The 70,326-nt window shown below is 45.2% G+C and overlaps 3 protein-coding genes across 8 annotated transcripts; 1 reads left to right on the forward strand and 2 right to left on the reverse strand.

Annotated features, from left to right (window-relative positions):
- Positions 1–6,281: 6,281 nt before the first annotated feature.
- Positions 6,282–15,147, reverse strand: THNSL2 (threonine synthase like 2). 4 transcript variants are annotated; one of them, XM_054066147.1, is made up of 9 exons: positions 14,844–14,998; positions 14,048–14,275; positions 13,184–13,378; positions 12,764–12,916; positions 11,866–12,096; positions 10,889–11,037; positions 8,011–8,136; positions 6,913–7,052; positions 6,282–6,794 (listed from the first exon to the last, which is right to left on the reverse strand). In XM_054066147.1, the coding sequence occupies exons 2-9, from the start codon at positions 14,268–14,270 to the stop codon at positions 6,575–6,577; spliced, it is 1,437 nt and encodes a 478-aa protein (XP_053922122.1). In that variant the 5' UTR covers positions 14,271–14,275; positions 14,844–14,998; the 3' UTR covers positions 6,282–6,574. The 4 variants fall into 4 exon arrangements, with proteins under 4 accessions (XP_053922122.1, XP_009554312.2, XP_053922125.1 ...); XM_009556017.2 differs by lacking the exon at positions 14,844–14,998 and adding an exon at positions 15,005–15,147 and having other exon boundaries at positions 6,298–6,794; XM_054066150.1 differs by lacking the exons at positions 14,048–14,275; positions 14,844–14,998 and adding an exon at positions 15,005–15,131 and having other exon boundaries at positions 6,302–6,794.
- Positions 15,148–25,653: 10,506 nt separating this feature from the next.
- On the forward strand, positions 25,654–32,625 carry FABP1 (fatty acid binding protein 1). Of its 2 annotated transcripts, none has more exons than XM_054065416.1 (5): positions 25,654–25,841; positions 26,573–26,995; positions 27,934–28,106; positions 30,018–30,110; positions 30,639–32,625. In XM_054065416.1, exons 2-5 carry the CDS (start codon positions 26,800–26,802, stop codon positions 30,687–30,689), a joined length of 513 nt encoding a protein of 170 aa, XP_053921391.1. In that variant the 5' UTR covers positions 25,654–25,841; positions 26,573–26,799; the 3' UTR covers positions 30,690–32,625. The 2 variants fall into 2 exon arrangements, with proteins under 2 accessions (XP_053921391.1, XP_053921390.1); XM_054065415.1 differs by having other exon boundaries at positions 26,884–26,995.
- A 248-nt stretch (positions 32,626–32,873) lies between these two features.
- On the reverse strand, positions 32,874–59,600 carry SMYD1 (SET and MYND domain containing 1). 2 transcript variants are annotated; one of them, XM_054066182.1, is made up of 10 exons: positions 59,223–59,599; positions 48,441–48,617; positions 47,712–47,925; positions 45,905–46,035; positions 43,974–44,012; positions 40,840–41,032; positions 37,262–37,354; positions 35,914–36,077; positions 34,711–34,879; positions 32,875–33,257 (listed from the first exon to the last, which is right to left on the reverse strand). In XM_054066182.1, the coding sequence occupies exons 1-10, from the start codon at positions 59,357–59,359 to the stop codon at positions 33,099–33,101; spliced, it is 1,476 nt and encodes a 491-aa protein (XP_053922157.1). In that variant the 5' UTR covers positions 59,360–59,599; the 3' UTR covers positions 32,875–33,098. The 2 variants fall into 2 exon arrangements, with proteins under 2 accessions (XP_053922158.1, XP_053922157.1); XM_054066183.1 differs by lacking the exon at positions 43,974–44,012 and having other exon boundaries at positions 32,874–33,257; positions 59,223–59,600.
- Positions 59,601–70,326: the final 10,726 nt, after the last annotated feature.

The following is a 70,326-nucleotide window of genomic DNA, read 5'->3' on the forward strand; positions in this document are numbered from 1 at the left end:
AATGAGCAGTTCCTAACCTGCCCTAAAAACGCTGAACAGCTTTGGAAGCCCCAAAAGGCAGGGAGCTAGAGAGTGAAAACAAGAACACAAACTCTTTGTTCTTGGTATCTTGTGATCTTAAAGCACATGAGGAGTTCTCAGGGGTGTCAGGACAGGGACAGAGCCATGCAGGGCAGCCACAGGCTCCTTTCTTCTCCATCCCTCTTGCTTCAGCAAGGCAACACTTTTCCTCCCCCTATACCACCTTCCTTTGATGCTGTATTTTAAAGGTTTCCTAAATTCCTATATTTTCTTCTTTTCCCAAAACTCAAACACAATTTTAACCATTTGGACTAAAAGTGAGTCATTTTGGCTAAAAATGAGTCGGTTTGGCTTCAAAATATCTTCTTTAATCTCTGAATATTTTTTTTATTTCTGTTCAAAATCAGCTCATTTTTGGTGGAACAAAATATTTTGTTACTATCCAAGAAAATAAAAATTCCTCTTCAATTAAACATTTAAATTTGGAATGCAAGCTAGTTTTGTTTCTCCTTTCCTTTCCTTTCCTTTCCTTTCCTTTCCTTTCCTTTCCTTTCCTTTCCTTTCCTTTCCTTTCCTTTCCTTTCCTTTCCTTTCCTTTCCTTTCCTTTCCTTTCCTTTCCTTTCCTTTCCTTTCCTTTCCTTTCCTTTCCTTCCCTTCCCTTCCCTTCCCTTCCCTTCCCTTCCCTTCCCTTCCCTTCCCTTCCCTTCCTTTCCTTCTTTTCTTTTCTTTTCTTTTCTTTTCTTTTCTTTTCTTTTCTTTTCTTTTCTTTTCTTTTCTTTTCTTTTCTTTTCTTTTCTTTTCTTTTCTTTTCTTTTCTTTTCTTTTCTTTTCTTTTCTTTTCTTTTCTTTTCTTTTCTTTTCTTTTCTTTTCTTTTCTTTTCTTTTCTTTTCTTTTCTTTTCTTTTCTTTTCCCTTTTTATTTCTCTTCCTTTTTTATTTGTAAAATGCAAATAATTGGGAAAAAAAATCTCAGTGTGCTCCCAGCCCCAAGCTTCCCTCACTGGGAAGGAGCCTGCAGAGGGTCCCAGATCCCCTATCCTTTTTCCTGTCCCATTGCGCTGTGTAGAAACCAAAGGACAGACCCAGCCACATGGCTGGGGGGAGAGAAAAGCCCATGGCAAATCCAGCCTTGAGTTAAAACGACCCCAAAAGGTCCGTGGCTGTTTTCTGGAATCAGTGGAGGGAAGTCGAGGCAGAGCAGCACCTCTGAGAGGGGCCCAAAGGGCTGTGCTGCCCTGCACTGGGGACCCCTTCGCTTGCAGACAATGTAGCAGTCTTATACCCTCTGTATATTTAATATACATACTCTACAGATCTCAGGTTCTGTTAATGCATCCTTAATGTTTCCATTCCAAATAAATACATACATCCAGCTGTTGAACGCCACAGTGAAGCTCTTCTGTGGGTCTTCACTGCAGTGAAGCTCTTCACTGTCACTCTTTGTCAAGGAGTGGGTCCATCTACAGGCTGACATGGATTTGGGGAGCTGATTCCATTCCATTCCCCCTGCGCCTCCACTCCTCCCTCCTGTGTTCCCACACTCCCCACTGTGGCTATGGGACAGAAATTTATCTTTCACAGCTCAGCTCTGACCAAGGCATCCTCCAGACAAGCTGCATCTTCCCTCACTGCTTTTATAAGGGATAAAGCCAATGTCACTTCATATTGATTAACAGCAGCAGTTTAGATAAGTTAAACACAGGTACCTCTGAGGGCAGGAATAACGCTGAGTGTAGGTGCCATTTGGAATCGCAGGGATATGGCAAACTTTACCTGGGGGTTGCCTTCCATCACATTAACATCTCACTTTTTTATTTACATTTCTAGAGGTCTTTTGTGCTGAGTTTCTATACGAAGCCAGCAAGGCAAGAGGACAGCGGGGCTAATAGAAACTCAGATTTCTCCTGGAGATGGACTTGATGCTGGGAGATTAATATTGACCATGGGAGAAGCATGGGGGTAGGGATTTACAGTAGTGCCTGTTTTTTCACAGGAAGGGTTAAAAAAAACTTAGGGAAACCAAGAAGCAAGTGAGACAGATGGAATCCTATCTCCAGACCTTCAGATCGAGGTGTTCATAAGCCAACAAGTTGCTGGGCTTGATGAACGCAGCAGAGTGATATTCAACAGTTTGTGTTGCACCAGAGATCAAACAAAGTGATCTCCTCTGCCTTTAAAATGTATGAAGCTACAGAATCTTAAGGGCGTATAAACTTACTTTGATTGCAGAGCTGGGATCCCGGAAGTCGCCTTCCTTTAATTTCCTTGAGCTGGTTGCTTTCCCCGTGAAGAACATGCACAGGGTGGTGAGTTTTCAATGGAAACTGGTTTTGCCTCATTTTCCACTTCTCTCGTGCTACAAGGAAAGAAGTGCAGAGATCCGGAGGCCTGCATGCCTCTTTCTATGCAGACAGAAAGGGCTGGGTGTCTGTGTTTAATTACAGCCTGAAAGTACTGCATTTAAAAGACAACAGCAAGCTATTTAATTAATACTTATCATTAGCACACATAGGAATGCCTAGCAGCAAATTGCAACAACAAAGCAACTACATTTTTTTACCTTGCACTTGGGATAAATTAGTTTTTTAAATGAGTAAACAAATGATTTGCACCAGATTGAGATGACTTTTCATGGAGTGGGAGTATTGGAATAGTAGGTATTACCCTAGGAGAGCTGAGATCTATAAGAGCAGGCTTCACAACCTCCTGCTCTCCTGGCCAAGCAGCTTATCTTCATCTATCCATCTATCTATCTTTCTATCCTGGCATTTACACCATGCTCATCCCTATGTCTGAGCGCCTACTTGTCTTCATACCTGTCTATAAATTACATGGCACCCCCAGGGCATTATAAATAATAATTCAACTCCCAAACCTTCGGAACACTGTTTTAAAGAATTGGCTTATAATTCACTGTGCTGTGGACGGCTCCTTCCAGCCCAAAAAGGTAACACTGGAGCAGAATGACGTGACACCCTGGTCAGTGGAGGAAATGCCCCCAAATCAGTTGCTTGAGTGGGAGGGATGTGCTAAATGGCCATGAGTTGGAAGATGCGAATGGACATCGTGGAAAAGCATGGGGGAAGGCTGGACTGCTCTGCTGGTGGGAAATAGCATTCTCATACTCAACCCACTGGAGATTTATATTATCTCCATGAATTTTATCTCTACCAGCACTGCAGATAGCTAGACATCCCATGTCTTCCTTTAATTATTAGCACATTTAATGGCATTGTTAATGGTTGGAGCAATGAACCACAGTGTGGCTCTGCTGCTGATGTCTTTACGGGGTGCCACACCAGGCGATGACCGCTAGCTTGGATGCAAATGGTGTAAAGGATAGAGTAGACAGATTCCAGCCCATGCTGGGACAAGGGCCCCAGTCCTATGTTGGACTCATCAACAGATCACAGAATCGTTTAATTTGGAAAAGACCTTTAAGATCTTTGAGTTCAACCGTAGATGGCTACAGGACAGCAAAATGCTTTGGTACGTGCAAGCTCTTGGGTGGAAACCTTCAGATGAACCACAGGGAATCCTGTTCCTCTATCCACATCCGTTGCATTTCTATCCCAAAGCACCACATATCCATCCCAATATAATACTTCCTACTTGAGGTACGTAAGGGTTAGAAGCACATCCCAGCCACGGCCCTCAGTGTGAAGTGTCCCAGCCTGCAGGGGAGCATCCCCGGCAAGACACAGTGTCCCTGTAGAGGATGGCCATTGGCTTGTGGGCAACATCCTAGGATGGATGGGCAGGATATGGTCAGGGTGAGGAGCCTGAAACTGGAATTTTTGCTGGCGAAAAGTGTGAGCAATTGATATATGAGATTAATTATTTCGCAAGTCTAACCTGAACAGTTCTGGAAGTCACAGAAGCAACGTATCGTTAACCCTGGGAACACGTTAAGCTGCCAGAGCTTGCAGCTGCCCATCAAAGTGTTGGGCAAGCGGGTGCTGCCTTTCTGCATGACTTTCCTCCATGTGTTTTCTATCTCTCCATCAAACAAAGCTGACTTTCCCTCTCAGCCAGAGGCCTGAAGAGGAACAAGCAGAGCCTTGAGAACCCATTTTGGGGCCAAAGCGGGATCTCCTGATGTAGGAGCTGCTGCGGATGGTTCCCAAGCAGGCAGTGGGACACTGCATGCCCATAAGGCCAGGTTCATCCCGCATCCTGGGCACCTGCACTGCCGTGCACAGCCACACATGGTCCTCTGTGAGAGCACAGCCACCCTGCAAGCCAAGCCTGGCTTCTCTCAGCAAGTTGGCTCTAGGCATGAAACAGGCTTTTCCTGCTGCTCTTGTGCCCCAGAAATCCCAGAGAAAGGTTTCATAGAATCATAGAATCATTAGGTTGGAAAAGACCTTAGAGATCGACTCCAACCGTCCCTGTCTATGACTAAATCATAGTATCCTACCCAAAAAACATGTGGTTTTGACTGGGGTATGAGCAGCACCTTCACTCCATAGGTGTATCCTCAGGGATGTTTGAGAATTAAACCCCCTTTAACCCCACATGGGCATTGTCTGCTGCCTTCCTGCAGCAAGGCTTTATCCATCCTGCTGCTTCAAGATAGGAACATGGAGATGTATTCACCACTCTTCCTGCTTGCAAAACACACCAGAGCTTTGGCAGGCTGGAAGCCCAGCGCCTCTCACCCTGTCCTTCCCAGTGCTCCCCAGATGGGGGTCTAGGTCTGTCCCCTCAACCTCCCACCTCCTTCTCATGTTCTGGTCCCAGTCAGGAAGCCAGATTTGCAACCTCTCACTTGGACATGGAGCTGGGTGTAGTTTCAAGCCTCTCCCCCTCGCAGGGTGTCTTAAACTATGATTAAGACCTGAATTACAACCAGGCAGCCGTCCCTGGCCGAGAACCGCAAGATTTGAAGAGGCAGCTATTAAAGGTGGTGGAGTCCAAAGATTATAACGTGCACGTCAATGAAAGGAGCAGCTAATGGGATCAAATGGGTGGGGGACAAATGGGACCGAAGGGTTCTACTTGGTATCATCACTGACTTGATGTACAGCCCGCCCTGTTTCAAAGCCATCCTTTGGGGCAAAGCTGAGGATGAGGCTGTGTTGCTGCTTAAATAAGAAGTATTTTGCTGGCAGTGAGGGGTGAATGATGGCTTCATGAAGAATAATAAGACTGTCTCTGGACCCCAACATCATTTTCCTCCCAGCTACTCCATCCATGCCATTTTTCTCCCAGCAGCGCTTCATGGCTCGCACGATATTCTCGTAGGAGGCTGAGCATGAGCATAGGGTCTCAGAGAGGTGCAGCCTCAGGGAAAAAGGCAGGATAACACACAGCATCAACACCCCATGCATTCCCAGTCCAGTAGAGCCATTTTAGTGTTAGAAACATCCAGCAATGAAGCACTGTGGGGTTTTGCATCATTTTCAACTATGGTGTTTCCCTCACCCTCATCAATTGGGATGGGCAGCCTCACCCCTTGCCTGGGAGGAGGCACAGGTCCCTCCTCTCCTGCAGGGTTTCAGTGGGATGGAAGGAGGCAGCATGGGGCTGGCTGTGCCAGGGGAGTTGAGAGAAAGGCTGCCTGGGTGCCAGCAAGGCTGCTTGCCACCCAGGGAAAGCTTCCCACTCTTCCCACACATTCTGCAACATCCCAGGCTGATTCACCTCACAGAATTTGCTTTTACCCTGCTAAATGCCACTAAACCTTCAAATTAATCCTCCCATTATGGGACTTCTTTTGATGTCAAGCGGGAATTTTTTTTTTATGGCAAAGGGGGATTTTTCCTCCCTGGTACAATTATTCCTTTTTCCCCCCCCTCCCTTTTTAGGCACAAGAGATTCCTGCCAGATGCATGACTTGTGGAGGCAGCTCCCACATGAGGTATTTATATATTTATATGTATATGATGGTAACATGGTATTGAATGACCTGAAGTTTCAGGCACAAGATAAAGGGAATTTCCCATTTCCTATTTGTTTCAGTGGAAGTTGCCCAGGAAGAGTCTCCAGCAGGACTATGACCAAAAGCTATGAGGTAGGACACTAGGAAGTAGCTCTGTGAGATAAACATGTCCAGGGAAAGCACCTACTATTTAACTCTATCACTGAGCAAATTTCAATGCTTGGGAATGATCCCTGGCAGTGCTTACATTATAGGGATAGGTAAAGTGGATCCACTCCAGCCTTGTGTGCATTTCCCGCTGAGCATCTTGGGTACTACTGGAGTCATTGGGCTGAACATCTCAGCATGGGGCCAGGATTGCTGAATAACACTCAGGAAGCTGTGGGTAGTGTTAAGGGACATTTCTGTAACAGTGAGTAACAATGGAACAGGCGGGTTTATTCCAAGTTTCAATCACTTTTTATGAACTGCTAGGAAAAAGGAGATGCAATTGCAGAACTCTTCACTAAAAATGTTATGAAATAGCCTATATAATTCAACTGTGACGTGTGCTCTTGTTGATAATTCATTGCATGGAGAATGTAGGCTCTTCTCCCGGTGTAACATAGGGCTCTCCTGGGAATGGAAGATGAGCCCTGGGAGGCATCAGCCAGCCGAGACCCAGTAGCTCAGGTCTGTGTGACTCCATGCTTCCTCTGCTGTGCTGTGGCTTCAATCTTTTCACGAAGAACTTGTGTCCAGTCCTGTCCCCGTTCCAGGGGAGTGGACCTGGTTTCCATCGCCATTAAGGCAGTGATTTCAGGGGGCAGCTGGGGAACCAGGCCAGCTCGGAGAAGGGCATCCTGAAACTTAGCTGCAGAGGCTGGAGCTAAGCAACACCGGGGTGTGCTGAAAAGTAAAGCAAGGAAACTTTTGATGTAAGCAAGCTCTGAGCTGGAGATGCTGCAAGAGCAAAGAGAGAGGAGGTGCTCCGGTCTCTGATGCTCCTGATCGCAGCTGTCCTTACCTGTCCAGGTGTGAGTAGTGGTAGTGAGCAGCCACGGCAGAGTGGGGGCACAGCAGGTAGCGGTTTTCCTCCCAGCAGCGCTGCATGGCTCGCACGATGTCCTCGTCAGAGGCTGAGCATGAGCGCAGGGTCTCGGAGAGCTGCAGCCCCAGGGGAAACAGGCAGGTTCACACAGGGCATCACCAACCCACACATTCCCACTGGGGTTTGTGCCATGGGCACGCAGCAAAGAAGTTTGAAATAAGCAGGATGGAGGATGGGGGTCCCCAGGGACTGAAGGAAAAGGAGTTGTTACTGCTGCCTGAGGATGAGGCACTGCTGGAAATGGCCACGGCACCAGGGCATGAGAAAAGGGTTTCTATGCCCAGCTGCTGGGAGCGTGGGTGGAGAGGAGCTGAAACTCAGCTGCTCGGCTCCACGCTGCTATTTGCATGCTCCAAGGGAGTTTCTGAGGGCCTGTAAAACCCTCCTCAGTACAATAGTTCTTCTTTCTTTTAATAATGTAATTTTTCCATATTTATTTTGCTGCTGTGCAAGCAGGAGTGGGTGCAGGGCAAAGGATGTTCGCTGGGGACAGCACATGTTGAATGGGAAGAGACAGGACTTTGCATCTGGTCCAAAGACCTTTGCAATTGAAACACTCAGTTTTCTCTTATGTTTCTCTCTGCTTTGTGTTCATACTCCCATTTGCCACAACACTGAGGCTGAATTGCAGCACCAAGCCCAGAAGACCCGCTCCCAAAGGCCACATTCGGTTCATGCTGGCACCACTGCATGATGCCCTGGTGCACAGCCAATGCTAGCGCTGGAGTGGCCGAGAAAGGGGTGGTTTCATATCCTACTCAAATAATTTTAGGCATTTTTTAATTAGTTTTGCAATGAAGAAAGAGGAATCTTAAAAAAAAAGCAACACCATCATTAAAAAGGGGTTTTTAACATCTCCATGCCCACACACTGATATAAAACTGCTCTGGTCTCATACTTGGATTTTTAGTTGGAAACTCTCTGCTATGATTTATGATATATTCTGAAAATGAGTGGAAAACAACTAGTACTGGTAAATCTTACATACGCACAGTGTGCGCATAAGGAACTGACCTTTCTGTGCAAATCTTTGGGCAGCTTAAGGCTTTTTGACGTGTTGAATTGCTCCATCAGCTTTTTTGTCAGTTGGCTGTCAGAGCCTGAGAGCAGCCAGAGGATCCTCTCCATGTTGTAAGGCTCCTGGGATAACAAGACAATAGGTGAGCAGTGGAAATCTGAGCTTTTGTCTTGGGGGGGGGGGGGGGGGCAAAGCACCAGTGTGGATTCTCTGATGTCTAATTAGGGTTGAGGTCCTACTGCCACGTTTTTCTTGGTGGATGCTGGGGTGAGCTTTGTCTTCCCCTGTACACCTACAACTCAAGACAAGTCTTTGGGAACACAATGTCTTTCAGACCTCTGACCTGTCAGAGCAGTCTGACAGTGACCATCAGATAAAAAAAACTAATGAAGGGCCATCTGTAAGATCAACAGTGTGACCACATCTGTACAATCACCTTGAGGAACCCAGGTTAATAACACACTATGTATTTGAGAATCAGAAATATCCAGCTGTTTACTCCGTGTTGCAGATGCTGCTGTGAGTCATCCAACTCCCGTGTGACCTAACGAGACACCCAGCTCCCTGCAGGGCTGGCCAACCGATAATATTTATGAACATATAAGGCACATATAGGACCTGACTGGCCTGTATGGCTATGTAGCAATCGGTGTTGCGACACTGCACCAAAACTCGGTGCAAGAGCATACAGGAGGGTCTCAAGCCAATTTCACTGTTCAGTCTCTCGTTCCCGCGCACTCACAAGCACCAAGAAACATTCATCCAAATAGTGTGGCCATGATGCCTTGTAGGGACAGACACGACAAGGGTCACCAGCTAGCAAGTCTTCACCACATATCCTGGGTTCGAGCACTCTTTTTGGATGATCTCTTCATACCTTTTAGTATCTGACAGTGCCTGTTACCTTTTGTCTCTTCATCCTGTCCTACCTCCACAAGTCATTAGGAGGACTTACTCAGCCTTTCATGTCCTTATCTGGGTGGCTTATGGCCCCAGTTCTGTTCTTCATCTTCCCATCACCATCTCCAAGGGCCGCCAGCCTGTAATCGTCAATCTAGTCTGGGTGTAGCCTGACCTTTGCTTTAGGCTGTCCCCTGTTGTCCTCTGCTTCCTAGCCTGGCTGTCCTCAGAAGCTACAAGTTAGTGTGCCTGGACTTTAAAGACCTGCTACCAGAGGGTCCTCCAGCACCCTCTTCCTGCCACCTCTTCTCTTGCCCTTCCTTCTGCTGGTCTCACATCCAGACCTTCCCCTTCACGCTCCGTTCACACCAGATTTATGGTTACCACTATAGATTACTACATCAACACCACTTAAGTCAAACTAGACTAGGACATTGGTGCAAGCGTTGGCATTGCCATTTAACTTAGTAGCCAGCTCCGCTCTGGTTTTGTCCCATGCCACTGGAGTTGTCCAGGAGAATGACGAGGCTGTGATCTGGAGGACAGATCATGGTGGGGACTGTTGCCAAGGAAAGTTTTGGCGTCTGGACATGAGCTACGTGGTGCTGCCTGACTTCAGGGCCAGAGAACAGCCCCCGGTAGCTTCAGGTACTGCAAAGACACAGCATCTGCTGTGATTCTCCTGGAATTGCTCCTTGCAAGGCTGATCCACACTAGACTTTCCACTTCACTCTCATCTCTTCAGCTAGTTTCTAACTGAAAAGTTTTCTCTGCTGGTCAGCAGAAGAGGCAACCTAAAGAAGTTGTGCAATCTGCATCCTTGAAGTTTTCTAACACCTGTGTGGACAAAGCCCTGAACAATATGGTCTGACCTAAAGGCTCACCCTACTTTGAGCAGGCCCCAGACAGAGACCTCCTGAGGTTCCTTCCAGCATGAATGATCTGCTGAGCTATGGAAATATTTGCTTCGGACATGAGCTGAATGATGATGTCCCATGCAGCCACGTGCAGAGGGATACACCCATCCGGCTCCTCAGTAATATCCGGACATCATCTCACCCAGCTGTTTCCCTTACCATCCTGAAATCTGGCACATACTTAGGGACCTCAACAGACCAGTGCTGCTGAGGGTACGTGGGCTGAGGAGCTTAGCAACCTTTAGAGCTCTGAGGAGCTCTAGCTGTTTGTTACAGAGGAGGAAAATCAAGCTGCAAACTACACCAGCCTGGTGGTGGGGACATAATGAGTTCCTGACTGCAAAGAGTGGTGGTTCCTCAAAGGTCCCGGGTCCTCCCAATGTGTTTGAACAGCTTTTGGAAAATCCTGGTAGCTCAAGGCCACAGTGATACACCACTAAGTGTTTCACACTTTGGTCATTTGTTTGGAATCAAATCCAATCCCTGTGGATCACAGGGTAGGTATGAAATGTGAGGTGTTTCCTTCCAGGTGTTTGGTTTCTGTGCCTCCATGACTTTTCATTTCAGAGGCCTTTGCCTGCCTGCTGAGACTTGTTTTGCTCTGAGCAAACTGCAGATGACCATAGAAGAGGCATTTCTTCTGGGCTTCCCTACCCTCTTCCTGCTCTCTGCTCCTACTCTTGATGGAGCCTTTCAGAAGCATCAACATAGCCCTTGAAACATGATGGGGTTTATAATGCTCTAAGAGTCACATTTTGAGGAAATGTCCCTCTTGATAACTTTGCACATAATGAAACAACAGAAACCCAACATTTAACAATGAAGACTACAAAGTCAAGTCCTGAAAAGTGAGGGGAAAGGAGGTGCTTGATCTACCTCATCTCAGCAGTGTGCAGTATAAATGTTCAATATGGGTCACACCTCTTCATGCATCGCTGAGGGGCATTGCCACTGGCAGAATGATGCTCTCATAAACCAGGTAGAACAAGAGTACAAGAAAAAACAATAAAATATATAATATTTTATATTTTCTCATTTTGGCCAATTCATCACATACCTGAATATCCATGGCTGATGCTAACGTAGCCTTCACGCTCTCTGACAATGAGAAATCTCCATGTTGAACAGTTCTATGAATTATATCATTGCTGTTAACCACTGCAACAAGTCGAATCGGGAGACCCATTTTGTGGGCAATGCAGCCAGCTAGGAAAAAAGTGAAAAAATACCTGTGTGCTTGATGAAGAAACATTCAAAGAAGTTTTAGCAAGGATGTCACTATACAGGTTGGTTGAACACGTAGTTCAGAAGCAGATACAATGGCATTCCCTAACAGACTGTGAGATATCAATCTTTAATGATTTGGTCAAGCACCAGATTATAAAATCCTGGGACACGATGCTCCTCCTGCCATGACAGTCCATTGAACACTTCGTTATCTCCAGATTTGAAGATGGGTAGATAGGGGACTGAGGTCTATCTTTTGGGCTCCTGCATCTTATTAATGCTGCTTCAAGTGGGCAGCCTGGAAATACAGTGAGTGCCTCAAATCCTTTATTGCCTTCATAAGAGACTTCTACACCTATTTTTGGATGGGGGCAATCCAGGACTCATATTTAGAAGGCCATATTATGCAATTAGGAGTGGTTCTCTTGACTCCACACTGCCATGCAAACCACAGTAGAACCAGGCAGGACTCCACACCTCTGTTAATGTCTCACTTAGGAAATCAGAGCTACAGTATTTTCTCTCTTTTCTGGATCAAACACCTCCTGCTCTCTTCTAATGTGCCCATCCTCAAGAAGGGCACAGTCATCACCAAAGGGTGGTTTGGGATGTTGTGCACCTTGCATCAGTGACAGCTGATAATAGTAATAACCATACATGAGTAATAAAATATAAGTGGTTCTGAAGAAATCCTACCAGAGAGTGGGTGTTTTAATAAATAGCAATACCCAACATCTGCAAAGTGCTTTTAGTCCATAGCTCACAGCACTCTCCCTCCCCTATCTAACCTATTGTTTTTCCCTTCACCTGTGATATTTCCTCCTCCTCCTGTTGGCACAACAATTTCCACCACTGGTAGTGGAGTGGTATCCAGGGATGGAGCACACTGAAAGTAAGCGTAGAAGTGGTGAGCAATCTGCACCATAATCCTAGACCAATTGACCGAATTCAAACTCATCAGATTGTATTTTCTGGCAAAATCGACATCAGCAAACAGTTCCTTGATCGGCTCATCGATTTCGTCACTATTCCCATGAGCTGTCAAAAGCAAAAAGGAAAGATTTAGATCTGTCAGCATCAGCACATCAGGCACAAAGTATTTCTGCTCAAATAGGATCAGGGTTTGCTGCAGCCAGAGGTGCTCTGAGCTGCCTGTCTGCCTTGGGAGCTGTACAAGCCAGGGGTTGAGTAGCACCACATGGATGCCGTGTGGTTTCTCCAGACATTGCACTCTGAGCTTTTCTTACGCTAAGTATTTATTTGCCAGGAAGGCAAATGCCTGCATCCTCTTGTTGAGATGTCAAGGTGAGACCTGGCTGAGCAGAGAAGTACATGGGACAGGTAAAACACCCAACAGCAATTCCTAACCATGAGGGTGACACAGAGGTAGGGGGTGGACCACACAATAAGGTGAGGGGACAGAGGGAAGGGGCGACTCTAAATCCTTTTAGTGCCAAAAAGTGGTGTGGAATTCAGTGCAAACAAAAACCAGTCACCCGCATGGCCAAGCTCCTTGGCCAAGAGAAAAAGAAGCCTTGAACCACTTTTCATATGGGACATCTCTTGCAGGCTCCTGTCAGCCAGGCACGTAATCACAATGACCTGACTGGCTGCAGCTACCAAGCAGCAGCCCCTTGAGACTTCTATCATCATGTTTTTTGACACAGCAGGGCCATAAAGTGGACAGCCCAGCAGTTATGCCAACCAGCAAAGACATGGACATTGTCTTCAAGGACAGTGGTCATCTGGAGTTCCTGTATCTGGGTGCAGAGCCCTTTAGGCAGCAGAACAAAGATATCCATATTCTTCCGCCCTCTCACACCCTCAATGGCCGAGCTTCCCGTGTCCCCTGAAGTCCCTGTTTCAAAATGCAGGAGAACCAAGAAAAGTAAAACATTGGTGTGTCAGTCAAACCTGTATCATTGCACTTTAAGAAAAAAAGATGTAGACATGCTCCATGAGATGTTTTAGCTAGAGCAGCCAGGCTGGCATTGCCCAGAGGTCACTCACCAGTCACCCATGAGGCGATATCACCCAGAGCATCCATTGAGACGGCCATGGGGTGATGGCTCTCAAGGAAAAGACCCGCCAAGAAGTTTTACCCCCTACAAAGATGCATACTCACCCACTAGAATGGTGACATGCTTCTGCTTTTTCTCCAGGAAGTACTCTAAAAACTGCCCCGTGCAGGACAAGGACAGATCCTTGAAAGCATAAGTAACCCCATGCCAGAGCTCCAAAACATTCAGCCCATCTTTCAGCCTGGACAGATGGACAACGTCCTTGTGTCTGAATCTACTGAAGGCCTTGTCGATCAGGTCTAAAGGGAAAATGGTTAAAAGGGCGTTTAGGTTGGGTAGAGGAGTATTTTTCTGACCCGTGGCTTCCAGCATCTATGTTCTTCATGCTCCTGGGAAGCTTTCTGTACAACCAAAGACTTTCAGTTACTGGAAAGGGGGCAGATATCCAACAGATTATTCTTAGTTATCAGGAGTAAACCAGCCCACTTTGTTGACTTCTATAGCTCTATGGTGAGAGATGCTGGAACACACATGACACAATTAGAGCAAACCACGTTAAAATATAAAATAAAGGGAACTCAGATTTTATCTTAACATGCTTGAGACAGTGGTTGTAGCTGCCCTCTGGTGGAAGTGATGGCTGTTAAATGTTGAAAACTAAAAATCAGACCTCAACAATAGTGTGGAGCAGCAGAAAACCGTGGTGGGAAGGCAAATCTCGAGCAGTGAGCAGGACGACAGCAGTTGCCACAATCTCTATTTGTACACAGGGAACACCATTCTCATAAGATAACAAGCCCCAGCAAGGTGACAAAGGAGAAGAGGGTACAGAAAAGAGCAGGCGATGGTGCAAGAGGGCTCTTGCACACTTCTCAGGGCTATGATGGGGTGAAGGCAGGCAGATACATCTGAATGCCCCAAAATCCTCATCCACACCCTTGCGAGCAGCTCCCCACACAGAGGCTCACCATTGAGCGTGCTCCGCGGGACCAGATCGGCTGTGATGAAGAGGGAGCAGAGCTCCTTCACCAGCTCCCGGTAGGACAGACGACTCCACTTCTGCAGAGTGTCCCCATCCAGCAAGGGAATGCGCTGGGGCATAAAGAGGCCCCCATCGGGTGCGTAGCCAGAGAAGAGGGCTCCCTCGAAGTCAACAGTCCCTGCACCTCCCCGCGTGCTTATGTACTCCATGGATGCTGAGGAGACACCTCAGTCACTGCCAGGGCCCGAGAGTATCCCCCACACTGCGCACAGCCCTGCATCCTGAGCCAACTCCCCTCAAAATTTCCCATGTGGACAGACAGGGAGGAAAACACCGCTTCCCCTAAAAAAAAAACCTCATGCCATGGGGAACTAGAGTGGACAGAAATAGCGAAGGGCATGTGGTGTTTTGCAGGCAGTGGAAACTGCTCAGGATTAGCACAGAGGTGGCTGGAGACTCCTGGTCCCTCTTTCCCTGTGCCCTTCCCACTCTGCCCCAGCTACACGTCCCCTGCACTGACGTCACATCCCCCAAGAACTAGTTGCAAAAAGCTGGGGTCTTTAAATTAAACTAAAGAAAGAAATAAAAGGAAAGAGCCATGTTTTTAGAGAAGGCTGGTTTTGTTCAGAGGGATTAAACTAAGGAGGACAGGATTTAAAGCAGTGTACGAAGGGCTGAGCTAAATCTCCCGGATTCATACAAATCCCACCGAGCAGCTGCTGGTGCTGCTGGAAAAGGTCCCTTGTTGTCCCAGTCCCATGAACCCCCACAGCTATTCCCACCTCAGGCTCTCCAGCCAACGGTGCAGCCCCTCAGCACGGCACAGCACGGCTGCAGAACTCTCGGAGGCAGGAAAGCAGCCACGTAACTCGCCGCCACCGCTTCCAACCCAGTCACCCTTTGAACTTGTGCTCACGGAAAACTTCTCCCCATCGCAACGCACCCAGGTTCCCCTCACTGTGGCACAGCCAGTCGAGACAGCCGCCCTGCACCAAGCATGGAAATGGGAATATGCAGGAAAGATGGAGTCGAGCTGCTCCCAGTGGTGCCGGGCAGCAGGGCAAGGGGCAGCAGGCACAAACTGCAGCCGGGAAGAAATCTAGTTAAATATTAGGAGGAAGCTTTTAACCATGAGGGTGATTGAGCACGGGGATCTTATTGTCTCCAGAGTCAACCTAGAGAAACTCAAAATCCAACTGGCGAAGCATTGAGCCACCTGATTTAGCAGTGAGGCTGGATTTAAATTTGAGATTGAATCTGCTTAAAGCAGAATTTGGGTCAGAAACCTCCAGATGAGCCTTCCAACAAAAATCAGTTTGTAATTCAGCTGTGCAAAGCCATGTTTCCTGCCCAAGAGGCTGGGAATTGAGACCTCGTCTAGAATACTGTGTCCAGTTCTGGAATCCTCAATGTAAAGAAGGCTATGGAACTGTTGGAATGGATCCAAAGGAGGCTACAAAGGTGATCGGAGGGCTGGAGCACCTTCCCTACGAGGACAGGCTGAGAGAGTTGGGCTTTTTCAGCCTGGAGAAGAGAAGGCTCCAAGGAGATCTGATAGTGACCTTCCAGTATCTGAAGAGGCTACAGGAAAGCTGGAGAGGGGCTATTTGTAAAGTAACCAGACCCATGGGAAAAGTATCTGGCAGAGAGTGGTCCAGTCCTTGCCCTGAGAACCAAATTGGGAAAGGGCTTTTCTACACACAACCTCACAAAAGGACTGTTACTGCAAACTCCTCAGCAGGAGACAAAAGCTAAATTTCAGGCTCTGGGCAGAATTGCCTGTGATAGTGTTGCTCAGAGTTAAATGGAGCAGCTGTAGCAGAGCAGGAAGAATACATCAGATTTTTAATAATGTATCTGAGAAAACCCAGTGGGCCAGAGCAGTGTTAATTGTCTCAATTTTATGGCAGTCCCTAGAAAATGAAGCCTGAGCCACCCAAACCCACAATAGCTCCAGGGTCCTCCCTGTGCCTACAGCCACTGGATCCTCATGGCACATTGTCGTGCAGTGGGGTGCTGACCCCATAATGGCATCCATCCCCATCCCTAATGTGCATCCATGTCCTTTCACAAGGTGCTGGAAAAAACAGGCAACAAGGCAGGACCTTGCTCTTCAGGGATGTCTCAGGATCAAGTTTATTGTAAAACTTCCCCAGGACCATTCCCGGGGTCACTTGAAGCCTCTGGAGCCACCTGGTCAGCTGATGAGAGTGGCCACAATGTGCAGGGCATATGTCACCTTGTCAAAGTGGTGTAAGGAGGAGATGTTCTCAGTCCCATATATTTTTAATGCCCTGTGTATTTTTGGAAGGTAAATACTCCTTTAATATCCAGTTGGGTTCTGTAAGGGATTTTTTCCCATCATGTCTCAGTTGTAGCTGATACAAAAAACTTCAAGTAGCATATCTGGAGAAAACAGTGAAGTAATAGAAATAAGAGAATACTAAAAGCTGCGAGACATGTGATTCACCTCCTCTATCCTAACCTCTCCCATGACCATGTGCTGAGGTGAATTCAGGATTTTCCTTCTTTGCAGCAGTTTCTGTCCATTCAGAAGGAGAGCACACTTTCAGCATAGCTCCAATTTAGGCCAGAATGAGGAAAGGATCAAATCCTTAGGAAAGGCTGTACAAGCTCATAGTTTTCTTTACAAATGTAGTAATTTATCACCACCAATGTGCGTCTGATCATCTCCATAAGGGTCACCTGGCAAACCCTGATGGTACCTCACCTACTGCCACCCCTGTGGGACTTCATGCCTCTGGGCATCTACTCACTGCACATCTAATGCTTTTAAAGTGTGCATTAGCCCTGTGAGATAATTTCACTGATTCATCTAATTATTTTTTTTCGGATGAAGAACTTACAGTGAGATTGATGATCCCTTCAGCCTTACATCACCCAGGGGTGCATGCAGGAACCCTAGGAAAAAAAAAAAGGTTATACGAGGATACCTGCTGTTCTGTGCTCACCAACAGAAATAGCAGCAAGGCTGTTGCCACAGCTTTATCTATGTCCTGGGCCTATCAGCAGTGATAGACTTTGCTAATGAGATCATGGGTGAGTGGTGTGACAGCAGGGACTGCTTATGTGGCAGTCACAGGCGAGCACAGGGGAAGAACACGGGACATGCCCCAGGGCAGCAGTGCCTTTGTTGGGAGGGTTTTTCCCAGACTCAGCCCTGCAAGCTCCGTGCAATCATGTTTAGAGTGCTACTTCTTTAATGAATTTTCAAAGATAGGAGAGGAGGAGCATCCCTGTGCTGCTGTACACCAGCCTGGTGGGCTTACCTGCTGCAGCAACAGACCAGGAGCTGGGAAATGTAAGAGCTTTTCATTAAACCCTGTATTCCTGTTAGGATTTGCACTTCCACTTTGGTCCTTGTCTGTTCTGAGCTCTTCACGCTCTTTGGACTCACCTGTCAGAAATCAGCTGTGTTTGCAAACTCCCGCTAAGGCTGCTGTCAGACTTTTCCAACTTGTTTTCTTACTGCCCCAGTTTTCACCCCTCTGGACAGAATTTCCTCAGCCTCTTCACTCACCAAAGGCATCACCAAAAGCACGGTGAAGAAGAAGGAAGCAGAATGGCGCATACAGCTGTGACAAGCCAATTTTTTCCTGCTTAAGTTCCCCCGAAATTTCACCCCAGAGCATTGCAGCACCTAAAGGAAAACACTGCAACAGTCTCTGCTTTGTGTTTGCTGAGCAGCTATCTATCGTCCCTACAGATGGGCCCCTCTCTATGTCCCAAGCACAAGGAATACATGAAGTCTGGGTCGCTTTTCAATACCCTCAGCAGAGCATCCATCCCCTGGAGCACCGGGGACCGCAGCTCTGCGAGGGCCACCAGCCAACTCCTGTGTCACTAGATGGCAGCAATGCCTTGCAAAGAATCATAGAACCACTGACTCAGAACAGCTTGAGTAGGAAGGAACCTTAAAGATCATCTTATTCCACCCACTCTGCCATGGGCAGGATCACTAGATCATGCTGCCCAAGGTCCCATCCATCCTGGCCTTGAACACCTCCAGGGATGGGACAACTTGTTCCAGTGCCTCGTCACCCTCATTGTGAAGAAATTCTTCCTTATGTCTAGTCTAAATCTGCCCCTCTCCAGTTTATAGCCATTGCCCCTCGTCCTATCACTACATAACTTTACAAAAAGCCCCTCTCCAGCTTTCCCGTAGCCCTTTCAGGTACTGGAAGGTCACTATAAGGTCTCCTCTGAGCCTCCTCTTCTCCAGGCTGAACATGGAGGAGATGCACTAAGGCAACCCCGGAGAGCCTTGCTCTCCTTACATCCAACTTTTAGAATCAACACGTCATTAAGGTTGGAAAACATCTTTAAGATCATCTGTCCCACTCTCACACACATCCCTTTGCCTTTCGGGCTACAGGCATTCAGCCATCCCACTGGGATTTCAAGCAACAGCCAGGACGCACTTCAAAAAGCCCCGTTTTGGAGCCAGGGAAGAGGAGACAGGGGCAATATCATGTAGTAGGATGCCAGGCTACAAGGGTGGGTGGCCTGAGCTAATGGAAGGTTCAATGAAGTAGGAAAGAGGTTGTTCTTGTTCACCCCATCTTCTCCCTGAGATCTCTTCTGGGGTTTTATTACCTTCCTTCCAGCCTGGTCCCTCCTTCCCCAGGGGTCTCTGGAGCCTACACCCAGTGAGATACTCAGAAAGAGACACATGGAAAGACCTTAACTCACAGCCAGGACCAAAACATGCCAAATTTAATCAATTTAAAAAATCACATAAACCTGAATGGCACAAAACTCTCACCATACCTCCCAGCTCTGTTTCTACCCGTGAGCCATCTGGTGTTTGAAAACCATACACAAACAAAATCTTTCAGACCTATGAGTGACCCAAGCAATGCCAGGCAAGTCTGGTAAGTGGATGATAAGGATGTTTGGGATTTTACAGTGCTGTTTACTACCCCATGCAGAGTACAGCCCATTGGGAATTGTATTAACTTGTGTGAGAAAAAATACCCAAGCTTTTTGCTGGGATTGGATGAAGATGCTATGTGTTCCCTCACACCTCATGCACAGAAGTATGAATGTTCACAGAGGAAAAAGGGAGATTCCACTAAAAACTCTAATCAAATAATTTCTGTTCTGCCTCTCTCAGAGGCAGACCTACACCTCCGTGAGGTTCAGGGACCCATGGCAGGAAGGGAGCTATGAAAGTTTACAGAGAGTGTCTGCAGCTGCACAGGCAAACACACACCCAGAAATCATTTATTTGAGCTTCAAGTCAAGGAGATATATGGCAGAAATGTACAGTTGTAAATGAATCAAAGTGCATGAAGCTGCTCCTTTTTTACAGTAAACGTGGCTCTTCTACCCTCTCTCTGAATGTGATATAAATTGCAGGTATATCGGTTGACAGGATTTAGGACTTCTGCATGAGTCAACACCTCTTCTTACCTACAGATGTGCGTGAACACACACGCGCACACACACTTTTCCAGCTCTGGTGATTCTGCAGGGCAAGGAGCTGCCAACCTGTCAGCCCTTTCTCCACTACTGGGTGTGACACTCTTTCCTCACCACGAGGTATTGCACAACACACTCAAGGACATCTGTGAGGACAGGATTGTGCAATGCCGGTTCCGGTGGTGGGATGTTGAAGATGCTATTACCTGGGAAAAGTTGTGCAATCTGCTCCTACTAGGCCAAATATTATATTAAACACCAGGGCCAAACTTTATTTCAAAATCTGCAGTCCCATAGGATGTTGGCTCTTTGGCCACCAACCAAGGACGTCACAAGGAAGATGCTGTGTAGGCTGAAGAGTTACAGCACATTTGCTTTATCAGCTTCTACAAGTGACTTTGGGAAAGTCACTCAGTCTCTGTGTGCTCCATCACGTACAAAATAGGGATACCTGTGCTCAATTTGCTATTTGGACTATTGCAAGTACGGCAGCATCACCAACCAGGATATGCACAGAGGTGATTCCGGACTTTGACCACAGCTCTGGCCTTGCTGGCACCATGGTTGTTTTCCATGGAGTGTCTCCCTGGACATGTATCTGTTGAAACCTCAGATGCTTTCAGACTCCATGCAACCTCCCTACCCTCCTTGTGACAGTGTCCTGCCTCAGCACTAAGCCTTTGGCTGGTGCATCACTCTTAATTTCCCTGACCAAGGAGCATCATCTGCTAAGGAAGGTCTTGAGGGCTTTTGTTTGGACCTTGGATTTGTTTGAATAATAAACTGGTTGTATGTTTGGCTCCAAGAAAGACAGGAACATGGGTCTTTGACACAGCGCATCTGCACATTCACTCTGGAGAAGTGAAGATACCAAGGTGACGGTCATACCAGAGCATGAGGCTCCATTAGATATCATGGGTGTGAGACATCAGATCAATTGCTTTGACAGTGATATTACATTTATGAAAAGTCATTCCAGAGAACGGACCATCCACAAAGTGCATGTGGTTGTATATCAGGATTCCTGGGCAAACAGTGGGGCATGGAGATGCACAGGCTGCTCCTCATGTCTGTATGGGCCTGAGAAGCATTCCTTGATTAATTAGGTGCAAACCACTGTGAACAGTCCTTAAATGAGCCACCGTTCTTGATAAATCAAGATCTAGGAGAGCATGGGACTGTGGGAAAGGTGAGCACAGGTCCAGAGCGACAGCCGGGTGTGCCTCTAGGACTGGAGTTCATCTGACCACCTGCGGGCACTTGGAGGCTGCTGTTCTTTGCATCCCAGCATGCAAGTCTCCACTTGATCAGACAAAGGGTTGCTTATCCCCACTGTGTCTTAGGGGCTTTTTGTGTGCCTCGATTAGATGGAGACATCCCTACAGATGTGTGATGGGGTGAGATGAAACATCCACATTAGTTAAATATTTACTGGCTCTGGTTTGAGGGGCTCTGCGAGACCTTCCTCACTTGAGAACATTAGCTGCTAATGACTCTGTTTCTTTCCCACAATTTTTTTTCCCCTGCATTGTCATGAACCATCTCCATAAGCAATAAGCACCATTTTCAGTCCATGTCCGTTAACATAAGTTGGCCGGTGAGATGGAGGAAAGCCTCTTCTCACCAAAGGCCAAGCTTCAAGGGCATTTCATGCCCTCTGAGGGCACATGCAGGGGTTCATGTGCCCAGAGAGAGAACATGGCACTGCGCTGCAGATGTTTGAGACAAAAGAGTGGTACAGCCAGCAGCTTTATTCCTGCTATAAGGCAAGACAGCAACAGCAAAAGCCAGCTATTCTCTAAGCTCTGATCCTCAGGTGGTTATTGGTAAGCAAACTAAGGCAGTGGTATGTCTCACGTTGTCTGGGAAACCATTGTCTTGTCCTTGGATAAGCAAGACTGAGCCTTTGCTCCCTTTGAGACCTTTGTAACTAAGATGACAAGGGTTGAAGGCGGCCTTTCACTGCATTCTGGCATTAATGGAAAGCTTAATCAAGTGGCAATGCTCTGTACAAGCTGCCGCTTTCGGCAGTCTTATCAAGGTTCTGATAACGGCACATCTAATCTAAACCAATATGAACTGGAACTTGCATGTCTACAGCTTGGAAGTTACAGCTTGGAAGTTACAGCTTGGAAGTTACAGCTTGGAGGCATCCAGGGTCCAGGAGACTGCCATGGCTGTTTTAAGAAGAGAAAAAACAGGGAAAGGTGCCATATTTCACCTCAGTGCTGTCTTGGGAATGCAGCACAATGAAAACTTTGTGGAAAACAAGACAGACAGAGGATTCACAGCAGCATCAGCATCTTTTTCCATCTTACCCAATCTTTCAAAGCAACGTAGTCTTGCTCAGCCGAAGAAACCTTTGTTCTTCAAGGTTAAAAATAATCAGACCAAAGATCTGAACACTGGGCAGCAGGCCAAGTTCCCAGGTACAAGTACAGCAGAAACAGGAATGATCCAAGCAATAATATGGATTGGGATAGAGGGAAGCCCACTTGGGGATCTGTGATTGGCGAGATTATGACCAAACTCTTCAAAAAAGTGGCTAGGAGTTTTGGGGTATCCAGCTGGACCTGCATTGGAAAAGCTCTGGCTTGTAGACTGTCCATTTTGGCTAAGCAAATCCTGGTGTATGGCCCAGACCCAGTTTCCCAAAGCAACGAGGTGAAATCATAGGCTTCACAAAGTCTGGGAAGTCACTGGTGTGATGGATAAGAACAGTGAGAGAAGAGGTGGAAGTGTACTCCCAGGCACTCCCAGACCTCCACAAGGCTGCCGCATCTTCGTCCTGTTTTACAGCAAAGCGCCTCTCCCCACACAGAGCTCTGGCTGTAAAGTTTCTTTCAGAGTTCAGAGCTTAAATCAAAGTTTCGGTTCAAACTGGAAGAGGCAGAGAAGGATTTTTGCTGTAGGAGACCTGAGACTGAAACTCCTATTCCCCAACATAACCTTCAAATCATCAAGAAGCAGTGGACGTAGGAGGTTGGTTTCCAAGAGCCCGGGCAGACCGTGAGAGAAAGTTAAGATTCATGGGAGCCAAGACCGGGAATCCCAGGGAAGGGTTAGGGGAAAGTGATGAGTGGCAGACTGAAACTGTTCCTCGGGCAGCTATAGAGATGGTGGGGCCAAATTTTTTTTGGCTACAGCAGATGTTATAATATTAGCACCAGCCACAGATTACCCTTTAGGAGGTTTGGGTTGAGCGCCTCTTCTTTGAGAGGTGGGTGGTGCAGTCCCAGGATGGGCACCCAGAGGGGCAGAGAGGGCAGGTTTTGAGATTTGGCCACACAGCCACAGCTGAGCAGAGCTGGTGTTGGTGATGTTCTTGCTTTGAGCAGGTGGTTCAACCAGAGACCTTCAGAGGTCCTTCCAGCTGGCTTTTCCCTGATTCATCACTTTGGGACGCAGCGTTTGGGTACCTCCCTGGCTAGGAGGGAGCTGTGAAGTTTCACCTATGCATGTGTTTGACTCAGGTACAAAAAGCAGAAATGAGACACTTGTGCCATTTTTCTGACAGGCTTCTAAGAACTTACGCTTTTTTTCAAAGCAACTTGACTTCAAAAACACCTGTTGGCTTCCCACAAGATGAAGCCTTCTCAATAATTTTTGAAAATAATCCATACCTGTTATCTTTCTACAATCCAGGTCCAGGTTTTAGGGTATGGATTTAGTATTAATCAAATGGTCAACTGACTTGGCCTTGTGTTAATGCGAATCAGGTGTATTTTCTTGGCCCTGAAAAGTTAAAGTGATGCCACGCTTTCAAAGATCCTGTATTCTGGTGGGGAGCTTTACAAATATCCTGAACTTTGCTATTGAGATTAAGTTTATCTCACCTGACATTTGCTCTGCAGGCCCAGCTAGATAATAATTACCCTGGCCAAATTTCATTCAGAAAGGGTTTCTTCTTTTTTTTATAAGAACTTATGCATTTCTTTACTAAGAGAAATAAAAGAAAATGAGTCAAAACGAGCATTTGCAGAAAAAAAAACAAAGAGGTTTTATTTTTGATCATTGATCAACAGTCAGTTGGCTGTGTTTCCAGACTTGCCAGCAGTGATCCATAATCCACATTTATCCAACACCTCAAGGCTGTGAATGTAAATAGAAATGGAGAATCGTAGAATCATTAATGTTGGAAAAGATCTCTAAGATCATCAAGTCCAACTGCCAGCCCCACGACACCGTGCCTCTTTCAATAAAGAGGTTTTTCTGAATATCCATCCTAAACCTCTCCTGTTGCAACTTGAGGCCATTTCTTCTCATCCTATCACTTGCTACTTGGGAGAAGAGACCAACAGACACCTCACTATAACCTCTTTTCAGGCAGCTGTAGTAATACATTAATGCGGAGAGGAGAGGAGAGGAGAGGAGAGGAGAGGAGAGGAGAGGAGAGGAGAGGAGAGGAGAGGAGAGGAGAGGAGAGGAGAGGAGAGGAGAGGAGAGGAGAGGAGAGGAGAGGAGAGGAGAGGAGAGGAGAGGAGAGGAGAGGAGAGGAGAGGAGAGGAGAGGAGAGGAGAGGAGAGGAGAGGAGAGGAGAGGAGACCTGCAGAAAACAAATTGGGTCTCAGGTGGGGTGCATTATCTCATGAGTCACCTGTTTCTGCCAACTACTAAGAAAACACTGACCAATTATATTCTCCTTCTAACATCTGGTGGGTCACACCCAGGCCTGAAGAGTCTGCCCTTCCTGAGGGGAGTTCTCACCCAGCTTCTGGTGGTTTCCTAAGCAATTCAGCTCCCCATATTAGGCATATTAACTTATTAAAAGTTTGTGGAACAAAACCTGATGGACTTTATTGAATCCTTTCTCAGGCTTAGGCATCTTTAGCTTGGTGGTTGTATCCCATTTCAAGGTGGCATGGGTCTCCCAGGCAGAGCGTGGGCCTGGGAAGTCTGTGGTGGTTTACATGTGCAGCTTCCTTGAGGGCCAGGGAAAATAAGGTCCTCCTTCAAGCACCTAAGATTGGAATAATCTTGGCTAACAAGAAATGTTTATAAATGCCCTAGACATGTAGGCTTCTTCTGGAGAGCCTGGACAGCAGTAGGCAGCCCTGCTACACTGCTGATGATGTGTTTCTCCTATTTCTCTCCTTCAACTCACCCAGACATCAGCTCAGAAGTCATCGTTGCACTGGACATGGTTGGGGATTCCTGACAAAGGTCTCTCCTTACTGAATTATTAACCCTCTCCATAGCCTTCCTGTGCAAACAGGTGAGAACTGGACTTCTGCACCAGCAGTGGGATGTGATCAGATATGGCCATTCTGGGAGTGCATCTCACTGAAAAAAATTAATAAAACCCACAACTTCGGTCTGCTCCATTTGAAAAAAGAGCCATGCAGAGGTGGAGCTTATCCTGCAGTGCCCACCCCAAGATGCATCAGGAGAGCTGGGCTCCAAAATGGATCAGATAGATAGAAAAATACTCAGATATTTTTTCAAGTCTGAATCTCTCTCTCCATCATGCAGAGAGAGGGATGCGAGTTGCCTGGAGGAACAGCCAGAGGTCCAGGTCATGACTGTGTGAATGTGAAGTGCTTAGGGACATGGTTTAGGGAGTGTTAGGAATGGTTGGACTCGATGATCCAATGGGTCCTTTCCAACCTTGTGATTCTGTGATTCTGTGTGGGAGGCACATGTGTGCTTCCAAGTGGTCTGTGGACGAGGATGTTACCTGGCAGGGAGCTGCCGGTGCTGCCTGCTGCTGAGACCGGGACAGAGAGGTCAGTCACCACTGTCGCCACGAAGAATATGGTGGAAAGGGACATGTGGCAGCACAGCTCCAAGTAACCATGGGATATTCACCCAAGGAAGGGTCAAAATAAAATGCGATTCCTAATGTGACGTCGGTCCTGATGAGAAGCCCAGGATAAAAGGGGGAAAAGCTGAAAAACTGTTTGGAGAACACGTTGAATCAACTCACCCGCTCTGAGTGCTCTCTGAACTTTCTTGGCCCCCTCTGTGGTGCAGAGGGATGGTGTGTCCTACCGAAAGCCTTCTCAGCCAACTTCACCCACCACCCGGCCCACCAGCAGCGGCTTTTCCCTTCCTGCCTCGTCAGGCAGACACTGCCTGTACTAATTAACCAGAAACGGGCTGAATCTAGCCTGGACAGTGTCACTGTGCACCACAGCAGGGCAGAGAGCAGAGGTGGCCGGCAGCCCCAGGTAAGCCTGAAGGAATGCGACGTTCAGCTGCAAATGCCTCTGACAGCATCTCCAAATTGGAAAGAGACAGATTTTTTTTTCACGCTTATCCATGATTTCACTACTCAAAAGGCCAAAGATGCCATGAGAAGGCAGAAGGGAAGAACTGCAAAGAGAAAAAATCATGTGAGTGGAAAAGGGGAAAATCTCTAAGCTGGTGACTTTGGGAGGGAGGAGGATTTCACTGGGGCAGAGGATGAGATGGGAGCAAGAAGCTGAGCCTGGGAGTCCAGACACAGATGGTGGATGCTCTGATGCCATGCAGCAACCCAGGATGAAGTGGAAAGGAGCCCAGCCCTGAGCCCTGCTTTGGAGGAAGGAATCAGGATCAGTTGGAGGCTGCCGCTGGTCCTACTACTGATGTGGCATTAGAGAGAAATGCAGCTCTGAGTGACTGTGGCTCCTCTGGGGAAAGCAGAGAGGAAAGGGAGTTTTCATAGTGGCTCCTGGCAGTAGCCTTGGTTGGTCAATAATGGCACAATACATCTATCCACACGAAACCCCTTTCTCGAAGGAAGGCTGTAGTGATGAGGTGTAGGAAGGCTGTAGAGATGAATTAAACTGCATTCTTTAGGATGCTTCAGTTCAAGCCTCGGATTTGATTTTGAGTCATGTTTTTTCCTTAGGGGACAACAATGATTGCTGCAATAGTGGTGACTGCTACGTCTGGGCAACACAAAAACCCACCTTTAGAGAGGACTGTGAGACATCTGAGGGAGTGAGCAAGTTAGTTCCCAGTGCAGCCACTGCTCTATTGTAGTGCTAAAGACTCAGCGTGCACATACCAGCAAGTAGAAACCCCAACGGTGTCACCTTCAAGGGACACCATAAACTTTCACTGCTTTCTCCTCTTCCAGATGTGTGCTTCCAGATTGCAAGCTGATTAGATGATTTGGCTCCTTTCTTTGATAATTAATCTCTTTGAACAATAATTGCTTTTATAATTTGTTTATGGATGCCACGTTGTTACCTCCATAAAATGGGTTTATGCGGTTTTCCCTGCCCCCACATTGTAAATCGAGGTCTGTAAAATGTATAGCAATTTATCACTGACCATTGCCCGGTTTTATGTTAATGTTTGAACATGGCCATAAAAGAATTACATCATCTTACCTCCGAGCAACTTCTAAGGCAAAAAGACCTTATAAAAACAAGCTCTGCTTACCAGCAAGGTACCTTCTGTTGTGTTGGGAACACAGAAAGTCTTTCCATCATGAGCTTCACCGGAAAGTACGAACTCCAGTCACATGAAAATTTTGAGGCCTTTATGAAAGCACTTGGTAAGTGCCTGCATGTGCTGTGTGCTGCTTTGTCTCCACAGATCCCACCAATATCCAGGAGTCCAACTGTGCTGATGTGCTAATGATATAGATTGAAAACATCGCTCAGATTTCCCATTTCAATCTGTCATCTTGCAGTTGTTGTTTTTTTTTTAAATGTGTATGAACAGAGATCTCAAAATAGAAGAGAAAGCATCTCTCTGGCTGGTGGCTGGAGGTCAAGAGATGCTGGGTGAAATTTTGTAGCTTGAAGGAAAAAGGCTGTGAAATTTGAGGGCGAGCAGGACGCTGCCCACCCTGCCGTGGTGCTGCTTGGTGATGCTGCAAAGCCCCACATTCCACCATTCATCAGAGAAACAGTGAGGGTTGTTTAAATGTTTGATGATGACTGTAGTTAGTCAGATTTCCACCAGTGTCTGTTCTAGGGAACATGCTCCTGCCGGGATCCAGGAAGCTTTGCACTACTTCTGCACAGTGCTTGAGGGGCTCCACCTGTCAGATCAGCTCCAGGCTTTGGGATGCTTTAGGTTCTGAGGGATCCTGAACCAGACTTGAAAAAAAACCACTTGGTTCCCTCATTCTGCCTTGATTTATTCCATTTTCTCTGCTTGCTTCTCAATAAAGGAAGGAAAACAGGATATTTTTTTCTTTCTGCTTATGTAGAGAGGTAGATGTTCTGCTCCCAGACAGGTCGGTGAGATAAAGGAGATGTCCAGTGCCCACATAAAATCCAGGATGACGGTATTCATTATTTTTCCTCCCCAGCAGACTCAGGACCAGGTGGGACTTGGGGAATCATCATCATTGCAAGGCTTTTGCACACTGGAATAGAAATTCTCCCAGCTGTGGTTCCCCAAATCCCATCACATTCATTTGGCAGCAGCCATCTACCTGTCAGTGGCTCCAAGGTCCACCTAACATCTCTTGTTCCTGGGCAGGGCTTCCTGATGAACAGATCCAGAAGGGCAAGGACATCAAGAGCGTCTCAGAAATTGTGCAGGATGGGAAAAAGTTCAAGGTTACCGTGACCACTGGCACTAAAGTGCTACACAATGAGTTCACCATTGGGGAGGAGTGTGAGATGGAGATGCTGACGGGAGAGAAAGTCAAGGTGAGTGATCAGCTCCTTTTCTGCCCAGGGTGCAGGGGATCAGGGACATTAAGTTCCCTTTCCAACTATTCCTCTGCACTTGAACCAAAGGGAATGACCACACACTGGATGTTAAAGCTGACACAGGGCAAACATCTGAGTAATTTCCGAACTTAGTTCTGCCTTTCACTTTACATACATGACTTAATAAATCATGTAAAACATACATGATTTAACATAATATAATACTAATTGGAAGTCAGCAGATGTGACACCTGCTGCATGCTCTCTGCAGGTCCTCAATAAGAATCTTAGGGACACATTTCTGAAAAGGACAGCCCATTTCTGAGTTACCTTTTGAGAAAGGCAGAGTTCAAGACCCTGAAGTTCCCACCTTTGCTCTTTGCTTTTACAAAACATTATACAAACTCCCCAACCAGTACTTTTGCAGATGAAGCCTTGCATTTCTAAAGCTATCCTAATAGTCAGTTTGGAAAACACTGGAAGCCAGAGGTTTTGTATCCTGTTTGGAAAAGTGGGACAGAGATGCTTTGGTAAATCCTTCTGACAGCAAAAGGTCTGAAAAATTTGAGGTGGAAAAAGGCTGACTTGCTTTCATGTTGCAACACAAAACATACTCCAACCTTCATTCTGTTGACTTAAAGACAGTGCAGGAAAGTCAGCCGAGGAATCGTAAACCAGTAGATTTCTCCTTTTAAATCCCAGTGGCTGTTAGCTTCTCTGTGAGCCTTTTGCACTGCTTCTGTTTACACTGGCTGAGATGGTTTGGCAAGGTGAGGATTTAACACCCTTGAAATTGGGTCAGCTCCCATTCCTGGACATTAGTTTCCAATGGTTCATAAAATGTCAAGACAATGTCACTGACAAATATTGCCTTTCTCCTCTACCTCTGGAGAAGATGATATCACAGGGACTTTTGAAAGCAGGAGGAATGATCACTAAAGAAATGTTCCTGTGAATTGAGCTCCGATAGCCACATGGGTTGTATCACAATTTCTAGCATTACTGAAGTCCCTTGTACATAAACTACAGGGAAATGGCTATTAGAAGGGCTTCACCCTGCATAGATCATCAACTCAAGGGCAGATGAACATGTCCTACAGCCAGACAGACAGATGAACAGAAATGGTTTTACCTGGGTTGTTTATTTGAGTAATCTCAATGATCAAGGTAGCTGCCTTGTGAGTGCTGGTGCTGTCATAGCCTTTTCAGACATGCAGTTCCTTGGGGGTTTAGAAACTTGGCAGATGTGTTTGTCCACCTGAGAGCTTTCCAACCATGACTGTATTTCTGAAAGCTCCTTAAACTGTTCCCACCTTGACCGAGACTTCTCCCAGGCCCACGATATCACCTAGCCTCCCATTACCTGAGCCCAAGGGAGGTTGCTGCTGCAATGGGCAATAGATGGGTGGTGTAGAGAAGACAATGTGGCATGCCCTGGCCCAGCTCAAGTGACTCTGCAGTCCTCTTCTTGGAGGTAAGCAGGTCCTCGTGGTCCTGATGCTGCAAGAGGATCTGCCCCAAGGGGGACAGGCTACTTGGAGGCACCAGCGTTGGCAGGGTGAAAAGTCTTCCTTCTTGTCCCCCAAAATGCATGTTGATGTGGTGCCAAGGATCCCTGCTATGGTATTTGACAGTGCAGAAGCCGCTTTTGGGGGGGAGAGAGGTTGGTATGGCAGCAAAATAGCACCCCTCTAGAGCGCAAAGTAAACATCTGTACCCTTACTGTGTTGTAGTCACTACCACCACAATCCCCTTCCTCCCAGGAAAGCTCCAAGGGAGCAGCTTGCTCCAAATAGCTTGCAGAGGGGACAGAGCCAACTCATTATATCAGAAGAAAGAAGAAATGCAGGGGTTGATACGGTCTGTAGTGTTAACATGAATGCCTTTGTTTCCTCCTCTCTCTACCAGGCTGTTGTTCAAATGGAGGGTGACAACAAACTGGTTGCAAACCTGAAAGGGCTGAAATCTGTCACTGAGCTGCATGGAGACACCATCATCAATGTAAGTGTAGAAAAAAGGGGCAATGGCTGGAATAACAAGTGCCTATAGCTGCCCTCAGGGTCCTCGCCCTACAAAGCTAACAGAGATGCTGTGGACCCTAGGGAGGTGCTGGATGAGCACATGCTCACACTCAGTCTCTGTAGCCAAAGCTGGTCAGTTGGCCAGACATTGAAGGCACTTTCTCATTATAGTCTGATCCAAAAAGTATTTTTTGAGACCTCGGTAGGCATTTCTGGACAAAATTTCATGCAATGAGGTCATTTTCTCACCCATCCAGATGTATATCTTTGGGGCTGAACCTGGCATTTTTAAGGAAGAGAGGTACAGCAGACTGATCCCAGCAGGGTGATGTCAGATTATACCTACCTGCCTTGGAGTACTCATGAAGAGATGTAAAGATTAAATAATTGGGTTTATAGGAAATAGATCGAGGACCAGTCCTGTTTCAGTTTGCAAGAACACATCTTTTCCAAGTAAATAATGGACCCAAGTGCCATGAAAAGCTAACACTTCCCATTTGTTTTTCAGACACTGACCATGGGAGATCTTGCCTACAAAAGAATCAGCAAGAGGATCTAGAGACTCTCCACACATCAATCATTTTACTGTGTAAAATGTGTCCATTAAAGTAAAATTTTTATTAAAGGCATCTTCATTATTACCATTAACCTCTTCACTGTTGTTATAAAGAAATGCAAGCTTCCGAAACTCCCACAAGCCCAGGTAGAAACTGGGTAACCAGCTGAGCCAAGGCTTTGCTGATGTCTGTGAATGAAGACAGGATAGGGCATGTGCTCAGAGTTGTTGAGTGACCCTCTGAGATGTGCTCCATGCTCATGATCATCCTTCCAGACCCTTCTTGGGGATAGCATCCTGCCACAGATGTCCTGATGAGTCGTGCACCCATGGCTGCCTTGACTGGGTGGATGGAGGAGCACTAGACATGGAAACGGCTCTGTTCCCTTTTCTTACAAACACGGCCAAAATGACCACAAGGTGACTGGCACGGCCAAAAGATGGGGAGGTTTAGGAAGGCTCAAGGAAATGTCAATGGTCTTGCCCAGGAAGCTGCCTTCGGGAAGCATCCAGAATGGGCAGTTTGGGTGTCCCACCCACCATCCCCATCCTCAGACCTCCACAACAGGATCCAACCCTCCAGGCTGTGACCACCCCATCCCCTCCCTATCCCTTCCCACCAGCAGCAGGCTCCCAGATAGCCTGCAGGTGTCCTGTGTGTGTTTTGCCCCAAACCACGTCTGATATACTGGGTTGAACTAGAGTTCAATTCTTCTTGCAGAGTGAAATACATATTGTCTCTCCTGGCAGGAGATGCACACTGGTTATTCACAGCATAGCCATGGAGCACCAAAGACATCTCCCATGCTCTCACTTGGTGCTGCACAGTGCATGAAGATGTGGTTTTCTGGTGCTCACAGGACAGGAAACCCTTCTTAGCTAACTTTTCCAAGCCCTGTGCTTGGATGAGGATTGGAAATTGCCACTAAGGAATGCATATATGGCTGGTGTGATATACCTAGCTGGGAAGATGTTCTTACAATCACTTAAAGCTGATCAGGATGGTAAAAAACAACACAAGTGCTTCCCCACCTTCTCCTGCACCCCAAACATGCTATTAAACGACCAATTTGTCCTCATGTCCATCTCTCCCATGACTCCTCTCTCTTCAGGGATGGTTTTCATGTTACAGGTTGACGTTGATTCTCACTGGAAGAACTGAACCAACGTGGATTGTACCAGTGAGCATCAGATGGGACAAATGGAAGGGCTTAACTCAAGGGCATCTAAAAAGCAGATGATGGTCTACAGTGAACGCATCTTAGAAGTATCAGCAAAATCACTGAGAAATGTTGAACGGGGAAAGCCCTGCTTTCAAGGGGATTCTTGAACACACCATCTCTTTTCGTCTCTTGGTTGCCACTGTACATCTGGAGCAAATCAGGTGGATTTTGAGATAGATGGGCAGGCAGAAAAGACTTTTTTTATCTAGAAATCCAACCATTGCCTTCAGACATTTCCTTATCTTCATTTGCTGTCCAGTGGCAGCTGATCCATTGACTAACCCTTCTTCGGCTCAGTGAAAAATTGACTGAGCACTTCTCTAAGGTGAAAGGCAGGTGCTGAAAGTCATTAGAGTCCCCGGCTCACCTTAAGGATGAGCAAAGGTGGATCTCCCTCCCCAAAACCCACTTCTTCAGTTACAGCAGTCCATACAGCCAGTGCACCACACCAGGGCAACTGGCTTCTGGCACAGACTCATCTCATGTCTATCTGCTGCCACCACTTCAGACATTATCTGATTTTTAACTAAGGAGACTGATTTACCCTAATTAATTTATCCTGATGTAGGAATTCCACTTTGTCTCACATTGCAAAGTGCCCACAGTTTGATACTGCGCCCGTGTCAGGTGAAGAATCATTTTTCAGCAGTTTTCCATCAGAGAAACAGCACTTTACATGAAACGCCATCTGCAGGTCTTATTCAGTCTACACTCAACTCCCATAGGTATACATGAAACTTTGTGGAAGCAGCTTCCCACTTCTACCATCCCTTGGTCAGCCACCCATGGACATCACTGGAAAGACATATCGTCGCAAGGAAGTGATAGGAAAAAAAAAAACCACTTAGGAAATAATCACTTAAGACTTAACCAAAGACTTCAGGATGAGGACTCACATAGAGAGAAAAAGACTTCTAATAAGAACGTAAATAATTTTATAATAGGGGGGTTTGCTTCCATTTTTAATGTTAGTGGTAGAAAAAGGATGTTGTTTCTGCTAAGATATCTTCTGCTTTGAGCCCTCAGAAGATTTTTCAGGACTCTTCCCCCAGCAGGTCCATGCTTTCAGACTCGTGGCACTGGAAAGAATCCTTATGGATATATTGCATTCCTATATCACGTTCCCTGTGTCTGGAGGTGCCACAGATGATGCCACCTCACAGGCATGAATTAGTGTCAAGCACAGGGTTTATTCCTTCTTGTGGAAGAGGCCTGGTGGGGCCTCATTGCTAGGTTCAGGCATGACTTGAATCTTTTGGTTTTTGAGGGCAGCTTCCCTCATCTTGTAGTACATGTACTCGTTCTGCTGGAACATGCGCAGCTCCATCTCCGTCTGGACACGCATGACCTAAGGGACGCAATAGGTTATAATATGCGTAAGACAGGGGTTCTCAAAGCAAGTGAATAACACACTGCCTAAAAAAATGGGAACTGTCTTTCGGGGATGTCCCAGGCCATGTAATGATTGATGCAACTTAATGCAGGTGTCCCACCAGCAGGACCAAGACTGACTAGTATTATAATCAGTTACTTTCTAAAACCTGGTTGCCTGTGGACTAGGAAGGTGAAGAAGGAATCAGCCTTTCCTGCACCCAGCTCTTCTGCAGGCTGCTGGGAAGTCTCAAGCTCCCAAATCTTATGCAGGACAAAGAGATAATGCCGTGCCAAGCCAGGGAGTGAGTGCGCTTCCCATTCACATCCTGGTCCAGACCTTTGGTGCGACCCATCACCAGGCTAGGGGTCACCTCATGTGGCAAGAGGTATGGGAAGAAGTAAAGGATGCTCAGCCCCTCTTCAACCACATCCCAGGATTTACCATAAGCAGAGTCATTCCTAGTGCTGCATTATGGTAGAGGTTCAGGAAGGATTTTAGGAAATCTTTTTATGCCTGTCTGTGATTTTATGCAACCTTGGTTTAAGAGCACAGAGATAAGCATGTGCCATACTTGTATTATTTTCCTCCGGAAGTTAAGTGGGAAGGCAAATACAGAAATGGAGGTGCTGGAGCCTCACCCTCTGCTACGTATATAGAGAAAAAGTCAACAGACAGGTTGGCTCTAGGTACTAGATACTAATTTTTCTGGTGACATAAATTTGCACTATTAAAAGTAATAGCTATCCCCTATAACCGGGATTAATACATCAACAAAAGATTTCATTTGGTATTGCATAATTTGTTTGGCTGATGAAGGAGAATGCTGTAAAGCCAACAGGTCACATTGGGTGAGTTAAAGGCTAAAGAAATGATAGCTCCCCAGCTGCAATTGTAAGTAGTTCATCACAGCTGAGCAGATTTAATTCTCTGGGATCTGCAGGTCTTGACCCTAAGCTAGGAAATGCACTTATCAGTCAACCGAAGAAAAATACTCAGTAGCTTAGAAGAAAAGGGGAGTGGTAAATAAAGAAGAATGGACACCAATAAAGAAAATCAGTTAGTAAACTGCGTACAACAACCATAAGTAATTTGATAGTCAAACTGTAATGCCATTCATCTGAAAGCAGAGAAATCAGACTGTTAGAAGATTGGAAGGCTCTTTCCTTGGACAGAGCAGTTTCAAACAAGATTCAAGGGCTCAGTGGCCATTTTTAGTGCATGTCATGGTGCAGAATAAAGAGTATTTTTCAGGAATGAAAATGTCCCATAGGAAGCAGGCTATAAGATAACTTAGAGAAAACTACAACACTGGTAAGAAGCAGTCAATGTTTGATGCATCTCAGCCCTTACAGACGGTTTGTTTCTACAGCTTGAATATAACTTTGCCCAGACAGACGGCACAGGTAACACAGAGGATGACACCTACCTCCAGGTCTTTGGTAATTGGGTGGGAAGGTCCATGGGTTATCAGGAGAATGGCATAGGCTTTACAGATCAAGCCATGCCCAGCTTCAATGAGACCAGCATGCCAGTGGGTCACCCCTGCCCGCATCACAGCCATCCCCAGCTGTGCGTTGTTGGGATGGTATATTTTCCTGGAAAAACATTGAGTAATTTTAGTTCAGGAAAGAATTCCCAAATGTTTGTCAGTGATGTGACATGTTTGCCAAAAAGCAGACTGTTTACTCAAGTGAAGAGCCATTGCCTTCAGTGCCACTGAAATGTGCAGCCTTGCTTAGAAAGGGGCAGGCACGGGTTACACGAGATCACCAGTTGTTGTGAAAGACGATGAATGATCTGCAAATGGGGAAGGCTGGGCACTTGGGTTGGAGGATGCCAAGCTCTGTCATTCCACATTATTTTGGCACAAACAAAACCCAAATCTGACCCTATAGCCCAGACAGCACCAACCTAACTTCGGGCACCTGATGAACTGCCTAAATTGAGATTGTAATGACCACTAGCTTCTCATTCAAAGCAGGGAGAGAAATGAATGGTTCCAGAAACTCCAGAAACTCTCATCCCTTGGAAATGCATCATCACCTCCAGGGACTGTAAGATACTACCCCAGTGGTCAGTACCCCAATAATAATAAAGTACATAATTTTTACTGTGGAGTTTGTCCTGAATCTATATGATCTAAGCCTAAATTTCTTTATTCTCCCTGAGCTTTTACCACAAGACTTGTGCATACTAATTAACCAAGATAAAAATCCATGTATTATTCAAGAGTGAAAGGATATCTTGAGTGACAGCAATTTGATGCAGTTTCTTTTTCTTTGCAACTTCTCCTTCCTGCAGGGCACAGGGGAACAAGCCGTCTCCTGCAGTGACAGCCCCTCTATCCTGCACCCATGCTCTGTGTCTTGCTACCAGGACAGCCCTGAGATACTTCTGAGACAAAAAGAAAAGGCTAATGAAAGATGAACCCAAACCACATGCCAGTTACTCTTTAGTAAATCAAAGTGTTTGGGAGCTCTTGTGCATTTAGGATGGATTCCTTTTCCATCTGGTTATGCAATCGGGTACCAGTCTGAATGTCAGCATAGCATGGGATGCAGACTAAGAAAATTATTCCTATAACACTGCATAACCACAGAGAGCTGTCAAAAATAAGGCACAGACATACAGGTAGCCATCCACCATCCTCTTGGCATAGTCAGCTGCTTCCTCAAACATCTGGAGGTAGGAGAGCACCTCGGAGGCAATGCTGAGGATCCTCAGGAGGTAAATGTTTGTGTCCCCAAGCACAGGCTCCTGTTTCTTCAGGCATTCACGGCAGAGCTTCACAACCTACACCCAAGGGAAGCAGAGAGAAGAAGGGAAAGTCAGAGCACCTTTGGCCCCAAAAATGCCACATCAAAGCCCCGTGGGTCGCATGGTCCATACCAATCCTACAATCCAAGTCAGCCTTTATGAAGCTTGAGGAAGGTAGGATATGCTTTTATTTGTTGAAAAACATCACTACAGCAAAGTGATTGGTGCCCAAAATTTTCTCTCTCAGGTTTACATTAATATAACTGGTGAGGAAAAAGTGATGTCTATTGTTCAGGAGAAAGATCCCAGGAGGTTGGGCTTTGTCAGAGACCAAGTGCCTACAGGACTCTTACACCCAAACACCATCCACCCAACCTACCACGAGCACTTGATGCAGTGAATGCTCTTAATGACTACATGGGGTTAGGGACACACAGCTGTACTGTCCCATGCCTGTCTGCTCAGATGCACCTAGGGCTGACCCAACGTCCCGATCTCTGCTCTGGGGGAATTCAGCATTTTACCAAAGTAAATTCAAACCCAGAAGCTGTTGCTCAACCTGAATTGTTTTCATGAAGCTGTTACACAAAGACAAGAATTAAATATTTCCTGGGTCAGCAAAAGGGTGAGAAAGGAAGAAGTGATTTGAGGTCTCTGACTCTATGTCCCTGTGTCCTGTGCTCCAAGTGGGACGTGCATCTCCCACACCACACACCCATTCACAGCACCCGACAAATAAGCAAAATGCAGAAGCCAGGAGGTGAAGAGGAGAATAACACAGGTAAACATAGCCCACAGCTCAATGTGGCCAGTCTCCTGTCCCTCTTTCACATCCGTTGTCCTCCTTTTTATGAAGTTACATGGCAGAGATGACTTCATACACTCGCCCTGTAAGGCATGTTTTTCACCCAGGAGGTCCTTGATTCAACACTTGTGTCAATCAGAGGTGCTGGAAGTCACTTGAATCTATCTCCTTGTATTATCACTATGGAAGAAACCAGTCTGGGATGTTGTATCAGAAATGGTCATCCTTTACAGAGGGCAGAAAACACTGTCAACTTTTGTAATTTGAGCTGCCAAGAGGGCAGGAAGCACATCAGGATATTCAGGTGACAGGAATGTGGGTTTGTTACGTCCTTAAATATTGATGTAGAAAGGAAAAAGACCTGCTTTTTCTGGTGGTCTATATACAGCAAGAGAGCAAAAGTACCAGCACTCACTTCATGGTAAAGTCCCTCCATGCGGGCCTTGTTGATCTTCTCCAGTGTGTCCTTGGAGAACTGGATGACTTCCTTCACCGTCTCTGCAGAGGGCTGGGAACAATGTTAGGAAAACCAGTGAGGAAAATGCACTGAGTGACACATCAAAATACCATGGCTGAAGGGATGCTTATTCCACTGTATGGGAACCTAAATAAACTTGGGTGAGACGCTTCCCACATCACTTGCTACCTTCTCACTACCGCATGTATAACCCCTCCTCAGACCTGTCTGAAACTGGGCTGAAATTGTTCCACTACCAAGTTGAGACCCGAAGCTCCTGCTGACATCATCAAGAGCATTGCTCATCAAGGTAGCAGCTAGGGACATCTGGCATGTGTAACTGAGTTCTTCGACTCTTCCCTCCATATGTGTCTTCTGGAAAAGTGATAGAATTGCCTCTGTAACTGGGAGGTCTCACAAGACACCAAAGAGGCTGTGAAAGCCACCAGTCAGTGTGTATCTGTTCCTCCTAGTTCAGCTGCTCAAGAAAAATGAGGTTCTTGAATGAAAAATGGGTGGAATAAGGATAGATAAGAACACTGTTACCCACTTTAAGAAATGTTGTCATGAGGTCCAAACACCATAAGAGGGTTGACCTAGATTTCAGCTGCTCCAGAGTGTGAAATGTGTTTTCCCACACACCTCAAAGAAGCTTGGATTTCACCATGTATTTGAAGGCAGGCATCTGGGCATGCCTGACACTAACCAGCTTCTAATTAGCTGCCTCTCCTCCTTTCATTTAATGCTAAAATACAACATTATTATATCTAACCCTGTCATTTTTCTTCCACTTTTCTGAGGTTTTCAAATTTGCATTTTCCAGCTATTCTAGCTACCATGACTTTCCTTTTCATAGATGGGAACCATGACATTATCCCACAATTTCTTGACTCCAGGAGTCTGCAGGAAGAGCCTGGTCTGGAGACAGTAAAGCTGGAGCACAGGCTTGTGCCCAGCAGCAGATCAAAAGCAGAGACCCAATGTTGTAATGAAGGATGGAAAGATTTGGAGTCAGGACTGTAGGACCATCCCATTGTCTTTTTTGTCCACTTGGTTAATCAGAGTTTTGAGCCATCTGTGAAATTCAGGGAAAAACTCTTGAAAATTTGGTGAGGATGGGAAAACAGTTGCTTTTCAGAGCCATGTACCCCTCATCTCATTATGGATGAGTATGTATGTGTTATGATTTTTTATTCTATGTTATTAGACTGAAGCTATCAGAGTTAATCAGATTTGGGCAGCTGTTTGACTGGCACACAGGGTTGTTCTAGTGTGCAGAGCTCATTCAAAGGCAATGTTAATGTCAGTGCAGATCACATCGCTATGTTACTTGAGGAGAGACTCCCAGAATAGGTACTTTAACCAGCACTTCCACAGCAGCTTTGTCTAGTAAAAATCCTCTCCTGCGTTTACTAGACCCCTAAGCCTGTTGCCATTATAAACAATGGGAACTTTGCTACTATTTGGAAGGCATGAAGGACTGGAGGTCCAAGCAGCTGCTGAGGATGTAAGCTTGTCAATCTTGCATATATTCATAGCGCTTTTTCCATGCAGCTGTGAGCGTTGCCGGTCTCAGGCAAGCAAGCCTGAATTCGGAAAATGTGACCCAGCCAACAGCGAGCAGGCGTGCTCTGAGGGTGAGGTCGGTCTGGATAGTTATTGTCTGTGGATGGGGTGTATTTTTAACAGCTGAAATCATGTGCCTTGCATAGTTACAGGCTTTTTCTATACAAGCTCTTCAGAGGACATTGACTCAAAAATGCATGTCTTCCCATTGTGTGCTGCAGAGCATTTCTAATGCTCATGAAAAGAGGATGGTGCATCTCACTGCTCACTCAAGGCTTGATAGCAGGTGTTGAATGAGAGCTGGGAATTTTTTTATCTCATCCACTGGAGAAGGTATGTGAACATATTTCTACAGAAAGTCAGATAAAAATGCTTCTGCATCAGAGGTCTGAGCTGTGGAACAGCTTTACATTAGAAGTGGGGAGTTTCAGGAGTCAGGATGAGCTTTAAGGTGAAGCTTTAGAATTTAGCAATAGGTCTGGATGACAGGAGTTGGACTCGATGATCCCTGTGGGTCCTTTCCAACTCCGGACATTCCATGATTCCATGATTCCATGCCAGTGTCTTTTGTACTAGGGGACAACTTGACCCAGTAAAAAAAGGCCTCCTGCAGTTCCATGTCCTGCCTCCCATGGAAGCTCCCTGACAGCAGTTTGATCCTTTCTCTCAAAGCCTTTCTCAAGGAGAGGTTTTTGCTCTGCAATATCCAGCCTTTCTTGACTGCCACCTGTGTGAAAGAAGAGTCACACGACTGAGCGTGGCTTCCTGGGAACTATGCTGAGCTGGAGGCTGGGGGTTCTGTATTCATTCCCAGGAAAACGCAGCTCACTGGGCCTCTCCTGCTGTTAGTGCTGGCCTAAGAGGTCACAGTTCGTCATCCTACCTTTGCTGTTTTATTTGCTGTTTTGTTCATTATCCCCTGAGCTGCACTCTCTGCTTTGTTACATGACGGTTCCATAGTGCAGATCAATGACTTGATAATACATTAAAACACATTTCATAGAATCATAGAATCATAGAATGGTTTGTGTAGGAAGGGACCTTTTGCCCTGCCTTGTCTTGCCTTGCCTTGCCTTCCTTTATACGCTTTGTAAAGCTTGCAGGAGAAAAAAAAACCCCTAAGCTAGCACTGCCCCAAAGGACAAAAAAATAAGAGAAATTATATTCTTGGGTAGAGGAACCAAAAATAATCTCTTAGAGCTACCAGCTTGCTCATAAACTGGAGCCGCTGGCCAAGAAACACATCCCACTGCCGACGGCAAGAGACGGCCTTACACCCTCCCACTCGATGACTTGTGAGACCTCCAAGGAAAACACAGATTACTTAAAAATGTTACGTGTTAATTGTTCACAGTCAGTCTGCCCACAGCAACCACGCACAAATGTCAAGCAGTGGTACAAACTCCCTGTGACAGGCCTGTGCAAGGAGGGACTGGAAGTTCAGGCTTCCCACATCCCTGGAACCAGTGTGATGCTACACATTTTACAAACCATACAGGATCAGCAGCTCTGGTGAAACCTGTCACCATGAATTGTCTGCAGCACATTCTCCTTTCTGCTGTCCAGAACGTTGATTCCCTTCCACTTCCTTCAAGAAATCCACAATCTAAATGCCAGCATTTTTCTCAGCTCTAGACCTAATTTTCCAATATTTTGGCATTCTGCCTGGTGATGGAGTTTTAGGTTTGAGTTAAAGGCAACTTTTGTGAGCTTTTTTAAATTAAAAACTGCACTTACATTGCATCATAAGGATTAAACTGACCCGCGCATGGTGGGCTTGAATTGGTGTTGTGCTAAATCAAGGTTCTGTTCCGTTCTCATTTATCACACTGGTACTAGTCAGGGTTCTGCCAAAATCTGGCTCTGTTCCTATTGGGAGTGTTCCCAGGATGAGGAATCATGGTCACAGAGACACACAGATGCCCTGAGGGAGGAGACACAACTACCTCTGGGTTTGGGTACTACCATACCTTGCCTTCCCCCTCCTTCACTGCCAGCATCAGACCATCCTTGATCTGTTTCTTGCAGTGCTCACAGGTGCAGTCAAAGTAATACTGCTTCTTCAGCTGCTTCCGCCGCTCCTCGCTCACGTTGAGGAAATCCACATAGGAAACAGTCAGCTCATCCCCTGGAGAAATCTTGCTCAGTGCCCGTAGTTCGATCCTGGGTGCAAAGGAGATGTGGACTTGGAGCCATCAGGGACACCAGGGACAAATCCTGTGACCTGTTCCTGTCTTGCAGAGGTGAATCTTTGCCCTAAGCTACTGCTTTAAGTCTCAAGGGATGCAATGCAGAGATGGGCAGCCAGTCAGGTTAACTGAATACAGAGTAAAAACCCAGTCACAGGAGTTTCTCCTGCCTCTCTGCAAGTGCCTGGCAGGGATATGTAAGGGTCTGAACTCTGAACAAATTAAGACTCCATTATTTTATCCACATAGGGGCTGGACATAAAATTTTATTATATTGCAGGAGATCTCGCCAGAAGAAAACCCCAAGACCAGAAATACACAGCAAGCCTTGAAAAATGCTGAGTTTGGACTTCGAGTCTTTTTTTAAGTACTGCTTCACATGCTGCCTGCACATCCTTGGCTGGACTCCCAGATCCCGAACTGTACTGCTTTCAGTATCATTTTCACTCCCTGAAGTTAAGGCACATTTCCTCTGGGTGCTGGGTAAGAGATGCCCTTGCCCTGTTCATGTATCTTTACATAAGGGCTTTGGAATAATTTTCCTGAAATAGTCTATTTTTCATAAAGCCCCTTTGATCTGATATTGCTAATATCAAACACAAGGAGATCACCAGACTATGTTACTAAACCTAAACACACAGCAAATCTTTAATGACAGGTTTCTGGAAAGCCAGATCTTTGCACCTGCCTTTTTCTCATGTCTTTCCCTGCAAAAGGTCTTAAATAAAAAGTAAAACATTAATCAGGTATTATGATAAAAACTATTCCCTTGCTGGTTCACTCTACAAGCTAAATCTCCCAGTTACTCTGGACCACCTCTCAGTCACAGGGGCTGGACTGTCACAAAAGAATTTGGCTAGAGTGGGAAAGACCTTCATCAAATATCAATTGCAAGGTGCTACTTCTGTACACATCCACTCCCCCATCTACTAGTGACTCTATGCACATTTAAAAGTAATTCACTTGAGACTGATGACCTCGGGCTCTCTGCTCAGACCACTTGATTGGTTGAACATATATTTGCAGCTAGGCATGCTTACAGGTTATCAAAAAAGCCAGTCCCGTGTTCTGACCTCCAACCTTACTGTCACACTGCAGTGTGGTACATTAGTCCTGGGACTCCCTCGTCATAAGCATCGTTTGCCTTGATCATTCTCCTTCTGAGCTCAACAGTGTGTTTGATGTACAGTGCCTGCTGCAAGACACACCTGGGGGGGACCTCCTGGCTCCCACCTGAACATGAGAGGCTTTAGATGGGACCCAACAAAGGTCTCACTGAAGGCATGGGTGACATAGAACCCAAAGGTGTCACCAAGTGCATTTAAAAGTAAGTCTTCTAGGGAAGACATGACTTCCTCCATCATTACTTTTCCCATGTGATCATATTTCTGCAAAGGGATAGTAATTCCCTTGTAATTCCTATTACAAGCTCTCAGCACCAAGAGCGTAGTCCTGAGGCTTTCTGTTGTCTTAAAGCTGCTGTGAAAACTGCTCCCGGCGGCTGATCTTGACCTTCTCTGGGTGTTATATCATATCAACATCATATCATACAAAATCTATCTCTGAACACGTCATCATCATGTAGGGCAGCTATTAGTTATGTCATAATCACAGGAAAATGCCAAACAGAGAAAATGCCAAAATGCCAAACAGAGAAAGCTGCAACGCACTACTCAAGGAGAAAATGCACAAAAAAAAGAGCAATTCCCATCAGAGAGGTTTACTCATGTTAACATTCCTGTTCAGACTTAATAGGATCCTCATTGAAGTGAGTCATGCAACCAGAGAAGCAAAATCAAGCCTCTGACTTTTATGATGCCCCTGATAGCCTAAGCACTGTAGGTATATTTTAAGCAGCCATGCCTTGTGTGGAGGGATTGATAGCATTTGGGATAAGCCTGGAAACACATGGCATGTTTGAAATGCTATAGTTAAAGAGACACTGTCATCTAAGAGAGCCTCACTGAGCTTGTCCTGTGCTTTTTCCCCAGTGTCTGCCCCAAACAATGAGGATCTTGAAAGACTGCAGAGCACAGTGAGCGCCCGAGAGCTCAAAACTCAAATTGCCTCAAGATAGCAACTCTAATCACAAGCGAAACTCATTTTCCCATTTTTACGGTCCTATTTGTAATGCACTGAGTAAGCACCACTAGTAAACAAGAGCACTTTGAAAGTATTTCACATCTTACTTGAGGAAATTGCATGTTTGCTTGAAATTGAAGATTAAAGACAAGTGTTCCATTAACAGGATTGACTATAATATACCAAGTGCAGTGAGCTTAGAATAGAAGTCCTTTTTTCATGTATTTTCATATATTTTTCTTCAGTTTGGATCAGGTAACAGTGGCATCATTAAAAAGTAAAACATTAATCAGGCATTATGATAAAAAAGGACGAAACCTACAACTTACAGTGTTGCTACTGTAGAAATGCATTCAACAGGCACTGCTTGTTGCAGAAGAAACGTGGACTATTTAGTATGTCAGTAATGCAATCATTTCTCATCTCCTAGTACGCAAGGTTTTATTTTGGGCTGTGCAAGTTTAGCAAGACCTTGTTCTGACTTTCACGCTCTCGTCATAGTTAGGGGAGGAGGAACAAGAAGTGAAGAGGGGAAATACTGGCAGGGAGGAAGCCAAGGGAGAGAGTGGGAAGGCAGAGAGGGAATTTGCAGTGGGGGAGGCAGTCACGGTATTACCATTGTTGGCTTAATTTACTACAAAATGCAGAGTTAAGTGAGGTTTTGGTTTAGTGGGATTTTACACGGGGAAGGAGTAGAAGTTCAGAAAATGGGGAAGGTGAAATTTGCTGCAAAGAGAGGGAGCCCCTTGGGCGGTTTGCAGCTTTTCCATGAAAGACGGGACATGAGGGATACAGAGCAAGGGGGGAGGATGATGCTTTCAAGACTGACCCACCTCATCTGTGTGTGGAACATTGATCTTACAGCCTCATGACTGAAAGACAAAACAAACATCTGCAGTTTACACAGGTGCAATCACAACAGAAAAAAAAATGGGTATCGTAGGTCATTGGGACATTGTCCTGATAGGAGACAAGGGGATTCCCTGTGCCTGACTCGTGAGAAATTCCCTTTTGCTCTGTAGCTGTCATAACCAAATTGCCCGTGGAGGATTTGGTGGAGTACCGTGGCACTGTGACTTTAGGAGTGGCCTCGGCCAGGGGTTGTACAAAACCTGCTTCTGACGTTTGGCAGGCACAAGGGAGCTTCTTCTCCTGCGTGGCAATGTGTCCACTGACATCAGTAGTTATGCTTGTTAAAACACAGCTTGAAATGGAAATTAGACTGAGATACAGGCAACAAGGACTGTGCCCTCTGTGATGAGTTTAAAGGGTCTTCAAGTCTGATGTTGTGCCTTAAGAACTGCGAGAGAGCTCAGCTCCCACAATAGGGGGCAATCATTAAGTTTCCACAGAAAGACATAAAAGACTCCACAATTTACCTGGCCAATAACCAGACTGTCAAGTTTAAAGTCAGTAACGGGACACATATGGACTGTCAACAAGCTGCCAGGCAAAAAGATGCCATTCCTCTACTTACCGCCCAAAATCTCAGACTTCAGGGTTGGTATCACTGCTAGTTATGTCCTCCACTTCCAAGGCTGGTTGGAGACGTTTTCCATCATCCCACTACGGATCTGATCCAGGGCAACTGGATATCAGAGCACAGACTCCAATCTGACTTTGGATCAGACCCTGTTTCCTACCAAGGTAATCATCCTAATACAATTTTGTTTACTCTTTGCTTGTTTACCATCTTCTTGATAAATTCTGGTGTAGTATTACCAGGTAAAACTGGCAGCAAGAAGGGGAGTGCACAAGCAATGTGTTAGTTAAAGAGGAGGCTGGAGGGTTAACTTATAGGACTAAAGTTAGGTGAACACAAAAATTTATAAAATCTTCAGTCCAAGCAGAAAATTTGCAGGAAATATCGTGGCTGTGCAGTTTTTGGCAAGCAGTTTCCCAGAGTTAGTATCTTGCACATGATATAACTTGCTGGCTCAGCAGCAGTTTTATCTGTTCTTGCCTAGGACGAGACTGCGAAGGGCAGAGCATCCCTCCCATGAACTGCCCCAAGCACTTAGAGCAGAAGCTTTCACTCTCAGCTCTGCTGAAACATCCCTGCATTTCCCACCTAATCTCTTTCCATCTCACACGTCCTACAGTAGTTTTCTTATATGACTTGGGTGGGAACAGGGAATGCCCAGTGGCTGAGGGCACCCTGCACTCGCACGTGACTTAGTCTGTGGATAACAGTCATTAAGATCCTGTTGTTAAAGAGTTAATCAGCAATTAATAGAGGCTGTACACTCTCACAAAGATGAGGGCTTGTGTTAGGGATGGTTATGGATACACCAGCAGAGAGTGATACACAGCTGAATGCAAGCTTCAGCTATGAGAAACTCTTGTACTATGGACTTGGTATAATATTTAATAATATATTAATCATAATTGTTCCTTAACTATTTATAAATAAAGCCTCGATATAAGACCTTATGTAGGCAGCTACTTAGTGCCTATTTTGAGTCTGGTTTCAAAACTCACAGAAACCAGGAAAAAATTCTTTGCTGTTTCTCTGGATTTGGGATCAGACCTTGTGTATTTGTTTAGTGCATCAGACAATATTTTTTAAAATAACAATAATGAGAGGGAAAACAGTTCCTCTTTAGAAAGAAAATCCTAGGGTGTATACTTTTTCTGAGCTAGAGAAGGAAACAAGAATTAATTGATTTTCTGGGGCATGGATCTGACACTGAGATTAGCAGAGTATGCTGAGTTGCCTGCTAGGATTCATCCGCACTGCACCCAAGGAAAGAAATCCACTCACTTGCCATTGTTGAAGATGACAGTGCAGTTGGGCCAGCAGTCGTGGTTGACCTGGCAGAGGTTGGGGAAGACTCCCACACCAACAGCCTGCAGTCCTCTTTGGTCACTGAGGGTAAAGCCGTTGCAGCTGATCTAGTCCCAAAACATAAGCAGGAAGAAGCATTAAAGGAGAAAAAGCTGAACTCGGCTATATTCAGGATTTCTCAATTCCTGTTGAGGCTTTAGAAGAGGCATATCTCCAGCATCCCATCTCCAAACTTTAGGGAGAAAGGAGGAGTGCCTATGAGGTTACTGTAGAAAGTGAAAGCAGAAATAACATATTTAGTTAGGATAAAACTTAGAACAGGAGCAAAGCAGGACTCATGCAGATGGACCAACTCAGAGCAGGGCTGAGTAGGTGCTACAGAATATTTGCTGTTAATATTCATTTGGGATGCCTAAGATAATTTGGTTTGACCACACATTGGTTTCCTTATATTTGCTTCCTGCATGTAATTCAGAAAAAGGTCATAGGAAAATGAACTTGAGGCAATTTAATCAGAGCATCAGCAGAAAGCAAAGTTCACACTTATTAAAACAGGTATCAGTTAGAAATTAACTTTAAGAGCTGCATTGAACCTGACCATGTTTGCTGGGTGGCCCGCAGAGCTTATTAAAACCAATTACTACTATTTGTTCAGAGGCCCAGACAATTTCAGACTGCTGTTGGGATACATATATGCCATGAACAAAATATTATACTTTTCTATATGGCACATTATTATCATATACAAATGGAACAGTTCTCAGCTGCAAACATATACAAAGGAATTATCTGCAAAGAGAAAATGCGATTGGATATACCAAAGGAAATAATTAACTCAGCTGCTAATTGGTTTACTCTGATAATTGTTTTATTTCATTTATTAAATGATTCTGTATGTTATCTGTACTTCCTTGCAGGAAGGGCGAGTTATGTCTGTGACTAGTACATAGGTCTCCCTGTTCCTAGTGGACTGGGGTTTTTTTTGCAGGGTGGATATCAAAGGATGCTGTGCATCCTCCCTATGCTAGGGTTGGTAAATCCAACTTCTCTGCCACACCAGCCATCAGCAGAGATGTGAGCAGAGCATGTTTCTCATCTCAGCTCACTGTGGTCCCTCAGGCACTGTTGCTAGCTGAGGAGTCAGTACAACCCAGGCTTGTACCAGGGCTGTCAGCAGAGCAACTCAACCTGAACTGGCTTCTTGGAATTTCCCTCTCTGCTACAGTGTGAACAAAAATTTGTAGTTAACAAGTTATGAATGGATATTACTAAATACATTCAGTATATTTTACCTGTAATACCCATACATACAAGTATATATAATGTACAGGTAAAAATCTAAACCACACGATATGAAATAGATAATGCATATTCTGAAACAAATCTGGTATATTCAAATATGTTCTAAGTATATTTAATAAAAATATGTTTCGATAGATTTTCTCAGCTCTCTCCATTGCCCAATGGGACCTGTGATGACAATGCAGCACCTATGGCTGCGTGTGCCTTTGCCTGGATGCTTAGACAGAAAAAATGTTTCAGATCTTGCCCTTGCTGTGCCTCAGTTTCCCAGTGTCAGTGCAGGAGCAATGCAGAGGAGGAATGGGCAGTATGCAAACCACCTGTGGCAAAGGCTGATCTCAGCTATCCCAGCCTCTGTGGCTTCTTAAAAGAAAGAAAGGAATGAACTCAGGCATCCTCAACTCAGGCTAGTTAGAGACTTCCTCTGGGAAGCAGACATTAAAAGCAGCCCCTCGTTTCCTCTCCCAGCCCTCCAACTTACCACTCCAAATATGTGGGAGATGAACTGCAAGCCGAACTGCTGGCTCTGGGGTGGCCAAAACTCAAGGAAGCTCTCCACATCAGTACGGAGCTCCTTCTTCTCCTCCTCGCCAAAGCTGTCCACGTGGTTCTGCAGGTCATCGATGGAGACCAGGCAGCCCTCTGCCAGCCCACTGCCTTCCCTCTCGATCTTCCACATGATGCGGGCAGCCAGCCTGGCCAGGAGACATCCCCAGGTGTTAGCACCACCACCACCCACCACAAGGAAAGGAATGGAAGGACATAGGAATTCATCTCATGGAAGGGAAATGGTGTGCAGACAGACCAAGACAGGCTCAGTATTGAGTGGCTGATGGATGGTGACCATCCACGTGATTTTCAAGGAAAGAAAGATGAAGGTTTTGCCTCAGCATCCATGTTCTGGCCAGTCTGGGTGTGGCCTTAAGCAGCCTGTTCTAGTGGGATATGTCGCTGCCCATGGCAGGGGGGTTGGAACTGAATGGTCTTCAAGATCCCTTCCAACCCAAATCATTTCATGATTCTAATCTGAAGAAGTGCTACAGACCCTCCAGGTCCCCAGCTGTCCATGACGGTTCTCATTTCCTTGGGAATTCCTCTCTTGTCTTATGACAGAGCCAGGATGTGAAGGCAAATCAATGTATCCCATAGACAACTGGGATGCCTTCTCCTCTCCCAGGCTGCCAGCTCAGCCCCTGGGGCCAGCTCTTACCTGATGTTTTCGGTGGGTGCCTTGCCATACTTTTTGATGGCAGCGCACTCATTTTTGTGGTTCAGCCAAGCTGCTCTTTGGCATGTCCGGTCGCAGTAGTAGGCAAACTTGCACTGGCCGCAGCGGTGGAGCCTGTCCTGCCGTTTGAAGCAAGTGTGACAGATGACATGCGTCAGGCTGGAAGGAGAGAAGGACCCTTTGGTTCGTACATCAGTGAAGGACCAGGTCCACCCAATGAGGGTGCTGCCAGCTTTGTGTCCCTGGATTCCCCACACCCACTAAGAATGGACCTCTTGAGATTTTTTGGGAGGATGAAGAAACATCCCACCCAGCTTAATCCCTGTGCGCTTGCCCATTGCTGTTGCTTCTCTCTTTGGCTACATCAGAAACAAATATTTTGTTTAAAGGAGGACAGCAATAAAGAATTCCCAAGTCGTAAACTCTCTTGTCTGCAGCTCATCTGCTCCTCCTCAGCACGGCTGCTGTTAACAGGATTATCAGTCTGGTTTTTTTTTTCTGTCTGGCCCATACTGAAGCACGAGCCATGCACTTGCTGAGCAAAAAGCAGGTGCCTAATGGGTCTGTAGCTCAGGCGAGCATGAAGGCAAAGAGCCAGCCTGAGAGCTTCACCTGCCTGCAAAGCCTCTGAACTTCTTTAGAAATAAATTTGAAGTGAAACCCTCTGTGAGCACTAAGGCTTTCCTGGGCCCCACACCAACCACTACCACGCCCAAAAGACTTAGGAAAACATTAGGCTAGAAGGACCATATGCAAGCATGGATCTGAGCCATCCTAGCTGCTCTCCTAAGTTTCCGTAGGCACAGGCGTGCTGTGGAGATAGAAGCATACATCAGGAATGCTCTGCTAGTGAGTAGGTCAGAGGTGTATCACAAATGAAGAAGACTGATAGATCAAAGTGTTTGCATAGGTAAACTGTGTTTGTACTGTGTGAAACATAGATATGTTTTCACGGATTAAAAAGCAGCTTTGCTTGTCACTTCTTTTCACCACTGGGCCAAGGATGTAGCAGTACTGGACACACTATACTTGGCAATTGTGTCTTTGCATTGGAAATCACATGAGGAAACCAAGAAAGCTGCATCTTTCAAAGTAGAACTTCTTATTACAGAGCAGTTTATGTCTTCTCCACCTTCCTTCAGTGGTGGTACTTGTCTCCTGGCTGACCACCATCAAGAGACAGGAGCACAGAGCCCCAGGCAAGGTGGGGTTTGGACTCACCTGGTCCCAGTGATTCCAAGCAGTCACTTACTGTGGATTAGTGAAGGTCTGAGGGACCAGAACGGGCTCCCAGCCATTCTGCAGGTCCCTGAGCACAAAGGCTGAAGCACAAAGGGATTTTCAGCTGCCCAGGGATGGACAAGGAACATCAAAACAGCTAAGGGTGGAGGAAAGATGAAATCTCAAGAGCTTGCAGGAGCATTGGCTGGAGTGGGACATGGGTTGGGCTGGCTGTAATGCTAAGTTTAGGCAGCGGTACTTGCATTTATGATCACCACTAGATTTTATTAACAAACCTAGGGGATCATTCATTTTCACAAGGCTGCTGTGTTGCTGAGCTGAGAACATGAACAATTTACCGCCAGTCAATGGCCCAGAATATGCCATGCATAGAGGCGTTAAACATTACAAGTAATGAGCACAATGCCTGATGTGAGAATGTGCTCTGCTCTCAGGGCATGACATCCTCCCTGTCTGCTCCTGCATTAACCTTAGTGCTCTCTAGGCCATGTAAATCCCTCCTGCAGATGGGGTAGTGATGCATATTTCTCCTCCAAATCCAGAAGCCTGGCGTGTTTTTCTCTGGTGCCAGCTGTAAGTGCTGCTCACCAGCTATTCTCATCCTGGCTCTGTGGTTAACTAGTTGAGAGGTTACTGTGACTTAGACAGTCATTGGATATCTGGCAAACACCTCTCAAAAGGAGCAGGTTGCTTCTTTCGCAGGGGTCAAAATTGGTTTTCCAAGTTATAGCCAAGGCCAGGGAGGAATGCAACAGAATACTGATGAAGCCTAACCTCATGTCCTCACTCTGAGTGTTCGGGCTCCCAGACCAAGAGGAAATTTCCCCATGTGCCACTTTCAGATGTCCAACTGCTCGCTCGGAGAGCATAATTCATTGGGAAGGGGGGGGAAACACTTTTGATCTCCTGCCCAAACAGCTTCGGGATTTTCCCCTTGCTGCTAGAGAAAGCTTTTTACAACCTGATTTGGTGCCCTCATCTATTCTTCTCCAGGCGACTGCCCACTTTATCTCCACCTCCAGCCAAGCTCAACAGTGAGGGAGAATTTCAACTCCCACCACTAAGACACTGCTGGTCCCAGGAGGGAAGTTTTCTTCATTACCAAAAGCCCAATGACCACAGGGGCTTCATTACCAAGGATAGCATTATCATCATCCACAGCTTGTAATGGGGAAACTGAGGCACAAAATTTACTTATGATCACACGAGGAGGCTGTTCCACAGGCAGGAATCCGAGCCCCAGCCCCAGAGTCCCCAGCCTTAAGGCAGTCTTGCCTCTTCATTCTATGGCTATATAAAAAAAGTATGTATGCGTATTTCTATCTATCATACTACACTTAAAATGCACTTGCACTCCTCAGGCACTATAGTATGAGCTGCTGGCACTATCCACGAGCTGTCTTGGTTCTCTCAGGATGAAGCAGACCGTTGATTTAAAGCAGAGAGCCATTGATTCAAAACAGAGGGCCATTGACTTAAAGCAGAGCGACCTGCAGCAGACAAAACCCCATGGAAAAATGAGGTTTAGAAAATGACAGCGAGCAGCGCTGGCACACGGGAGTGATGAAAGGTAAGTACCCAGGATGGGGCAGGGGGGAACACATATCTGGGAAGGAGGAATTCAGCCAGCTCCATTAAGTCAAACGGAAGACCTGGGAGCCAGTGAGCAATGCGAGGCTGTGCTCTGTCAGCTGTCAGATCAGAGGAGCAGAGAGGTGCAAAAGAGATTACACTCCTTGTAAGGCAACAGAGAGCCAGAGAGCTGATAAAGTCTACGTGGTTACAACACGTCGGGAAGCACAGGGAGATATCTCACACAGGGAATGGGGCTCCCTCCTGCCTGCCTGCGTGTTTTGAGGGCAGTCAGAAATTGAAAAGATAGTTAAATAAGTTTCTCTATAAAGAGGAATGACCGGTCAGAGGGGAATATGGTGCAGCAAAACCCAAATTCTCAAACAAGGCCTTGTCTTCCCTCAGTTCTCTGAGAACAGAAAAATACTGAGGTGTTGGCTTTGCATTTTGCTGTTCTAAAATAGGGTGTCCAGAGTTTCCAAAGGAAAGCCAGCTGGTGAAACTTATTGGTGGAAAGCCCTCATTTCTGAGGAGATGGAGAAATGCACAAAATAAAAAGGTTACATGAGACTTCCTGAGGAAGGAACAGTTCATGTGGTATTGAAATTGCCACACAGTTACTTGTTGGTAATCTGATAGGCAGGTACAAGATGTAACACTTCTCTCACAAAACATTCGCTGGATCCTTCTTGCTCAGAGGTGGTTCAAGAGAAGACTGGATTTACTGATAATGTGTGTTACCAGAACTCTAGAGGCATGGGATCAACTCTTGGCACGATAAAAAAATTCAGGAGACGCAGGTATTTGAGATCGGTTTCCTAAATCTTCAACATATATTGCTCAAGCGCTGCCTGACCTTGCAAGAACTAAAATCCCCCACATGCCTGACCACCTGTCCCAGAGGTGCTCAGAGCCAGACACCCTGAATGGGGATGACAAAGTGGGGCTCTCCTTCGGACCCAGAGCTGGACCTCACGACAGCCTCTGATACCTTTTGTCCTGGAAGCAGGCAACACCAAGGGCACCAAAGGCTTGCAGTGTTCACAGTCTCCCCCGTCATCTCCTCCACAATGGTTACAGTCCCTCAAGGACAGGGGGAGGAAGCCTGAGGTTACCAAGTCTTTAAGCCTGTGGAAATCATTGATCTATAAAGCCTTCTCTATCTGGCCTAGAAAGAGTTTATCACCACCCAAAATGGCTCCACATGACCCAATGGAGATTCCTCTCCCTTCTGAGAGAGCAGCCGATGCCCATGTGGTCAGGATGCTGCAAGGCCTGGCAGAACTGAGGGTTTCTGGAGAGATGTGTGATACCTACATAGAAGCCCTGGAAGTCTGAACCCATAGAGACTGGGTTCTTGGCTTCCCTTGCTTTAGCACAGGCACAATTCATCTGCTTTCTGCTGCGTCCAGGTATACCATGGTCTCTGGGGTGATCTCTGGCCATTCATTCACCGACATCTTCCACACATAGTGAGAACTTTTTCCATCCTGCCCAAAAGCAGGTTCTTCATTAGCACAGTGATTTTGCCAGCCCATCCAAGCCTTGCCAGGTCAGGGATTTAGGACTGACTTGGAAGTCAGGTGCCACTGACTCATTAAATGACTTTCTGGGAGCCTCAGGTTTCCTTGGTCCCTCATCCAAGTGTCAACTGATCTGCACTCTGAGGGGCTTATGAGTCCTGACGTTACGTAAATAAGATGCACTACTACTCCTGGTCCCAGACATTGCTACAGTCCCAAAAGCAATGATTCAGCGTACCAGCCAACAAATGCAAGGGGTGAGAGAGCACTGTCATCTAAACTGTGGCTCCTGCACGCATGGCTGTCAGAGAAAGCAGAAGAAACAAATAGCTCTTGTGACTGCTCGGATTGCATTCAGATGAATTAAGATCTGCTGGACATGCCAGGACAGAGCTGAGCCTTGCCACAGGAAATATATTAACCTCACCTCCGAGACATGTACTACCCAAAATTCTGTCAATCATTTCCTATGAAGTTCTCACAGCATCTCAGGCACTGATCTGGAAAAGCAAGGTGAGGTGGCTGTAGTGCAAAGGTGCAAAAAGATTTCATTGATTAGCTAATGGGCAAGATGAGAAGCTCACAAACTATTTAATGTGAGTTTATTCTATTTCGTACATCACAGATGACACACAGACAACCTAACTTACACCTAAGTCCACCTGGCTAGGCATCTCCTTAATGTCTTAGGGAGGATGGCGTAAGGTGTAGGTAAAGTCCACTTGGCTTTCAAAGCAGAAGCTGTAACACTTCATTAAACACAACAGCCTAAAAAAATGCTCCTACTATTTCAGAAATGAAAGGAAAAGTGAGGTATTCAATAAGTGGCTTCTGCTGAGGATATCTATAATGGTAAATTATTAGAACAAGAATAGTTTTGCTCCTTTAAAAAAAAAGGGGTTGAATTTAGTACATCTTTAAAATGTCAGGGATGTGACGTCCTAGTTTGTCTTATTTTAGTGGAGGATTTATTTTTGACTAATTGTAAATATTTTATTTTAGTCTTTTATTACAAGCTTTCTCAGCCTCTTTTTAAAGAGGAGGCGTGGTTTTCTTTTAAAAAAATAGGTTTTCTTCAGGTTTTACTTAAGCTTTTCAACAAATGCCGTGATAATAAAAATATGACCACATTATCTCTCAGGTTTTATTGTATCAACTCTAAGAATTTGCTTCCATAATCTTTTCAGAGTCATACTGTTATGGAAAAAAATTGCATTTCTTACAGTCTAGGACCTGCTGCATATAGCAAAAAGGAGTGCAAAACTTTCATGATTTCAGGATTTTAGCAATTTGCAAATCACTCATCAAGCAGATCTTCAACTCATGTTTGCTCTCTACCACACATGACACTGTTTACCTTGACTACTGCCTCTCAAACTCTGGCGGTTAAAGTGCAAACCTTCTCTTGATGAAGGTTGACAGAGACATATCGGGCACCTCCACGCCTGTCGGAAATGTAAACTCTTAGAGGCTCTAAAGCCAAAGGACACAGCGGAGGAGAAGGTCACATACTGTACATTGAGCCCAGGCAATGGAAATGCCACCGTCCTACAGGTGGCAGTGAGGAAAGAGGCTTGGGGGCTTAAAAGAAAAAGTGAAAAGGTAGGAGGGGAGTATTAAACCCCTGCATGCAAGCAGAACACTAGAGAAAGCTTCAGTGAGAGGTAATGTCAACTAGGAGTGCAATGGGGGCTTTACAAGTCAAAAAAAGACCCCAACGAAAGCAGAGAATCCCTTGAGAAGCTGTATTTCCAACATTCTGTGTCTGTTGTAGGGTAAAGCAGGCCTGACACTGGTGTTTTCTGAGTGTTATTTCAGCGGATAGCAACAAACCTGATTCAAACACACAGATCAGAAAGTCTGTCTGCACTTTATCCAAACAGTAAAATACTGGAGATCACACGGAGTTCTGCACTCCTTTCAATCGGTATTCACTGTTTCTGTAAACAGCCTGCTCTAGTTGAGGCAGAAGTAGTAGGCTTGATGAAGGAGTCAACCCCAGGTAACCACTGTGTTAAGCAAAAGGTTGCAGAACCATAGAATTGTAGAATGATTTGTGTTGAAAAGGACATTTAAAGGTTAGCTAGTCCAACCCCCCTGCAGTGAGCAGAGTTAGCCTTGTGACTCCTACCCTGGCCTTAAAATCTAAGAATCTATGAGCTGGCTGATGTCTACAGGAACCTTCTTTAGCTTCACTTGGAATTTTATGTATCTACTTCTGGACTAAAAGTCTCTGCCACAGGGATGAAACTGCTGCTCAGATGACCATCGTTTGGTTGAAGAGTACAAGCCCTCACCAGCCTTAATGACTTCAGAGACCTTCAGGGAACTTCAGAATCCCTGTGACCTTCAAGGGCTTCCAAGGTGGGACGCACTCTGAAGATTTAAACACCTAGGTGTGCTCATCTGTACCGTCTACTTCAAGATCCCATCAAAACATTCATAAAGCCTATAAAGCCACTCAGCTCAAAAGTAGGTGCCTGTGTTTGGTGCACATTGTAGTGTTCTATTAACTATACTGGACAGTAAGGGCTGGTTTCTCTTGCCTGGGTGTAGGAGCCTGGTGTTATTTTAGGCTCTGCAGGGACCCTTATCTGGCCTGAGAGGAGGCCTGATTCTCATAAATCCTGTTTTGTTCCTGTCAGCCCAAAGAGGATATCTCAGACACCCTGGGGCATCTCAAATGACACTAAACACCCATGGCAACTAAATTCTGCCCCTATCTCTACGCAGACATTTATTAAAGACCTTAGTTTTGAGTGTCTTAATCTGCAAGCTGAAACCCAAAGCATACTGCTGGACAAGTCATCACATCACCCTGTAGGCTGGCCCAAGTATATTGGTGGATCTGTCTGGCTCAGAGTATCATGGCTGATAAACCTTTGTTAAATAAAACATTTCTCCTTTTCTTGGCAAAATAAAATTCTCGGCACCTCCTCAACCTCACCTTCCTGATGAAAGACAGACATTTATATTATTTATTTATATATAATAGAGTCGGGTGACAGCCTTAGGTCCAAACTACTTTGGTAGTTCTTCACATCAATACATAGAAAAGGGCCTTTGCATCATTTAAGCCCAAATGGTAGGGTATGCACACTTTCATCTCTCACCAGGTGTCAAGATGAGTTTTTCAGGCTCCCTAGATCCCTGTACAGTTGGGGCAAAGAGGTTTGTTCTTCCAATAGTTTCTCAGAGTATCACAGGTAGATTTTGGCTATGGAACAGCCCCACGGAAGGGCTTCTTACTTGGATAGCTGTTAACAATCTACAGCAGAAAATGCAAATTTTTCATTTCATTATTTTGTTCTTCATCAAGTCAAAAGTCCATCAGCTTTTATGAAGCTCCCTCATTTCTGAACAATAACACCTCCAACCTCTTGACAGCTGTGTGCCTGAGCACAAACACAACTGCTTTCCATTCTGTAGTACAGCCACATCAAGAAAACACCCTTGTATCTCCAAAGAGCTGCTCCTACTAATCTGAAAAAGGGATTTTCGCTACGCCTGCTCTGTTGCCTCATCACATGCACTCACACAGAAGACCACAGTGTGGCCACTGTACTATAATTGCCACCCATATATATTACACACAGAATTTGATTTCAACAGCAAAATCAGAGGCAGAATTTCAGAGGCTCAGTATCTAAACTGGAACCAGACTTCCCAAAAGCCTGAGCTCTTCAAAGGGCTGTGAAGTACAGACCAACTCCAAACTTTAGTGCTGCTACGGTGGCCTTTATGTAAGAAAGCTGAACTCTGGAAAATCTGATCGCGTATTTGGTACAACTGACCCAAATAATTAAACCCACCAATCACTTATATTTGAATCACTTTCCATAGTACACATACACACTACTTTCAGCAAGACACAAAGAAGTCGAACGGAATTAGGATGAGGGATCCTGGACTTCAGGTTTCTCAACGCAGCGTGAGAGCCTTTTGAATAGTGTAGACTCAACACCAGTTTTAGGACCTCTGAATGCTTGTTTGTGGCACAAAAGAAACAGATTCCTCACACTCTTTGTCCATGCCGAGGCAACAGCAGTTCTTTCAGTGCAAAGCCAGCCACCATGGTCTAATGTAGATTAATTCTTGCAGATCCTACAAGGATCCAGGCTACAGTTTCACAGCAGTCAGTTCACTGGGGGTTTGTGCGATTGAATACTCTGGAACAGCAGTAGAAGTTACTTTCAAAACCAGAGCACTGCATTCATGTGGAAAAGATTGGAGCAGTTTTCACGGAAAAAAAATGTATGTTTCCATTATCTCAGATGCAGGATTTTCCCTGCTAAGCACTAACTTACAAGCATGCAGTTGGCACCTCCCGCTTCAGAGATTTTGGGATAGGAGGGTAAGTGTCCATTATTACTGTGTTATTACTGCACAGCAGGACAAAGAAGAAGGAGAGAGATAAAAATGACTGAAGCGTCCCTACCCTCCCCAGTCACAGAGAAGGGATGCATTTACGTTGCCTTCTTGTAGCTTAGTCTGGGAGGTAAATAAACCCATCCTGGGGAGGAAGGGAAGAATATCTTTCTCTATCCAAGGTTTTCTGTTGGAAACTTAAGCCTAAGACACAGCCTGCACCCTTAAGGGCCAACGTGGTGATAGTTTCTCCTGCTGTCTCACGTTACACAAGTAACATTTGAAAATGCAGTGAAGTTTTACCTCTTCAACATATACAGCTCTACTCTGTGCATAATGCTCACAACATTTCACAAAGAAGAAAAGAAATCTCAACCAGCCATCAAAAAACAAAATGTTTTCAATGGTTTAAAGGATAATTAGTATTATTAATAAGGCATATGGGAGAAATCACTGTCCATAAGCACTTCTGAAAAAAACAAAGCATCGCAGCAAGATTCCAGGTAGTGACACAACTGAAACTGAAGAATAGGGGCTAAAAGGACCCATCAAGGAGAGAGGGTTTCATCACTAACTACTGTAATTTGGATCAGGGTTCAAGAACAAAACATTTTAAAATAAGAAGTAATTTTTTTAATGCGAGCTTTTAAAATTACATACTAAAATACAAACTAAAAAGTGTCATAGCTGCTATTGTATAGGCTGATAAAACAGGTGTTTTATCACTGACAGTGTAAGGGCAAGGAAAAAGTGAATGAAGGACGCAAAAGTCTTATTTCCTGTTCCATTCTTTTAATCCCCTATTCTCTGCTATTGCCAGATCACACAGTAGCACAAATAAGCTTCAACTACAAGATGACTGGGATTAAAACGACAGTATGATCTCTGCTGGCATCCTGGACTTCGTTAGCGGAGCTGATTTAATCACCCAAAGCTCAGCTAGGCGGTATCACTCATCACCCTGTTTAGTGTGCAGAACATTCACTAAAGTCACTGGTAGTTCAGGGCAAAAAATCAGTTTCAGGACTGACCACAGCTCCCTTAAGGAATGCTCATGAATTCCCTAAGCCCAGAATGAAAACTTCATCTGATATCTAGATCCTCAGTTTGAAAATGTGGGCCAAATTCTGTTCTCAGTGCATTATAAGGCTGAACAAATCCCATTCATATCTGAGGCTTTATTCTAGATCTATCCCATGAGAGATTAATATAGAAATTTGGGTTTTGTGTCTTTTAGCTTCCAGGGCATTTAAGTGAATCTTCCATTGATTTGAAGGGCAGAAGTGGGCACCTACCAGCCATACCAACAGCACAGTTTGATTGAATTTTGTTTGTCCTTGAAACAAGCAAAAGAAAAGAAAAATGCATTTGCACCAGAATTCAGTTTGTGGCTAAATCAGTGTGAACAAATATTTAAAAAAACCCTAATATTTTAAATATTTTAAAATATTTAAAAACAAAAGAGTGAAAGCAGAAACCTGCCCTCAATTAACTGAGCTGACTACAGGCATAAAATCACTTTAACAGAAACAATACCACTCGCAGATCTCCATTACCTTCAAGTTTGAAGGCAGCGGGCGATGAAGCTGCGTGTACAGCTGGGAGGTGGTACGTGTGAGCAGAGCACAACATAACTCACTTTTATTATGCATTATACACCAGAGGCTACAGCAAAGCCAGTTCTGAGATTGCTGTACCTGAACTGCACTTACTCCTGGCAGTTCAGCAGAGGGTAACATGGGTTCGGTTTTGTGAGGCACAGAACACACACAACTTTCACCCCATTTAGTAGAAGCTGTTAGGACTGAGCACCTTGCAAGATCACAACCTGAAAAAACAGATTATGCCATATTAAAGGTGAAAAAAAAAGCTGATCTGAGCCCTGGGAAGCACATTCTCTGTAAGCTGCGAATGTGTCTTTACAAAAATGCTACTGACTTCCCTTTGCAACCTTCTCTGATGATGTCCAGGCGCTTTCAAACTTTTATCAGCCCCGGCCAGATGAAATTTTGCATTGAGATTATTTTCAGTCTGTATTTTGCAAGTGCTTTTCTCTTACCTATCAAAAACCACAGCTGCATAGGCTGGCTCCGCAAAGATGACATCCCCAGGTAAAAATTCCTTCTGGGCTTTCAAGCCCCTTCCTTTGCCTTCAGATGTGAACACTTCGACTGACTCCATTCCCCCTTTGGTCATCCCAGGGACCCCAAGGCTTGGGAGGTGGATCAATATCTTGGAATAAGTCAAATCTCCTGTCACTCCTGTCAACTTCCACTTGCTGCAAGACCACGCTTATAAAAGGGCTATCGTCCTCCCACCCCTCGTCGCACTGTTTCCCATAGGAGGGAAAAGGGGTGGGAGCAGGAGAGGCAGGAGGCAAAGATCCTCCTCACAATATCGCCAACCTACGCAGGGAAGGCACAGGGCTGGGACTTCGGCTTCGTTAGGAAACCCCTCTCTAAAAACTACGCTTGGAATTGTTTCTCCCAGCCACAAGCTGTTATATATGTTACGACTCAGATTAATTTATCCTCACTCACTGGAAAGAGAACGTATTCTCTCTGCAGGGTATTTTTAGCAGCCACATGCTTCTGTCTCTCAGGAAGCAACAGCTGAGACAGTGGGATGGGGACGGCTGGTATGCAAATTCCTGACCCCTTCTACTGTCATCTGGCTTTTTCCAGAAATTAAACAATGCTGCTTTATTTTTACCCTCTAGGAGATGGATGGCGTGTTTAGAGGCAGGGATAACAGTGAAACACGAGCCTGGGAATTCTTGACATCCTCCGTTGCCACCAGAGCCTGGAAAGAGGGAGTCACTTCCCAAATGCCAGAAGCAGCGGGTGTACGGAGCAGCGTGGAAGGAGCTGGAAGGTGATGGTTCAGCACAGGCTACAGAAGCAAGCAGAACATGTCAGATACTCACACAGTTTTGGATGCACTCTTGGACACAGTTTTGGATGAAAGTCTTGGACACAGTTTTGGATGAAAGTCTTGGACACAGTTTTGGATGGAACTCTTGGACACAGCAACACATTTTCAGGGCTCTCCCTACCTCCACTGCTCAGCTGTGGAGAAGATGGGGGAATTTGAGCCACTGAAGTTGAAAAGATGGGACACCAGTGAGATGAAGCCCATGAGAAACCAGGCCCTGGCTTTGCTCCCTGTCCCCAGTAGCCAATACAAGTTCAGAATGACACAAGGGAATGCCTCCATGTGAATGTCACAGGGGAAATTTTGCCCAGACTGTCATTCAGCAATTTTTTATCATTTAAATATCACTTCACTTCAATTCCCGTTAACCTCGTTCTCTCATCCCTAGGAAACCTAATGCTATTTCCTTTGGGATCTCTAAGCTCCACACAGGTATCAGTGTTTGCAAACCTCATCCAACACCTCCATGCTGCACAGAAAAACTTGTATGATTAACAGGAAAAGTGAGGTGCGGAAAAGTAAAGCGGATAATTCCTGCCCATTCCTAGGCTATAAAAGAAATGCTTTATCTTGCCAAGGCAGTGGGAAGTATTGTCCTGCTCTTCAAGACATCCAGAACTGCTCAGCATCTTCTGCTAAAAGCTTCTGGCAATTTTCCTTGCCTGTGAATGAAGGATGGTATCACACTTCAGCACAAATATCTCATGTTATCGTTTGCCTGCGTGTGCCAAGAACGAAAAATATCAATCTACAAGTCATTCAGGGAGATCTGGGTGTTTCTGTGATTATGAGCAGCCTTTCCCAAACAACGAGCCTCCTCCAGTCCTACCGAGGCGGGGCCAGAGCCTTTGCAGATTGGTCAGCACAAACCTCACAGATCTTATGCTGTGCAGTGTAGAAAAGTCACTGCAGGCAATTAGCCCCTAGAAGCAATTACAATTTTAATTGCAATGCTGTAATTGTGTGATATATGATGTCTGGATGCTCTTGTTGCACCTGTTACCCATGTTTAATTCCCTTGTGTCTAAGAGATACTTATTTGCCAGCAGTAGTTTAGCAACTCAAAATTAGTTGCTGGGGTTGTTTTCCCCTTCAGAAAAAAACACAGTTTGGATTGTGGCTATACTGAACCCAGCCTCTAATCACACTAAACACTGTTTCTGATTCCCAGATAAAAAGGAATATAGACTAGACTAGAACAGAATAGACCAGACTAGAATAACAAAGAATGTAATTATAACAAAGAATATATCTTTTCTAAACTAAAACCAGTGGATCAAAGTCCTTCTACAACAGTTACAAGAGACCACATCTCTGCAGGGGCAGATATATCCAGTATAATGCACCCCTGGACCCTTCAGATCACAACAAAGCCTACATTTTGGCTGAGATGCAATGTAATAGAAGTCTCATTGCTCCCCTCCCAGTCTGGAATGCCACAGTAGTGTGTATAGGTCACACGGGAGGATATAAGCCACCACTGCTCTGGTACCATTGGGCCACAGTTTCAGACCCAGCTGTGTACAGAAATATGATGGTAAAATTGTCATTTTGAAAACACCCCAAAAGCTAGAAAGCGACATGAGGGGCCGGATAACAGGGATTCCAGCTTAAATAGCTATTTGGAGCACTTATCCTACTTCCAGTCCCTTGGAAACACATTGAATTTCAAAGCCAGCCAGAGAGGCACACCAATGTAAGGGTGAAGAGCAAGGCTGGCCCTTCAACAGCCGGTGACTCTGTCTTTGGGTCTGTAGGGACATCAGGCTGGAGGGGTGAGCAGCCCCATCCTCCTAATGGGAGAACAAACAGCTCCCTCTACTGCCCTCTAAAAAATTTTCCAAATATTATCAACTATAATCACGGTCCTGTAGGGAGAGGGTGGATCCTGTGTCTCCAGGAGACCCATTTTTGGGGTGACAGCATGGAAAACTGGGGGCAAATCAGAATGACCACTCTCCTGGAGGCGGGTGTAACAGAGGCTGGGGGCATTCCAACCCCACAGAGGGATGGATCAACTGAGTGATCCAGGGGAGAGCCAGCTGGGGAATCAGCAGCGATTTGTGGTATTTTGGGGGTGGTTTGGGTGCCAGGGGCAAAAAAGAGCCACTCAAGGTGAGAGGAGAAACTTGTGGTCACTGGTAGCTGCTAGGCAGATAGTAGGCAGTTTCTAGTAGCTAGGCAGACACTAAGTTCTTACTAGTAGTTGCTGGATAGTTGTTATCTTACAACACTCTTACTAGTAGCTATTGAGCTATTATTAGGCAGCTACTAGGCTCTTACTAGCAGTTACTGGGTGGTTATTAGGCAGGTATTAGTAGTTCTGAGGCAGTTACTAGTAGCTGTATGACAGATACTAGGCTGATACCAGATACTAGGCTGGTACTGTTGTCCCCAAATTCTGGGATCATTTTCCCAATGTGCAAACCAATAACACATAGAGTCCAAGTATCGAGTTTAATTCCAGTTTGTGCAAAGCTAACACCCCACTTGGCAAACTACCCCATGAGTTTGGGGACAACAGTAGTAGTTACTACTAGTAGCTATTGGGCAGTTGCTAGTAGCTGTGAGGCAGTTACGAGGCTGATATTGGTAGTTACTGAGCAGTTATGATGCAATTACTTGTTGCTGTGAGGCAGTTGCTAGGCTGATGCTGGTAGTTATTGGGTAGTTATGAAGCAGTTACTGGTAGTTATGAGGCAGTTACTAGACTGAAGCTGGTGCTTGCAGGTCATCATTGGGCAGCTGTGAGGGAGCTATTAGTAGTTACAGGGCAGATACTATGCTGAAAGTGGTAGTTACTGGTAGTTATGGGGCAGTTACTAGTTGCTGTGAGAGAGTTACTAGGCTGATGCTGTTACTGGGCAGTTATGAGGCAACTATGAGTCTGATCATTGTAGAGGGAAGGGAGGCTCTGCAGAGGGATCTGGACAGGCTGGGTTGGTGGTCCAAGGCCAGGTGTATGAGGTTCAACAAAGCCAAGTGCCGGGTTCTGCACTTCAGCCACAACCACCACATGCGAAGCTACAGGCATGGGGAAGAGTGCCTGGAGAGCTGCCTGGCAGAAAGGGACCTGAGGGCATTTGTGGACAGCCAGTCGAACATGAGGCAGCAGTGTGCTCAGGTGGCCAAGAAGACCAACAACATTCTGGCCTGGATCAGAAACTGTGTGGTCAGCAGGTGGAGGGAAGTGATTGTCCCCCTGTACTTAGCACCAGTGAGGCTGCACCTCCAATCCTGTGTTCAGTTTTGGGCCCCTCAATACAAACCGGAACATGTCCAGAGAAGTGCAACGGCGCTGGTGAGGGGTCTGGAGAACAAGTCTTATGAGGAGAAGATGAGGGAACTGGGGCTGTTTAGTCTGAAGAAAAGGAGGCTGAGGGGAGACCTTGTCATTCTGTACAACTACCCAAAAAGAGGTTCTAGTGAGGGGGGTGTTGGTCTCTCCTCCCAAGCAACAAGTGATAGGACGAGAGGAAATGGCCTCATGTTGCACCGGGAGAGGTTTAGATTGGTTCTTAGGAAAAATTTCTTTGCTGGAAGAGTGGTGAAGCATTGGAAGAGGCTGCCCAGGGAAGTGATGAGTCTCCATCCCTGGAGGTGTTCAAAAAATATCTAAACGTGGCACTTTGGGACATGGTTTAGTAGACATGGTGGGATTGGGCTGACGGTTGGACTTGGTAGTCTTTGAGGTCTTTTCCAACCTTAATAATTCTATGAGAATACTTGCACCTTGAAAGGCTTTGATCGGTGGTTTATAAGCATTGACTATTCAGTTGTACAATGAATATCAAGTCGTTGCTTTTTTAAAAAGCCTCACAATTAGCAGTGCATAAACATGGGCTTCTGTTAAATATGTGAAACATCCATTAATAGCAGATTTCCCCATTGTCAGTTAAATTTAGTGGTACTCTCAAACAGAAAGAACTCTGGTTGAATTAATCACTCTGTTTAAAAAGCTGACAGCTATTTTAAGCAGTCTGCTTTTTGGAGGGGGGAAAAAGCGACAGAAGTATGCATGCTCTTCAAATGAATATACTGTGGAAAGTTAGAAATGCGGTCTTGCTATGTTTAGGCTTAAATTCCATTTTTCACACATGTCTCTGGAACTGAATTGTCATGTTCCTGAACTCCAAAATGTGCTTTGGTGGATTGGCAACCAAGCCTTTAACTTTACAAGGATTTTGACCTCCTGGGAATTTCAACGGATTTGAAGGGTCTGAAGGCTGTGTTTCATGGATTTTCAGTGTTTAGACATACCTCGCACCCTTAGGTTTAGTGCACAGCTGGTACAGGTTTTGCCATGACCCGGACGTAGCAAGAATTGCTAGTTGTGCTTTTTAACTCATACTTGTGCCAAACAGCTGTGGAACTGGATAATATGGGTAATTTCTTGTTTGGTAGCCTGTTGAGAAGAGAGAAGATCCTTTTCTTCAATACAAAACTACCAGTGACTTTGGGTTTGGGAAGTTTCTGTGGCAACGGTTCTTGCTAATTTCTTCAAACACACACACACACACACACCCCTTGGGCATTTTATTTATTTAGCCTAAGAGGTTTCTTCTGATTTGCAGTATTGTTTCCTTGGAGAAATGTTCTTCACTCAGCTGCAGAAATTGAAGAGCCTGGTTCAACCTCTCTTCCTCGTATAGGAATACAGTGCTGTAATACCACAGTTCAGCATATTTGATAAGGAGTTTAATTTTTGCTAACTTGGCCTGCCCTTTCTAAGTTGGACGTCTGCAGATACCTGAATTGATTGCTAAGATTGCTTTCTGAATCCTGCTGTACAGTGACAGTATTTGCCTGTTGCACCACGAACAAAAGGGACTGGATTTTGGTGATGCTGTTTGCCTGCAGCTTTGGGCAGTTGATGCTCTAAGCACTCAAGCTTTTGTTCATCTTTTCATCCTGTTACGGAGCGGGTATATGATTGCCTGATTACAAGCAATAGAGTTTGCACATCAAGTCAAGCTACAGCCAGCAAGCTGAGATGAGATAATTGACTGTGTGCAGGCTCCTGCCTCTCTTGCTTGCAAAGTAAAGCAAATTAGTGCAGTGCACATGATGTAGATTAACCTGGTTAACTTTGCGGCTGGGGCAGGCTTCAGCACGCACACTCGATTGCTGTGAAGCTGACTGGTGGTAGCCTGGTAAGATGTGCTCTCCCCATGGCTCATGCGGATGTGCCTTGGAGACAGCTGTGTGAAAGGGCTTAGAAAATGAGAAAATCTATGTGGGTCAATATTTGCTCTCGAGGCCTTGCTGTTGTTGAACTTGATTCATGTACATCTATCTATTTCTCATTAAAAAGCTCTGTTTGCTCTTGGCTTTTGAGGGCAGAATTTGACCCTCAAATGTCATTTTGTGGGTTTAGCACCTTGAACTTGAAAATTTATACCTTTGCCTTAAGGGATTTGTCTATCCTAGATTTTTTCTTTACTTCATTATTCTGCTTTCTGTCTTCTCTACCCTCAAGAATTAAGAAAGAAAAATTAATAACAGACTAAAGCTAGAGCATTTCCATTTTAATCAAATGGTAGAAAATCCTGGGCTGAACAGGCTTTTTTAAATTACCTGGTCTGTGATATTTTAATTAATGTTAGTATTTTTCCTACCATGTTTGTTCTACCCCAAGGAAAGACTTTTTTTCCCTGCCTTTCCTACATGACCTGCCATGAAGATTCCTCTACAATTAACCTGGTAAAAGGAAGAAAGCAATAGCAAAGATTTAAAGTTGAAAAGGCATTCTCAAACTTCTCTCAAGTAGTAAAATATATGGGTACAATAATATTAAAATGTCCATGAGCCTTCTCACATCAGAGTTTTAATGCCTTAACCGAATTGCTGTTCCATTGAAAATTTTTTTTAAAAAATGCATGTTAAAAAAATTATGTCTGTGCTTCTAAAATCATAACTAGAATCAAGAAATAGTAAACAAATCATTATCTTTCAATTCAGACACCAAGAGTCTGATTTATTGTTATTAGGCAACCTGTTTGGTTTCAGATTTCAAAAAAAACACCTCTGTTATTTTTATTTTTTAAAAAATTGATAAAAATTGCTTCAGTTTTCTTGCTAAGAGAGGTGCTGGGTACCTGCAGTTCCCACTGCCTTCTCAATGCCCATATTTTGCTGTTCTCTGCTGTATCCTCTACATTAAAAAATAACTGTATAAAGCATATCATTTTTATAAATGTTAAACTAATGAGCGAGAATGTAAGTATTTGGGGTATCACCTGGATATTCAGGTGATACTTGATGCTCTCTGTCTTCACTATAACCATTAGAAACGGGCTCTAATCCTTCATAGTGCTTCTGAACATTTGTAAATCAAGGCTCACACTCTTGTTTTGAGTCCTGTGTGATTACATCTGTAAATGGGGCACCCTCAACACTGCTGAAACCGCAAAGCTAATCTTTTTAATCTACTGTATCATGCCCTGTGCCTTTCAGTGACAGCCTTACCTGATGTTAACATCTGTAAACATGAACAAAGTTTGGATCATCTGGGTTTTCAAAACCTACGCTGCCCAGGACCAGTCCTTGCAGTCTCGTTGTGAGATGACACAGAAAACAGGGTCATTCCTGAAGAGAGGCACATATCTAGTCGATGGGATTTCTGAGCCCGGAAGCCAGAGGGAATTGTTACAGTGCTCCACCCTTCCCATGAACATTGAGTTAAATCTTTGAGGGATCTTAGTATTTCCTTAATGAGATGACCTTATGAGCATCTGAGGTGAACTGGCTGCGCTAAAGCCACTTGCAAAACCCATCTTAGCCTTTTAGTGAGATTCATCTTTTGATTGCCAGAAACTCCTCTATGTGCACTACTTCATTTTGTGGTTCCTCTTAGAGAAATAAACTGCTGTTAATATATGTCAGTGCTATAGTATGTCTTTTCCAAGGTGTCAGCAGACTTCACAAAGCACAATATCTCACACCACGTCGGTGTCAATACTCAATATCATGGGTTTTACAGTACAGCTGAGCAAACTGTGGCAAGGACAGGCAATAAGACCTGCTAAGAATCATATGAGAAAATATTGCCATGGTCATTAGTAAACAGGGGATGTGGGCTGGATTAAGGTCTCCAGTCCAGAGATTTGACTTTTCCTCTTGAGTATGGGCTGTTGACAAATGTAAACAGTTTATTTATAGCCTACAAATAAAGGGAAAGCTACACTGAAAGTTACTGGTTGGCTTCATCATGCAGCATGAACATTTATATCCTTTATTTAAAAAAAAATCTTATATTTCTAAAACATGTTAATCCATATCCTTTTATTAAGGAGCAGTCCCTTTGTGATAAACAGTCACAAAGTGGGTCTGTTTTGAAGTGAACCATTTCTTAATGAGAAAAAGTTAATCCCAACAGCAGCTCTGAATTCATGATACCAGTACCTTCAATTAAACCTTTTGGAGGCATAAAAATGCCAAGGACAGTATGGCTATTCTGCAAGGCTACTGCTTTTGATTGATTCTCTGATAAGTTTCTGATGGGATGGTTGCAAACTGTGAGGTAAGCTATTTTTTAAAAGAAGTTTTTCTTAGTTGCCAAGAAAGATGTCTTGTGAATCTGAAAGCTGAAGTCCTTGGGATCAACTTAGTATTTATGTAACTGGTTGCACTAAGGTAGATATCCCCGTGCTCTGTTATTTTTTGTGTCATGAATGATCTTGAGACATGGGTAAAAGGAGAAAGGGAAGACTTTTTCTTGACCCTTCTCTGGAGGTGAGCCTAGATGTCATTAACAGAGGGATGTTGATGTAGATGGTTGCCATTGGGAAGGAACCTGCAGTTTTCCAGACTGAACTGAAAATCATTTCCAACTTAGTGCCTGGTTGGGATTTAAGCGAGAGACACATCAGTTTATTCCTGGATTTGTCTCCATGCAGTTTACCAGAAGATTTAGAAATGTGTTATCCAAGGCATATATATTTGCCTAAAAAGCTGCTAACTGTACAGAAAATAAAAAGGCTGTGCTTATGTCTACTGGTTTCCATGTGGTTTGAGGCTGAAATTATCAGATCAGGGTTTTTAAAAGCAGCTACCTGGCATTTTCTGTGTCTGACTGACTCGGGTGGAAGTTGCTGTATCCTTTTTGTGCATCAGGATGTTTTGGCCTTGTTTGGTCTAAGGAAAGCAAACAGGGTCGTGCTGTGCTCGGCTGTGTCATACAGTCAAAGCTGGAGGGGAACTCCTGTGCTATTGCTGATTTAACAGCAGGTGAATGCCAAGAGCCGCATTAAAGTGGGTTACGTTACTACGCTCATGGTTTGTATTCCCCAGCCAAGTTATTGTTTGGGAGTCCTGCCTCTTTCATGTGATGTGTGTTAATGGTCATCTTGTGACCATGAAGGAAAAACTCAGTAGAGCAAATTTTTAAGGTTCCAGACTCAGGGCAAGGGCTGTGAATTTTGTCTCTTTATTTTTGTAGATATTTGTCTCCGGAGGGGAAACCTATTCTCAGGCTTACCAATGTTACAAGTGTTAGACTGAGGTAGGAGATTTCACTGAGGTTATTGTAGCTCTGCATTCATCACTGCTGACTCAGCTGTAGTAACATAACCTTATCTTGAGAAAAAATTGAACCAAAACAGAGGGGCCACAGTGTTCAGAGGTGAAAAAATGGAAAGACTTAATGAGAAATAGGAAAGACAATATTATGAAAAGAAAAGAGAACAAAGATGTGATAAATTTACAAAGAAGAAAGACTCTTTAAGTCAAGCCCTGTTAACCTCCTTACAATATTGAAGTATCAAAACAGCTCTTGTAACAGTGAAGAGCGATATTTAAAACTATGCCTAGAATATATTTCAGTGCAATCCATCAGTTACTGCAAAGGGATGAGAACACAACAGGTTTCAGGATGGCTTCAAGAGGCACAGTCGATGTTACTTGGACAACCAGACTTCTGCTTCCTATAATCCAGTCTTGCAGTGGTCAGCCAAGAAAAAGGTGAACAACTCCCTATTTTTAGTTTCATACTATAATACTTTTGATTGTCAACATTATAATGCTTTTAGGGAGGTACTTTTAGCGTGCACTTAGTTGTTTTTTATCTGCCAAGAAGGCTGCAGTCCACTGCGCAGTTGAGGAAAACCCACAGAGAATATTGTCCTAAACTGATATGAAGAAGTCTGTCTTTGAAATGAAGTAATGTTTCCAATGAGAAGTGATACAAATTGAAATATTGTGAATGCTGCTCATGGTACCAGCATTTCATAGACTTGTGCCTAGTGGCATTGCAATTTGCCTTTTGTTGTTTGTAAAACAGGGAATATTGTTCTGTTTATCTTCCTCTAGGAAGGTATTTTTACTGTTTGGTACACTTGAGCAAACTGGTGTAATTTTCTTCTGTCAGTGGCTTTTTATTCTACAAGCATAGGCAATTCATGATTTTGGGGTGTAAGATGGACTTTCAGCTAATGCCTGGAACAAAGTCATTGGATTTTCTTGTGTGGATCAACTCGAATTGTTTATTGTGTCCATCTTGCACTCCTCTGCTTGAAGGAGCTAAGCTGTGTGAATCAGTAACTGTAGGTTACTGAACATTTCAGGATGACTCATATTAGAGAACACAAAAGCTCTAAAGGACCGGTCATCCGGCTGTTGTACTTCATGAAGATAAAAGCTTTATTAGAAAATTAACTTTTCTATCAAGAACTGGTGGTAAACCATGCCAGACAGCGGCATTTTGATACCCAGTCATTGTTGCGATCACACCCAAAAGCCTCCTAAGAGCCAGCTTTATTAAGATCCATAAGTTCATTCAGGAGTGCTGCTTTGGGACAGTGGAGTTAGCCATGCATACAGTCTGAACAGTAAAAATTTCTCCATGTGTTGTTCCTAAGGTTTTGTCAGTGCCCATAGAGTTGCCGATAGATTTTTCACCTGGTTGCACACATTCGTGTTGGCTTCTCAACACAGTTTAGCATTCCTTTTTTCAGGCTTCCGCTGGAGTCACAATCCTGGGCTGATAATGTCTACATTAAAGTGTGTGTCATAGTATCATAGTATCATAGTATAGTTAGCGTTGGAAGGGACCTTAAAGATCATGTAGTTCCAACCCCCCTGCCATGGGTGGGGACATGGATCAGGCTGCCCAAGGACCCATCCAACCTGGCCTTGAACACCTCCAGGGATGGGGCAGCCACAGCCTCCCTGGGCAACCTGGGCCAGTGCCTCACCACTCTCATGGTGAAGAAATTCTTCTTGATGTCTAG

This window comes from Cuculus canorus, chromosome 4 (assembly GCF_017976375.1).
Source record: "Cuculus canorus isolate bCucCan1 chromosome 4, bCucCan1.pri, whole genome shotgun sequence".
Classification (NCBI taxonomy): Eukaryota; Metazoa; Chordata; class Aves; order Cuculiformes; family Cuculidae; genus Cuculus; species Cuculus canorus.

Bases quoted from the DNA above. Each gene is read 5' to 3' on its own strand.
- THNSL2 (XM_054066147.1), bottom strand. From the start codon at position 14,270: ATGGAGTACATAAGCACGCGGGGAGGTGCAGGGACTGTTGACTTCGAG. The intron at 13,379-14,047 runs GTGAGCCTCTGT...TTTTCCCTTTAG, and splicing joins CCCGCGGAGCACGCTCAATG to ACCTGATCGACAAGGCCTTC. The intron at 7,053-8,010 runs GTCAGTTCCTTA...CTGGGGCTGCAG, and splicing joins CCAAAGATTTGCACAGAAAG to CTCTCCGAGACCCTGCGCTC.
- FABP1 (XM_054065415.1), top strand. From the start codon at position 25,710: ATGCCTCTGACAGCATCTCCAAATTGGAAAGAGACAGATTTTTTTTTC. The intron at 26,996-27,933 runs GTAAGTGCCTGC...GTTCCTGGGCAG, and splicing joins GGCCTTTATGAAAGCACTTG to GGCTTCCTGATGAACAGATC. The intron at 28,107-30,017 runs GTGAGTGATCAG...TCTCTCTACCAG, and splicing joins TGACGGGAGAGAAAGTCAAG to GCTGTTGTTCAAATGGAGGG.
- SMYD1 (XM_054066182.1), bottom strand. From the start codon at position 59,359: ATGACCAAAGGGGGAATGGAGTCAGTCGAAGTGTTCACATCTGAAGGC. The intron at 48,618-59,222 runs GTAAGAGAAAAG...CTCTCCTTCCAG, and splicing joins GCAGCTGTGGTTTTTGATAG to CCTGACGCATGTCATCTGTC. The intron at 33,258-34,710 runs GTAGGTGTCATC...TGCGTCCCTTAG, and splicing joins CAATTACCAAAGACCTGGAG to GTCATGCGTGTCCAGACGGA.